Raw genomic sequence first — 60,948 nt, 5'->3', positions numbered from 1 at the left:
GAAACCTCACAGTGAATGATGGGGTTTCAGATGCTGGGCTCCAGCTTTTTCCATGGGTTCTGGGAATATGAACTCACACCTCTAATGTTTGAGCAGGAGGTGACACCTTCCTAGCCCCAGTGAAGGATTTTAGCTACAGGAGTGACAGCATCTAATGTTTTGTTTTTCAAAAGCTAACCAGAGAGAGGGGTAGACGGGTAATTCGAAAGTATTTGGCTCTTAATTTTTCTATCACTTTATCTCAGCAACTTCTCCTTCACAGTGACAGGAAGAAGGAAGGGAAAGGAAGACAGAAGAGGCTAAAAGAAAATGTATTGAGAGCTGGGGGTCTAACTCAATGATAAAGTTCATGCTCAGTGTTTGGGGTTCATCCTCAGCATCACAAAAGGTCTCTATGAGACACCAGCAAAGGTGTATGTATGTTATATCTACCTATGACACCAGCAAAGGTGTATGTATGTTTTATCTACCTATGACACCAGCAAAGGTGTATGTATGTTTTATCTACCTATGACACCAGCAAAGGTGTATGTATGTTTTATCTACCTATGACACCAGCAAAGGTGTATGTATGTTTTATCTACCTATGACACCAGCAAAGGTGTATGTATGTTTTATCTACCTATGACACCAGCAAAGGTGTATGTATGTTTTATCTACCTATGACCAGCGTCTCTCAAGCACTGATTTTGTTAAGCTTTGTTATATACTCACGTATGTTAGTTTACAGGAGGTAAAACATTTTTCTCACTGTGGGTGAAAAAAAAAAAAAAAAGGCACTCCCTTGAGGTGTAGGTGTGAGCAGTCTGGCTTCAACAGGAGTCTAAGACTCCACGGCAGATGGGGTGTGTACGTTTCCGGCCCACGCTGGTCTTAAGCCAATGTGAATTCCCTCTCGATGCCACGCCGCCTGCCCAAGTTTGTCGTTCCCAGAGGAGGGCTTGCAAGAGGAAGATACACCTACCTGGGATGCCTACCAAGAGCAGAACCTCCTTCAGGAGGAAATGAGGCAGGGACCAAGCAGGGGCTCTCGGATTCCAGTGTGCAATTCTGCCCTGAGGCGCAGGGTTAAAATGCAGATTCTGAGCATGCCTGAGGAGTTGCAAAGGTGACTAGGGCGACTCTGGGAATCTGCTTTTGGAAATGGCTCAGACAGTTCCGGTGAGCCCGTCTGGAGCCGCGTGGATCAGGGGGGACTCTGCGACACATGGGTGAAGATGAACAGGGCCTTGAAATGATATAAGGACAGTCCCCTCTGGGAAGTGCTAAGTACCCAACCCCCGCCAGGGCATCGAATGTCCACAGGCGACAGCGGGCGAGGGGCCGAGGAGCTGAGCTGAAGGCCATACGCTCACACGGCGCCGGGTAGCGGCCGCTACACTAGAGCTCCCCACGCCCGACTGTACTAAGAATGATGTATAAGCTCTTTATGGGGCATTTCTCGGCCTCACACTACGCACTTCTGATTGGCTTTAGGGCAAATCTATCACTCATCTTCTGGGTTAGAGGTGGGTGGAAGGTCATCCACGACCAATACAGAATCACTTCTCAGCTAAACCCCTCCCCATTCCGCTTCCTGTTGCTGTCCATCAACCTCCTAGCAGGCGGGACTTTGCCTCCCGCCAGTTGGCTAATGGAAACGTCGTTCATTCCTCAGTTGATTTCCGGTTGGTGACCACTACCGTCTATCAGTGACATTTCGCAGCTCTATTGGCCAGACCAACGTCACTCTAGATGCTTCCCGATGGTTGGTTGAAAATGCTGTCGGTCCCCAATGTACCGAGCGTTTATTGGTGAGCGCTGCCGTCGCTCGGGCGGTGGCGGGCTCCGGGATTGGCGGGTGCTAGGCGGGCGGTGTCAGGCTCTCGGTGGCGGCGGAGGCGGCGGAGGCCAGGGAGGAAGATGTCGTAATGAGCGGTGGGTCCTGGCCTCTGCCGGCGGGGTCTTCCCGGCCCTCAAGGGTCGAGAAGACGGGCAGAGGCCTCGGGGAGGGGAAGCCGGAGCCGGGGGTGCCCCCCTGGGACTGGGCCTAGCGCCGGGGCCCGGCTACGGGAGGGGCGGGGGAGGAAGGATTCCCGCCCGGAGGAGGAGCGCGGCCGGCCGGCCGGGCGGAGGCACCCGGAAGGGGGCGTTAGACTCCCCGCCCCTCGGAGCCCCGGGCGGGAGGTAGGCGCTTCCGGGGCTGGCAGGCGGCGCGGGCAGCTAGGCGGTCCTGGAACCCCCTTGGCCCTGTTGGCCCAGGGGGCGCCGGGCCCTCAGACTGCGCCCGAGTCTGTTCCACGCAGGCGGCCGAAGCCCGCTCGGGCTCACCCTGTGGACAGGCAACGCTTGAGATCCTGGTGGTGCCAATCAGACTGGCCTAGGCTGCAGCCTGCTGCTGCACCGCAGCCCCAGACCGTGTCAGGCACACCCTAGGCAGCTGATGACTGCCGAGTGAAAACCGAATTGTACTGTGTGTACCCGCGACTAGGTATCTGCAAGCTCTTGGAATTCTGAGAAGTTTGAGAACTTGTTGACAGAGCTCCCAGACTATTGCCCTATGCCCAGTGCGGGGGGCAGAAATGCACTGAAATTCCAAGAAAGTGTAGGCGCTATCGTTCTTAGGAGGTGACCCAAGAAATAAAATAGTCGCTTTCTTCCTCCATCCTTGTTGCTGACTTAATGGTGCTCAGCTTCCTCCCTTCCTTCTTAGGTTTCTTTCCCGGTGCCTTTCTAATTTTAGAATGAAAGGAAGTGTTTCTTCTGCCGTGGGCAATTGAGAAACCTGTCCTCAAACTGCATTCCTTGGTTTGGATTCCAATAGTCTGTCATGTTTAATTGTTTCATAATTAACTTGACTCCGTTTGGCTTTTCTCCTGAACTTTTCCCTTTTAGGAGGTTAATGGTTGCTTCATGGAGAAAGGCCAGTGATCTGGGAGCCATGAATTGGCCCAAGGTCCCCCTTATGCAGATTTCATTGCAGAAAGGCGGTGGATGTTTCAGTGTGTACTGGTGTGCACAGTCTGCAGCTGTTTCATGCTGGGCCATAGAAGGCACTAGGCATTACAGAGCAGGATAAAGCCCTGAGTTGATCCCTATCCCTGTTGTGCTCTAGGTTGAATCTAGATCCTCACAAGTGCTAGACAAGCACCTCCTACCACTGTATCTGCAGCCTGGAGCTGTCTTGGATCGGATTTTGAAGGCTAGAAAGGTTAGGGTGTTAGCCAGCACACAGTGAGTTAGCAGAGGGAAGGATGGAGGCCAGGTCACAGCAGCAGCTTCCGTTACTGACACAAAGAATCCATTGTCTGTAGTGATGTATTCATCAGTGTCTTGTTTTCTTTTAAATTCTCGATGACGAAAAACCAAGGAGCAGATCTCAAAACCAATCAGTGAGGTTTATGTCAGTTTTGCAGTGGCTTCTTTTTGGGGGTTGGGGGATGGGAGGTGGGTGGAAACTCGGTCTTGCTATGAAGCTGCAGCTGGCTTGTAATCATACTGTAATCTGTGTGAGTCTTGAAATTGAGATCCCCATGCCTCAGCCTCCCAAGTGCTGGGTTATAGGTGTGTACCAATTTGCTTGGTTTCCAGTGACCAAACAGACATCAGTCCCCGATAATGAATTCTCTTTGCTGAGGTGGTTGATGAGTTGTCTAATTCTAGTTCTTCTACTTGGTGGTAACAAAACTTTCTCTTTGGTTAAAAGCAACAGCAACAGGGAAAACAAGCTGGTCTGACACCAGGCTATGAGCCCTGAGCTAGCTGCTAAAGCCAAAGAGAGCTAACTAGGGTTTGCTCATGACTGTCTTCCCCTGGCTCTGGCATCCCTGCAGACATCACGGAGTCTGGTTCTCCTTAGATCTGGTTTAAAGTTTGGGCCTGGGTCAGTGAGATGATGGAGTGGGTAAAGGCTCCAAGTCTGATTACCTGAGCTCATCATCCTTAGGTCTCACCTAGTAGAAGGAGAGAAACAACTTCTACAGTACACACACACACACACACACACACACACACCCTTGGGTCTCACCTAGTGGAAGGAGAGAAACAACTTCTACAGTACGTATACACACACACACACACACACACACACACACACACACACACACGAGAGAGAGAGAGAGAGAGAGAGAGAGAGAGAGAGAGAGAGAGAGAGAGAGGGGGGGGGGAGAGGGGGAGAGAGGGAGAGGGGGCGTGTGGAGGTTTGGGCCTGTGGAACGGGGAGAAGCAGTAAAAGGATGATGGCAGATGTTTAGGTTAAAAACCCAAGCCTTTCCAGCAGGTAGGGAAGTTAGTATTTGGGTCTTGAACCTCTTAGTTGTTCTGATGCTTAAGCGTTGGAAAAGTTATAGTCTCTTGTACTAAGCAGTGACCAGTCCTTGACCACAGGTGTGTGGCAATCCCCAAGCTTACTTTAAGCAAGTATTGCCCAACCATGGTCCTTACAACAACTTTTAAAGCTTCTTGCCAGTAGATTCTGGTATTGATGTGGGCTCAGCAGTTTTCTAGACCCTGACCCCTCCCATTTCTGTGCTAGAAATGGGCCATTTTTTTTCTAAGTTACCTTTATTCCATCTCTGTTTCATCTACAGGGAAACTCTGCTTCCAGACACTGAAAATATTAGTAATTATTTGGGTCAAGTGGATAATGGCCACAGAGTGAAAGAGGCAGAGAGACATTGCTGTAAAGATTGTATGGGATATTTCTAAAGTGAACATGTCTGAGTTGATAGGATTACTTGGCCTAATTTTAAGCCTGTGGGCTGTGAACTTGGAGTAATCTGTTTGGAGAAGGTCATCCACTTCCTTGTATGTTTATTGGGTGGCGTATCTGGACTGTCTTTTTGGGTGACTTAAAGAATTTGTGAGTTTCTTCCCAGCTTATTCTAAACCCAGAACCCAGGCTGGGTGTGGTGATGCACCCTAATCCTACCACAGGGGAGGCTGTCGGAAGATTAAGAGTTTGAGTCCACCCTAGGCTACTTAGTGAGTTGCAGGCTATCCTGGGCTATGTAGCAAGACCTTGTCTCAAAAAAATAAAAATGAAAACAAGGAAATTTACCTACAGGGTGGACCAAATGGTGTTTCTAGGTTGAGAAATGTGGTGTGTCACAAGCTCTTGGTGGCTTTTGTCATGAATATTCCCGCTTGGCTCATCTGCCTCCTGTAGTTCTTTCTCCTTTCCCTCCTCAGCCGCAGCTCAGGTCTTTGTTTCTCAAATGTGGTGGCAGGTCTGTGTCTTAAGGTGCTGTCTCCATGACTAGCAGATGTTTTCATGAGCAGCTTTCCTGAGGGCCCCAGGGCAGAGGGGTTTCACATTTCCGGCAGAATTCTTTTGGAACCTGGTGGGAAGGTAAAAGAGGAGGCTGAAGATATGACAGTAAGGCTCAGTAGGAATGGGACTGGGGGGTCCTTCTCGAGGAGACGCCCCCATGTCATGGTGGATTTGTTCGTTGACAAGTGGTGAAATAGAAAAATTTTCTGCTGCTTCATGGAACCCTGAAGGAAAACACAACCAGCATCGGAGCAAGCTGAGAGCTGGCACCAGCGTCTTGGGACAGCCAGACCTTTCAGGACATGTTTGGGAAGGCTCTGTCACTGTCACCAGTGTCACTGTGCCTTTCCTCAAGTGTGCCCAGGCCAGCGGCTCCCGTGAGATGAGCCAGTGCTTAGCACAGGGACTGTGCCTGGGGCTTCCCTCCAGTAGTGCTGAGCTGTCCGGGCTGTGCCAGTGCAACACAAGCCTGCTGGGAAGCCCAGCCGTTGGAGTGGGTGTAGACGACATCTCTTTCCCTTAGCTGCCTTCTGTCTCGGGGTCAGGACTGCGTGCTGTGTCCAGCCAGCAGCTGCTGCGTTGTGCAGAGGGTTAGCTTGGGTGGCCAAGGCTAAGGCCTCTGAGATGCCAGTTTGCCTCTGTGTGGTGATTTAGGTTCTTCAGGTGCCATTCATCTCAGCCACAGGGCAGAAGTGGCTCAGGAAGAGTCAGGAGTCAGTGCACATTTCTAAATGTCTTTCTAGAACTTTCTCATGGGGTTGTCACCTCTCCTGGGATTTGGTAAAATCCCAGAGTGGCTCCTGAGACTGTGAATAGGGATTATGAGACAGCTAGCCGGGTCATGTGATTGGAAGTGAAATATTTCTGCTTCTGGTTTATATTTAATTTGGAAATTAAAGAAAGAAAAACCAAAAATCAGATGAAGACATTTCCCAGGCTTCAGAAGAGCAAGCAGCAAGCCAGCCTCCCTCTCTTCTCCAGGGAAATGAAGTCACTCACTACTCATTTCAGAAACTAATCCTAGCCCGGGAGAGCTCCAAGAGTGACTCACAAATACATGCCAAAGCAGAGGAGGCAGCAAGCTTGTGCATCAGGAGATTCTTGGTGGTGGTGGGGTGCCGGAGGGGGGGTTGCTTGCATTTCTCCTGTTGGCTGCAACAAAGTTCTGAGCTCCAGTATTCTTTTTTTTTTTCTTCAAGATTTATTTATTTATTATCTATAAGGTGTTCTGCCTGCATGTATACCTGTAGGCCATAAGAGGGCACTAGATCTCATTATAGATGGTTGTGAGCCAACATGTGGTTGCTGGGGATTGAACTCAGGACTTCTGAAGAGCAGCCAGTGGTCTTAACCTCTGAGCCATCTCTCCAGCCCAGAGTCCCAATATTCTTAAGCAGAAAAGCTTTGCATGGTTTCCTGGGACTGCTTCCATCATGCTGAAGTGTTCCTGTCGTCCCCTGTTGCCCCCACATCGATGACCTATGACCCAGGCAATAAGCAAACCGAGAGTGACAATAGTCATGCATGGAGAAAAAGAATCATAACTGGACAGACCAGGAGTGTGCATTCAGATGCTCTCATGGTCTTCACGAATGTCCATGCGTGTGCTAACTGGAAAGGGTATCAGAGTGTAGCTTGGAGCTGTAATGTCATCTGTGGAGTTGACTCACGGGAACCGAAGTGTGTGACCTGCCCCAGCTCACACAGGCACCATCACACTTGTTTTACTGGGTGCTGGGGATGGAACCCGGGCTTGGAGCATGCTAGCAGAGCACTCTAGCAACTGAACCACACCCCAGCCCTCCTTTGGCTCTTCTTTTGTCTGCTTATTTTTTTGTTTTCCAGACAGGGTTTCTCTGTGTAGTCCCGGCTGTCCTGGAAGTTGCTCTGTAGGCCAGGCTGCCTCGAACTCACAGAGATCCACCTGCCTCTGCCTCCCCGGTGCTGAGATTAAAGGTGTGGGCCACCACTGCCCGGCTCCTCCTTTGGTTCTTAAACTCCACTTAGACTCTCTTTCTCTGCATTCCTTCAGGATTCATTTAATTCATGAATTTATTAAACAAGTATGTAAAGCTCCAACTGTGTGCTAGGTTACATAGTTGCATCAGTGAGTAAAAGAAAAACCCTTGCCTTTAGGAAATTTGCATTCTTAATGAGACAGTAATTAAGTAGCTAATAAGTACTTGTTGAAAAGTGGTAAGTCTAAAGATAAAAATAGAAGAGAGAGGGTAGGGAATATGTGTGGGAGAGGCAGTTTACACAGGGTGTTAGGAGAAAGTGACTTCATGAAACCCTAAAAGGGTGAAGGGGTTGAACTGGTTCTGTCTAGAGTGAGGGGAGGCGGGTGAACTCAAGCAGAAGGAAGGCCCTGGCAAGGAAGAGCACCAGGAGCTTTGGGGAAGGCAGCTTGGCTAAAGTGAGGAGGGAGGGAGGAAGGGAGGGAGGGCAGGAAGTCAGGTGACACAGGCCTGTGTGTGATGGCTGGAGCTTTGGCTCTGATGGGATGCTGCTGTTGAGGGCCTCTGAACAGAAGAGTGATGTGGCTTCATTTATGTTTGATGTGTTGAGAATGGACTGACAGGGTCAAGGTTAGGACAGCTCGGTGCCCTTCTCAGTTGACTAGGTGCAGACACGGATCTAGGTGGTGACAGCAGCAGGTGGTGAACACGGTCATATTTGGTGTGTGTTCTGAAGTTAGAGCTAGGAGTGTTTGCGCTCACATGTGAGAAAAATGAAAGGCAAGGAGAATTCCAAGGTTTTGGGACTGAGCAGCTGCAAGGATGGAGGAGCATTCACTGCAGTGGGCAGTCTTTGAAGGAAGCATGAAATTAGAAGCTATCAGCAACACTATTCAGGGCTGCTTAGAGTCAAGATACCCTCTAATATGTCCAAGTGAAGGTGTCAGCAGCACGCAGGAGGCAAAGTCTGCAGACAGACTCAGGCGTCATCATTATCTAGTATCTGTGTAGCATTGGTTTTGAAAGCCATGAGAGTAGGTGAAATCACCTAGAAAATAGTAGAGAAAGAAGAAATACAAGTCCTGGAGTGGAGTCTGGGCGGCCTAACTGCTGAGAAGTTGAAGGAGAGGACCATCAGAGACTTAGAAGTAGCCTGCAAGGTAGGAGGCTGACTGGGAATCCATCAAAGAATGTTTCCAGAAGCAAGAACAGTTAGCTGTCAGATCCCAAAAGATGGGGGCTTAGGTCTAGGAGTTAGCAATTAGATTCGGTAACATGAGGTCTGGCAGCATTAGCAATTTTGGTAGCATGAATGGGGTGGTACAACCTGGTTAGAGCCAAGTTCAGGAATGACTATTGGGAGTAATTAGGAACAGCAAGTACAGACGCTCCTTGGCTTAGGATGAGGTGGTTTGTTGGATAAATATGTAGTGAGTTGAAAAGAGTGGAAGTCAAACATGCATTTTAATATACCCAACCTTCCAAATATTATAGTGGGGGTGTGGTTCCATTGGAAGAATGCTTGCCTAGCATGAACGAAGCCCTGGGTTTGCAAACCCGCGTGCAGGACGGTGGTGGCTTGTTGTATATCTGGTGGTGGTTCATGTGGTTCCGTGGAAAGAAGGCACAGAGGCACTCTAAGGACGAAAATTTTAGACTTTCCAGTTGCAGGGAGATAAGTCTCTCATGGACTAACTCACTGTAGCTTAGCAAAGGACCTTTTATTGTTATACAGTTCACACCTTTAGCAAGTCAGTTCCTATACCAAAACCTCTAAGCCCCCCAAAGGGACAATGCCAAATGCAAATTCTCAGTTAAAAGACATCCAGTCCTCCCACAATCAAGTTCTGTGTGGGCTTTGAACCCCTAGGAAACTCTCTCAGATAAGACTTCAAACAGAAGGTTCCGGAGACAGGAGGTAGCAATCACAAAAGGCAGGTAGGTCAAAGTTAGGTGCTGACACTCCCAGAATCAAAACAACGGCAGAAATCTGCAGGAACTCCTCCAGCTGTGGCCCATACCTTTAATCCCAGCACTGGGGAAGCAGAGGCAGGCGGATCTCTGTGAGTTCGAGGCCACCCTGGTCTACAGAGTGAGTTCCAGGACAGCCAGGGCTACACAGAGAAACCCTGTCTACAAAACAAAGGGGGTGGGGGGGGAGGAAACTAGGGCGTAGTCACGTATATTCGTATTCACAGCACTCTAGAGGTGGAGACAGGAGGATCATCCTTGGCTCCATAGTGAATTTGAACCTGGATTACATGAGTACAACCTGTCTCAAAAAAGAAAGACCTCTTAGGTTTGCTGAGAGTTGGACAAAATCATTTACCACAAGTTTTTGTTTTTGTTTTTGTTTTTTTTTTGAGACAGGGTTTCTCTGTGTAGCTTTGCCACCACCTCCTGGCACAAAGTATTTTTTTAATGAAATGTTGACTATCATGTAACGTATTGAGTACTATACTAAAAGTAGGAAACATAATTATGAGTATGCTTTCATGTACTATATAACGTTGAAAAGTTCAGTTGGAGGCCTACAGGTTAGCTCAGTGCTTGGAGGGGTTTGCCCAGTGCCTGCCATGTCAGGGTTAGTCTGACAACCCGCGTTCAATCCCCAGGACCCACATGATGGAAGGAGAGAACCTCCACATGTTAGCCATGCCATGTGTGTAGCCATACACAAATGTGCACACATATATACAAATAAAATACGATTGAAATGTGAAAGTGTTAAGTTGAACCATAGAAGTAAGGAGCTGTCTGTACCCGGTGACTGAGGAGTTTTGTTTGAGAGAAGAGGTTAGGAATCCCAGCTCAGAAAGGAAGTGTAACTTCTTGATCAAGTCGAGTGTACATCTCAGGGTCCTGGCTCAGTTGGGGTCAGAGCGAGGGTGGAGAAGATCTCTGTTCTGTCCTTTGGCCTGTGGCATTAGCATCCTCTCCCCAGAGCTGCTCTGCAGTGCCAGGCATGAGCATCCTTTTCCTGTGTTGTGGCTGCTGGGTGTTCAGTGGTCCTGGCAGTTTGGAACCTGTCACAGCCAAGCTTGCTCCCACACCCTTTATACAGGCTGACTCGCCAGCCAGTTTCCCCGGAGGTCCAGTTTTGTTCTTGAAAACCAGCTGTGGTTCGCTGTTCCCTTACCATCTCTGAATTCTTCCAGGCTAGGCAACGGGGAAAGCCTGGCCTTAGAAACTGCTTTACTGGCTTCTGGCCCAGTCAGACTGACCAAAATAGCCACCAGAAGGACTGTTTGCACAGAGTGAGATTCCTGCTGGGAAGTGCCATAGCAGAGGGCCAAGGAAGCCAGAGCTGTGAAGGTTTAAAAAACAAACCCAAAACCAACAGCCTAGGGTCTGGGTGTGGACTTTGAGCCTCTTCTAGCCTGGGACAGCCTGATAACCAGGGCTCTAGGGTCCTTCCTGTTAGATCATGCTGTCCCAAGCCAGTCTGCCAGAGAAAGACAGACACCCCCTGCCTCCGGGATAGAGCTACACTCCCTACGGTGTAGGCCAGCGTTGTGGTGAGGCCAGCGTTGCCAAGGGTGCTACAGGGAGTGTACACTGGCACCCAGCAAGGTCATCTGCTTCTAGAGAGTAAGTGAGAAGCAACCTCTAGAGATTAGAAATGGCCAAAGGGGGAGTTCAGGCTTCAGGCTCCAGGAAGAGAAAGAATGGGAGAGAGGAGGGAGGACAGGGAGGAGGGAGGGGCAGGAAGGAGGCTCAGTGCTTGGTTCCTCTAAACTTATCCAGAGCTTTCGGAAACTATGGGAGGCTGTAGCCAGGGGATAGGATTCCGAGTTCACAGAGGTAGTCTTCCAGAAGTGTACTGGCCGGGTAAAGGGCGGGGGCCAGAGGCTGGAAGTGCCCTGGAGGCTGTGGGTGGGAGTTCAGGCCGAGGGAGGGTGATTGAAGCCAGGACCAGGGCCATGGGACTAGTGAGGAGAAAGGAGACTTCTTCGGAGGAGACAGAAGGACCTAGCTCCCCAGCAGGAGGTGGATGCGCAGGGCTCTGCTGAGAATGGACCTGCCGGAAAGAAGCCACATTCCAAAGATTCCTGTGCTCTTACCCTCTCCCCAGGAACTGCAGTTGTCCCTGTACGGGAACCAGGTCTGGGAGCAGCAGCTCTGTGCAGACGCTGCTTACTGAAGGGCAGGGCCTTGCTCCCATACCTTAGGCCCACGATCACCGGAAGGGGGGCTGAATGCTAGCAAAGGACTTGACTTCATCTCAGTCCAGAAAGGACACACACCAAGGACACGCTATACCTCTTACAAGATGGCTGTCAAAGCATTTGCTTGAAACGACAGAAAAGCCCTGAGCAAGGGAAGGGCAGCAGAGATAACCTCCTGCATCTTAAAGGCAGGCCTGTGGAGGCTGGGGAGGAGAAAGAAGGAACAAGCCTGGAGGGAATGCTCAGGTTGGGAGTGTCTGCTGGCCTGATGCAGGCCCATAAGGGGCGGAGCTGGCCCAGACCTGGGAGTGTCGGCCTCTGCGACACTGTGGGAAGCCCTGTAAGTGGACACTGCCCCCCAAGGAGGGGTCTCGGGTAAGGAGAAGGGACACTTGTTGAAGAATTCCTGTATCTAAGTGGTGGCAAAGGAAGAGGAGCCCACGGGAGTTTACAAGGGGGGCAACCATCGAGAGGTTTGTTGCTTTAGAAGCAAAGGGGTCTGTGGTGACCTGGGTAGCGGCAGCCCGCAGAGTGTGGACGGAGACGTGGAGGGGACCACGTTTAGCCAAGGAGGGGGAAGGTGATGGTGAGAGTCTGGAGGTGAGGTGCTTTTCTGTCAGTCTTGGGGTTCTGTTCTGGTCCCTCTGTCACCCGATACTCCTTCCTCCTTGCTGCTTTTCCATCCCCTCAGGACTTTCCTTAGGGCTGAGGCCTACCGGTCTATGCTCCCATCATCGATCTCGGCAGATGTCAGCCTAGAGACTTAGGGAAGTCTTAGCTGAAATGAATTAACGACAAGATCCAAAGGATATCACGGAGAGATACGCACTTTTTTCTTTCAGAATATTCAGTAAGGGTGTGTAATGTGTGGATAAGGGGATTGCTGCCATGCCTGGTGACCAAAGTTCAGTCCCTGGAACCTACATGATGGAAAGAACTGATTCCCAACTTGTTCTTGAGCTTTCACATGTCACTGTGCATGTCTGCATGTGAACAAACACACACAAGATAAATCAATGTAAAAAAGAAGGGATATGCAGTGATCTCTGTTGCCCATATTGCTAAATAAATATAGGTTTCAATGACCAAATATGAGCTGCTGTTAGAGGCCAATGGTACTGTTAAAATGGTGGATGTGCTGGAGATAGCTCAGTGGTAGAGCATTGCCCCACGTATGTGAGGCCCTGGGCCCAACCCCTAGCACAAAAAGAAAAATGTGTCCATAGTGGAAGTGGTGTGAAGCAGTTACAGAATTACCTCTAAGAGTCCCTCTGCGAGCCAGGCGGTGGTGGCGCACGCCTTTAATTCTAGCACTTGGGTGGCAGAGGCAGGCGGATCTCTGTGAGTTTGAGGCCAGCCTGGTCTACACATAGAAACCCTGTCTCAAAAAACCAAAAAAAAGAGTCCCTCTGCGGCTTCCTATCCCACTTAGCAGTGCTTTGAATAGTATGGAGGGAAAGTAAGCATGACTACATCCACATTACACATTTTAAACACAAGCTTCCACATTAAATGAGGTTGCTCAGTTACGGATGTGTTCTCTTCTCCTTAACCACTTCCCTTTCCATACACCAGCTGGAAGTGCTTCTCTTTACCCTTCTCTTTCTCTTTCCAGAGTAGAATTCTGTAGTGGCGGAGAAGTGGTTCTCTGTTTTGATGGACCAGGTCGCAGCCCAGGGGCCACATAAAGCTCTCGGTGACCACAGGAGAGTACTTATGGTGGTCTTAGACTAAAGAAGTATTTCAGGAGCCTGCTGGGGAGGAGAATGAAACCGAACTGAGATAGTGCAACCGGGGGCCCCAGCAGCCTGCAGCTTACATCAGTAGTAGGCTCTGTTTAACCTCTAGCTCAACAGTTCTCAACCTTCCTAATGCTGCGACCCTTTAATACAGCTGCTCATGGTGTGGGGACCCCAACCATCAGATTGTTTTGTTGCTACTTCATAACTGTAACTTTGCTCTTGCTATGAATCATAATGTAAGTAAATAAATTAAAAAAAAAATAAAAGGGCAAATACCTTGAGGAAAACATGACAGTAAAAAGGCCTGAGATGCCTTTGGTCCCTGGTCCTGAGCCCCAGTCTGCGTTGGAGATACCTTGGCTCATACCTCCCCAACCCTTGGCCCCCAAACTATATTACCACCCTGCCTTCATTTCCCTCCTTGTTCACGAAGCTGTTATGAGCATTTCGATGTTAGCGGTGGGTCTCCATCTGGAACCTTTAAAGCACTGAGCTGTGATCATAGGACTGGGTTTTGCAACTGCATGCTTTTATCTGAGGTTGTCCCTTCAGTGGCTGCAGTGACAGCAGACGTCTGTGTGTGTAATGGCCTAGGATCTAATGTCCACTTCGTCCAGAGCCGTCCTCTGGTCCTTCCTTCACAGTTGGCAGCAGCAGCAATCTCATGGACTTGGGGCCTGGTGACCATTGAAGGCCCTGGGTTGCCTTCCGACCAGCCAGTCTGGTTCTCCTTTACCCTTTATCTTTTCCCGTCTGAGAAGCATGCTCCCTCAGAGGACTGAAAAAACATGAATGGTGGTGTTCTCTCCCTGACCTCTGTCCTCACTAGATTCCTGACAAGGAAGTGCTCAGGGACTGAGCCTTTGTCCCTTGAGTCTTCTAAGCAGTCTCCCCCGTCTCTGTTTCCTGGAACTTCCTTTCCAAATGTCTGGGATACATGCCTGACTCGGCCCAGCATGCTTTGCCTTAGTGACTGGGGAACTGTATGATGGCAGGCAGTCTCTCGCCCTACACTCTTGGGACTTCCGTTTTCTTTTCTTTTTGGAAATAGTCTTAGTGTGTAGCCCTTGGCTGGCCTGGAACTCACTGTGTAGACAGACCAGGTTGGCTTCATAGAAATCTACCTGCCTCTGCCTCCCATGTGCTAAGATTAAAGGTGTGCACCACCACACGCAGGCTCTTGTTTACCTTTATTTACTTAAAATTGTATGTATGTGAGGGTTTTCCCTGCACATATACTTTACACAACATGAGTGTGTACGATGCCCATGGAGGCCAGAAGAGGTCATCATATTCCTTGGAACTGGAGTTACAGAGGATTATGAGCCCCCATGTGGGTGCTGGGAACCCTGGGTCTTCTGGAAGAATAGCCAGTGCTCTTAACCACTGAGCCATCTCACCAGCCTCCAGTCTTGTTTACCTTTTAAATCAAACTTAAGTGCAAGATAGACATTTCCTTTATTAGTTCCTCCTTTATTGAAAGGAATTGGCTGGGCCTGGTGGCACACACCTGTAATCCCGGCCTGGGAGAGGCTGAGGAATGAGTTCCAGGCCAATCTGAGATACGGTGTAAGACCCCTGTCTCAAATAAAGTGAAAATAAAATTTAAAAATTACAAGAGGATACAATGGTTCCTTAGCACCCACAGGGGATTGGTTCCAGGAGCCCCTGGAGATACCGATACCATAGATGTTCAAGAGTTTTATATAAAGTGTACAATTTGCATATAAGCTACGCACCGTCTATATACTTTAAATCATCTGCATGTTATGTACAGTCAGCATTTTTTGGTGCATGGTTGGTTGAATCTGTGGACATAGAACCTGTGGCTATGGAGGCCAACTCTCTAATCATGTGGGAAAATGAGAAAATAAGGTACAATTGAGATATAACTATATATACACAAAAATAGGATTTACTGAGTGTTCATTCTTATATGTAGTTCTTAGCTCTGCCTAGTTTATGACCTAGGTAGGGGTCATATCAGTTGTCCTGTGTAAATGTGTAAATTCACTTAAAGGAATTACCCAGATGCCATCTACTGATTCGTGGGCCTTGTGTCTTTGTGTGGTCTGAGCATACAGCTTTTAGAAAAGGACAGGTATGCCTACTCAGGGTGCTGCTGGCTTAGCCTTTGTCACTCCCAGACTGGTTTGCTTCAGCTGGATGAGCTGGTAGCTTCAGATAGTGCAGGACTTGGCTAGAGGCTCCTTTGCCCCTAATGGAGAGAGTCAGAGAGCCATCGGTGTCCACCAGGGGGTGCTCCAGACTCACCACAGCCAGTCTTGAGACAGACTGCCTTCTTTCTGTCCTGGAGTGTCCCAGTCTTCTTTCTGTCCTGGAGTGTCCCAGTCTTCTTTCTGTCCTGGAGTGTCCCAGTCTTCTTTCTGTCCTGGAGTGTCCCAGTCTTCTTTCTGTCCTGGAGTGTCCCAGTCTTCTTTCTGTCCTGGAGTCTCCCAGTCTTCTTTCTGTCCTGGAGTGTCCCAGCTGTGGGGACAATGTGGTGAAGGCAGGCCTGGCTCAAATAGATTGTGGGCAAAGGAGACGGTCGCCCCTGACAAGCACGGGCTGTGATGCTCGAGCTGTTAAACTTCTCGGAGAAACAGCAAGAGAGGCAAAAAGAAACGCCAAGGGAAGGGGCCTTGGGTTCTCTTCAGGGGTCTTACGTGCTGCTCCATCTTCCTCCCAACAGATCCACAGATGAGCATGGCTGCCACTGCTGCCGTCAGTCCCAGCGACTACCTGCAGCCTGCTGCCGCTACTACCCAGGCAAGTGCGCAGTGGGCCCCAGGGGCCAGAGCCGCGCTGATCACTCAAGTGGCTTGTCCACCCTACTCAGAAGCCTTGCACTGTCACTGCAAACACCCAGGAAGGTCCCCTTGTCCTCATTCTCTGAACTAGACAGCCGCTTGGCTGAGACCCTGAGGCCAGGCTGTCAGTAAAGCCCCGTTGCACAGGCCTGGCTCCAGGCACCATGTAAAGCAGGGCGTGGTGGTACATGCCTGTAGTCCTAGCTCTGCAGAGGCAGGGACAGAGGATCCACTGGGGTTCACTGGCCAGCTAGTCTTGCTCAGCAGTGAGTTCCAGATTCAGTGAGAGACCCTGTCGCAAAAAATAAGGTAAGCTGGAGAGATGACTCAGCAGTTAAGAGCACTGGCTGCTCTTCCAGAAGACCTGGGTTCAGTTCCCAGCACCCACATGGTAGCTCACAACTGTCTGTAACTCCAGTTCCAGGGGATCCGACACCCTCACATAGATGTACATGCAGGCAAAACACCAATGTATGTAAAATAAAAATAAATGAATCATTTAAAAATTAAAAAAAAGTTAAGGTTAAGGGGCTAGAGAGATGCTCAGTGGTGAAGAGCACTGGCTGCTCTTCCAGAGGACCCAGATTAATTTCTAGAACCCATATGGCAGCTCATAACTCTCCATACTTCAGTCCAAGGGGATCTGACACCCTTTCTGGCCTCTGAGAGCATCAGGCACTTGAGTGATACATTGACGTACATGTAGGTAAAGCATTCAAACACATAAATAATAAAGAACAAGGTAGAGAGGAGTAGAGTAAGAATTTAACAGTAGTCCCTGACCTCCACATACACGGACTCAAGTTTACCTACACACCCCTTCACACACATAAACGTGCATGCGTGTACATAACACACCGGAACAGAACCAGAAACTTGGGTTCCCTCCAAGCCTGCTGCCCTTGAGAGAGCGGCCCCTGTATTGTCACCCTCTGCAGTCAGGAAGCACTTCACCCTGTGTCACCTCCTCTCCCCATCCCCTCTCCTCTGCCTGCTCTGCGCTAAGTCCATAGAACTCCATCCGAGATCTGGGCTCTGTCACTGTCCCTGCTAACACTAGCCCAGCCAGGCCAGTGGGGAGACAGCTGTGTCCAGGGGCTGCCTCTGGGGCATCTCCTAAGAGGCCTTCCCTGTCTTTTTCCTTCACTCCGTGGAGCAGGAACCACTGTGGGGGGATGGGGATGCTGGTGGAGGCCGGCCATGGGGGGTGGGGAGGAGAGAAGATCACTATGACAGGGTCTAGCCAGTCTTCCCATCTCACTCTTGTCCTCTGCTGATCTTTGCAGGACTCCCAGCCGTCCCCTTGGCCCTGCTCGCTGCGACATGTAGCAAATTTGGCCCCCCAGCTGTCGAGGCTGCAGTGACACCTCCTGCGCCCCCCCAACCCACCCCGCGGAAACTGGTCCCCATCAAACCAGCCCTCTCCCGCTCAGTCCCAGCAAGAATAGCTTTGGCCTCTTGTCTTCTAAAGGAAATATTCTTCAGATTCAGGGCTCCCAGCTGGGTGCCTCCTATCCTGGAGGGCAGTTGGTGTTTGCTATCCAGAACCCCACCGTGATCAACAAAGGGAGCCGGTCAAGTGCAAGTATACAGTACCAAGGGGTCCCTCAGATTCAAGGGAACAGTTCCCAGACCATCCAGGTGCAGCCCAATCTCACCAACCAGATCCAGATCATCCCAGGCACCAACCAAGCCATCATCACCCCCTCATCATCCGGCCATAAGCCTGTCCCCATCAAGCCAGCTCCTGTCCAGAAGTCAAATACGACTACCACCCCCGCGCAGAGTGGGGCCAACGTGGTGAAGCTGACAGGTGGGGGCGGCAATGTGACGCTCACCCTGCCGGTCAACAACCTGGTGAACACCAGTGATGCTGGGACCCCCGCTCAGCTCCTCACCGAGAGCCCCCCCACTCCATTGTCTAAGACTAACAAGAAGGCCAGGAAGAAGAGCCTTCCTGTCTCACAGCCATCAGTGGCTGTGCCGAGCAAGTGGAGACGGTGCTGATTGAGACCACAGCAGACAACATCATCCAGGCAGGAAACAACCTGCTGATTGTCCAGAGCCCTGGGGGCGGCCAGCCAGCTGTGGTCCAGCAAGTCCAAGTGGTGCCCCCCAAGGCTGAGCAGCAGCAGGTGGTGCAGATCCCCCAGCAGGCACTCCGAGTGGTGCAGGCTGCCTCTGCCACCCTCCCCACCGTTCCCCAGAAGCCCTCCCAGAACTTTCAGATCCAGACAACTGAATCAGCACCAACCCAGGTAGGTGCCACAGCCCTCTGCCCAGCATCCCTCTCCTGTGCTCACTCTTTGGCTTGCTTTTGAAACGGAGGTAGATCATCGCCAGATCTGATGGGAAGTTGGAGTCACCATCATTTGGGGTAGGCAGGAAATGGCTTCTGCCCTGGGGTCTCTTCGGGTCTTAGGCCAAGTAGTCCTGATCTGTAGAAATCAGATAGAACAGGATATCTAGGCTGTTTTATTCTTTCATTATGGGGTAGCTCTGAGTATAACTAGGGGGTAGATCGGAATGCTTTCTTAATAAGAATTTCTGTTGTAAGATTAGAACAGCACGAATGAGAATTCAAGTCAGAACCATAGAATTTGGTATAAGTAGGAAAGTTCATGAGGAAAAGCTGCTGCCTACTGTTAATGACAAGAAAAATAACAGGTAGGAGCAGCTAGGCTTCTTCCTTTTTTGAGGCAGGGTCTCTCTATATATCTCAGGTTGGCCTCCACCTCATCAAACTTACAATCCTCCTGCTTCAGCTTCAGTGCTGGGATTACAGTGTGAGCCTGTGAGCCACCGTACTTGCTTCTTTCCACCGGTGCTCATCCTCTTCTTCCCTCCAACCCTGGGAATGGTTCCCTTCTGCTCCGTTCACCTGTGTGAGTGTGTAAGTGGGCGTGTGAGTGCGAGCGTTTCCCCTCCAGTCTAGATTCCACATAAGGGAGAAGATGTGTTTGTTTTTCCGAGCCTGCCTGGCACGTTTCACTTCACATGATGACCTCTCGTTCCTGGCTGCTCTCTGACCACACTGCCCTGGCCTCTGTTCCGGCCGGCCACCCTTCGGAAGGTGCTTTCACAGCTGCTGCTGGTGCTGCTGTCAGGTCTGGTCTTCACGGCCCTCTTTTGCAGCTGTTCAACTCTCTTTCCCTTCGCTGCCAAGCGCGGCCACTGTGCTTTTGCAGCCGCCCTGCCCACCACTTTTCAGTCTCTTCTGCTCCTTTCTTGTGTTGTGCTGCTCTAAAAGCAGACAGGAGCAGACGACTCAGAGACCCTCTCTTGGAGCCTAATGTTGCTGGAGGCAGCCCAGACAGTGAGGGGACTCCAGCAGCCGTGGGGCATCAAAGTGCCCCGTTCCCGGGGTCACTGCTTATGTACAGGGAAATGATCATGAGAAGGACTGCTCAAAATAAGTTAAACAATTTAGTCCAGTACAGTGGTTCACGCATGTAATCTCAGCATTCAGGAGGCTGAGGCAGGGGAGTGACATGAGTTCAAGTCCAGCCTGGACTACAGTGTGAGATTCTGTCTCAAAACACCAAAAAACAAACAAAAACTTAAAACCATAACACCAATTAAGAATTTAGCAGAATTTGTTTTGAAACAGTGTTATGTAGCAGGCTGGCTTTTGAGTTTGATATGCAGCTGATAGTGGTCTTGAACTTCTGGCCTTCCTGCTTTCACCTCCTGAGTGCTGGGATTACAGAGGAGTCCACCAGCCTCAATGATTTTAGCAGACTTTAGCAGTGCTCTGCATGGGCTGGAGAGAGAGGTTAGTGGTTGAGAGACTGGCTGCTTTTTTCCAGAGGACTCAGGTTCGAGTCCCAGCACCCATGTGCTGGCTTACAACCACCTGTAACTCCACTCCCAGAGGATCCAACGACCTCCATCTGCACCAGGCATACACATGATAAACAGACATGCATGTAGGCAAAACACCCACACAGTACAATGATAATAATAAAAATCAAACAGTGCTTAACATCCACTTGGTACCATCCAAGGGAGAAGAGAGTCCTCTCACCTGACTCTGTGTCAGAAACTAGAGAAGAGAATAACACAAGGTGGGCAGGTTCTCTTTAGTGACTCTGTCAACCTGTTTACCTCCCTAAAGAAAGAACCAAACACAAAACGCTAAGATTTTAAAAAGGGATACATACTAGAAAACCGGGACGGAGACATGACATTTGTGTATTTATTAAGGGATGGCAGGTTTATGTGTTATCAAAAAGTCTTCAGTGATCCAGAAATTAAAAATAACCCCTTGCCGGGCGGTGGTGGCGCACACCTTTGATCCCAGCACTCGGGAGGCAGAGGCAGGCGGATATCTGTGAGTTCGAGGCCAGCCTGGGCTACCAAGTGAGTTCCAGGAAAGGTACAAAGCTACACAGAGAAACCTTGTCTCGAAAAACCAAAAAAAAAAAAAAAAACAATTAAAATCACAGCTGATCCAGAGGTGGTGGTTCACTCCTTTAATCCCAGCACTCAGGAGGCAGAGGCAGGTGGATCTCTGTTTGAGGCCAGCCTGGTCTACAGAATGAGTTCCAGGACAGCCAAGGCTACACAGAGAAAAACAAATATATATACACACACAGACACAGACACACACACACACATATATGTGTCACAGCTGAATTTTTTTACAAAGAAACTTTGTCATAAATTGTCACCATGAGTTTAAGGCCAGCCTGGTCTACAGAGCAAGATCCAGGAAAGGCGCAAAGGTACACAGAGAAACCCTGTCTCGAAAAACAAAACAAAACAAAACAAAAATTGTCACCATGATCCTCTCCTCACTTCCAAATGCTTTAATTCTCCCACACAAGCACATTTTCTGTACACACTACAGCGATCTCACTGGTGAAATCAGCAGTGAAATGCTGGTATAACTGGGAGGCTCTGTTAGGTTTCACTGCGTGTTCTGGTTGGTAATTCTTTTTTTTTTTTTTTTTTTTAAGATTTATTTTATTTATTATACATACAGTGTTCTGTCTACATGTGTCCTTGTAGGCCAGAAGAGGGCACCAGATCTCATTACAGATGGTTGTGAGCCACCATGTGGTTGCTGGGAATTGAACTCAGGACCTCTGGAAGAGCAGCCAGTGCTCTTAACCACTGAGCCATCTCTCCAGCCCTCTGGTTGGTCATTCTTAAGGACTTGGCCTGAGGACTTGTCCACCTTCCCCCCTAATTGTCGCAGCTCTTCTCATCTAAACACCTCCTCACACTCAGCTCCGTGGGCCAGGAATGAAACCCAGGACTTGGTGGGTCCTAGGCTCTGCTCTGGAACTACATCCCCAGCTCACTTGCTTTTAACTTGATTGTCATGACCTTGCTGCATTCCAAGGCTGCAGGCTGGTTACTCTGTAACATCCTCCAGTTTGTGTTTGTGTGCTGTTTCTTCCCCCGTGGGTGGATGCAGGCTGTCACGCTTTTGTTCAAGTGTCACAAAGTGGATGTGTGCTCTGTTCTAAGGCAGTGCCAGCTTTCTGTCTGTCCCATTGCTAGGGATGGTTACAGTGTCAATACCTGACAGATTTCCGCACTTTAATAGTTACTTTTGTGTGTGTGTGTCTGGAGACATCTCCCACCACTAAGTGGGTGAAGCACAGGCTATGCACTCTGGGGACCAGAATGTGTGTCCCCAGAAGCCACATAAAGCTGGATGCAGTAGCTTGCATCTGCCATCGCAGTGCTCACAGGAGAGAGAGAGATGGGAGCAGACAGGAGAACTACCAGAAGCTCTGAGCCAGCCAGCCTGGCGTATGTAGCCGTGAACAAGAGGCCCCACCTCACAGAGGTGGAAGGCAAGGACTCATACCCAAGCTGTCCTGTGACTTCCACAAGTGTGCTTTAGCACATGTGTACCCATACTCTCACACATGAGCACACCTATAACACACACACACACACACACACACACACACACACACACACACGAGATAAAAATTACTTTTCTTTCTCTTTGTATTTCATCAGTATTTTGAAAAGAGATAACATTTGGGATAAGATAAATATCCTGTTTCTCTTAAATTTTTAGATTTATTTTTTATGTATATGAGTGTTTTGACTGTGTGTATGTATGTGTGTATGTCTGGTGCCCGAGGAGGTCAGAAGGGGGCCTCAGATCCTTTAGAACTGGAGTTACAGATGATTGTGAGCTGCCATGTGGATGAGGGGAAACCTGGGTCCTCTGAAGAGCAGCCAATGCCTCCTAGCCACTGAGCCACCCCACCCTCCTTTTTTTTGTTTTTTTTGTTTTTTGAGACAGGGTTTCTCTGTGTAGCTTTGTGCCTTTCCTGGAACTCACTTGGTAGCCCAGCTGGCCTCGAACTCACAGAGATCCGCCTGGCTCTGCCTCCCGAGTGCTGGGATCAAAGGCATGCGCCACCACCGCCCGGCCCCACCCTCCTTTTTTAAAGATGATTTTGCTATATAGGTTAGGCTGGCCTGCGGGTCACTTTGTAGCCCGCACTGGTGGTGTGCTTCTTTCTAATTTCCCAATTTTGAGATTTAACAATTAATATCTTTCCCTGCTAAGCAAAGGTTTGGTCACAGGTCAGTAACCAGGTATACCAGGTTAGTGTGCTGTTAAACGTCAGTAGTGTCTGAGTTCATGTTTGGGCTGGTTGGAAGACAGGATGATGGACGGAGGTGTCCCCTTGGACAAGGAGGGCTGTGTGAAGGTGCTGGTGGTGTCATGTCTCTTAGGGCACTCTTCTCTCTGGTCCCTCAGGTTTATATTCGTACACCTTCTGGTGAGGTACAGACAGTCCTCGTCCAGGACAGCCCCCCAGCAACAGCTGCAACCACCTCAACCTCCACCTGTAACAGCCCTGCACCCCGAGCTCCCCATCTGAGTGGCACCAGCAAAAAGCATTCCGCTGCAATTCTCCGAAAAGAGCGACCCCTGCCAAAGATTGCACCTGCTGGGAGCATCATCAGCCTGAATGCTGCACAGCTGGCAGCAGCTGCTCAGGCCATGCAGACCATCAACATCAATGGAGTCCAAGTCCAGGGTGTGCCTGTCACCATCACCAACACCGGCGGTGAGGGAAAGTCCTGCAGCCAGGGTGTCGGCAGCGGGGCTTTGTATTCAGCTTGTGGGAATCCTGAGCCAGGCCCCTGGGATTCCCAGTAGCAGCCATGATGAGGTGGATGCTGTCCATCCAAGGTGATGCCCAGTGTTTGCCTGGTCTGCTCCAGCCTCAGGGCACGCACATGTATATCTTCACACCTGATCCTTACAGTGGTATTGTGAGATAATAAGTCACATGTCCACATACGGTAACTTCAGGTGTTGAATAAGATGGGAGAAAATAGATTGTGTTTAAGTAATATACAAACTCAGATTAATTTGGATGGTCACCTGTCTGGGTCAGGTGACTATGCCATACCATGTAAAGGAAGTGAAGGAATGATTCCCTTTTTTGTGGTGTGTGTGTGTGGGGGGGGGGTTGGGAGGGCTGGACATTTCGAGACGGGGTTTCTCTGTGTAGCTCTGGATATCCTGGAACTCACTCTGTAGACCAGGTTGGCCTTGAACTCAGAGATCCACCAGCCTCTGCCTCTTAAGTGCTAGGTTCAAAGGCGTGTGCCACCACTGCCCAGTTAAGGAAGACTTCTTAAAGAGAAAGGTTGGTGTTGAGGTTGAGCAGCAGAGAAGGGTGTCCTGGACAGTAGGACCAGTTTGTACTGCACATGAGTTCAGTGATGGTGCATGCTGTGAATGCGTCTTGAAAATAAGAGGGAGAGGGCTGGAGAGATGGCTCTGTGGTTAAGAGCACTGGCTGCTCTTCCAAAGCCTGGGTTTAATTCCCAGCACCCCATGGTGGCTCATAATAGTCTATAATTAGTCTCATAGTATCTGATGCCCTCTTCTGGTATATAGATATACATGCATACAAAACACCTCTCTATATAAAATACGGAAATAAATCTTTAAAAAAATAGGGAAGAGGGAGGAGAGCTGAAGCGCCTTGCAGAAGCAGTTTCATTCTGCACCCGGGACTAGGGCAGCCTTCAAGGTAGTGAGAGTTCATGGCTTTCTTCCTCCCTAATGAATTTTTATGCATTTGGTTTGTCCACTTTTAGGGGAGGACAAGGTAGCCTAGAGTGACTTCCCATGAATAAAAGTTCTTGGGAGAGTTTCCTGCCAGTATCTCAGAGAGACCTGGTTCTCACTCCTCTCCAGCCTATTAGTTGCCATGACTCATCCTTAACCTGTGCAGGAGGGAGAGAAGGTCTGGCCTGGGCTTCCTTTCCTGAACCACGTCCTTCTCTTTTTCACAGGGCAGCAGCAGCTGACAGTGCAGAACGTGTCTGGAAACAACCTGACCATTAGTGGGCTGAGCCCCACCCAGATCCAGCTGCAGATGGAGCAGGCCCTAGCAGGAGAGGCCCAGCCCGGGGAGAAGAGGCGGCGGATGGCCTGCACGTGTCCCAACTGCAAGGATGGGGAGAAGAGGTAATACACGGCGGGGCCAAACCCACAGCCTGGCAGATGCCCTGCTCCACGGCTGCTCTTGGACAAGTGGCAGCTGCCGACTCCTGCCCCCCACTTTTCCTGAGCTCTGACCGACCTCCCACGGCTTCTGTCCATTCTCTCCCTTCTTCCCATTTCCTCTCCCTACTCTGAACCCAACCCCCTCAGGTCTGGGGAGCAGGGCAAGAAGAAGCACGTGTGCCACATCCCCGACTGCGGCAAGACCTTCCGGAAGACATCCTTGCTCCGGGCCCATGTCCGCCTACACACCGGCGAGCGACCCTTTGTCTGCAACTGGTTCTTCTGTGGAAAGAGGTTCACACGGAGCGATGAGCTCCAGCGACATGCTCGAACCCACACAGGTCAGTTTCCCCCACACCCTTCAGCTGGCCTTGAGCGCCATCACCCTGCCGGTGCAGCTCTACAGCCATGCAGATCACCCCGAGAGTTGTTGCACGTCCAGCGGCAGGCGCTGCATTACACAGCAGTGACAACCTCTTGTCATTTCTGCAGAGCTGGTTACCAAGCACTGAGCTGGGCATCTGTCGTCCTGTCAGTAGAGAGGTGGAGGCAGGAGGATCAGGAATTCAGAGCCAGCCCGGGTAACCTGAGAGACTTTGTCACAAGTAAAAATAAACCAGAAAAACCCAGCGAGCACTGAGGACGTTTGCCAGGCACTGTGCGTTTTCCAGTTTCAGATAACTTCAGTTAATCCCAGTCAGGCCTCGGAGAGGCTTGCAGAAGTGGCTCCTGGTAGACAAGCTGGGTTCCAATCCAAACCCACTTTTTGTTTGTTTGTTTTGTTTTTGAGATAGGTTCTGGAGATGTACCAGTTTGTCTTAGGGCTCGGCCTTCTGTGCTTGGGGCACAGGCGGGAATCTTCGTGAACTAAAGCACCTGGCTTCCTAACCCTCTCTGTTTTTTTGGTTGTGGAGCGGGGATGATGACAAGATTCTGCTTGGTGTTCCAGGCTGCCCTTGAACGTGCAGCGGTCTTGCCTCAGCCTTCCAAGTGTTGGGATTATAGGTGTGAATCACCACACCTAGCTCTTTTTTTCCTGAAAGACAGGATTTTGTTGTGTAGCCTAGGTTTACCGTAAACTCATGGCACCCTCTTGTCTCCTAACTGCTGGGATTACAGGCTTGTTCCAGCATTACTGCGGGCTGCCCTGAGAGCAGCCGAAGCTGGGTATCAGGGTCGCTGTCACAGGTCTGTGCTTTAATGTACTGACGAATACAGGCCAAATTATAGAAAGGGTCCTAAAGTTGTCCTGGGCATGCCCAGTGTCCACAGGTACAGTGCAGATACTGCTGTAGTGAAGAATGATGCCCTGTTGAGCAGAGACTGGAGGTAGGGGACGTGTGACCCAAACTTAACAGCTTCCGGCTAGATCATACCCCGTCAGAGGCAGGAGTGTAAATACCCTGACAGCGTGGTCCAGGATGTCCTCCTGTGAGGGGGAAGGTGTTGATCAAAGTCTGAAGTCCAAGGCCCACAGCCCAGAATGAACCAGGTGTACAGAGGCTCCAGGACAAGGGACAAGGACTCGACTGGAGCCAGGTAGGTTAGAAGGGACGGCTGGGGCAGAGAGGTGAGGTCAGTAGACAGCAGGAAGGTGCCCTGTTAGCGGAATATGCAGATACGGCCCAGTGGCTTTTCCAGGGGCTCTCACGTGTGCTTCTCCTTGTGGGACTGTGGTGGTGTCTGTACGGAGGCTCTTTGCTAACGGTTCTTTCCTCTCCCCAGGTGACAAGCGCTTTGAGTGCGCCCAGTGCCAGAAGCGCTTCATGAGGAGTGACCACCTCACCAAGCATTACAAGACCCACCTTGTCACGAAGAACTTGTAAGGCCGACTGAGGCAGGAGGCCCTGAAGATGGAATCCCCCATCTGACTGGCCTGGGTCGATGGTGGACAGGTGCCCACAACTGCCCTGGGCGGCCCTCACCCCACTCCTGTTCTGTGGCTGTGTCCCCACAGGGAGGGGCTCTTCTCCTGGGCTCTCCTGCTTCCAAAGGCCTTTCCCTTCTCATCATGAGCTCCTGGCCTGCCCAGGCTATGCACACTGGCCATGCCCAATGAGACGTTCTACACCAGGACGCGTGGGGACCCTTATTTCCAAAGGAAAAACGTGCATTTCACTCCGTCGAGGAGCAAAGTGAGCCCCCATCCCAACCCATTCCCTGCCCCAACACTGCCGGAGTCCCATTGTGCCATGCCCCCCAGTCCTGTGCCTCCTTGACCCCCCCAATTACCTCCTTCCCTAGCCGCTAGGGACACCCCGGGACCCTGTACCCAGCCTCCCATGGGCACCCACCTCTGCAGAGGCTTGGGAGGCTGCCTCCACTCCACTGCCCAGCCCTGCCACGGCTCTCCTCCAGACATTCCAACCTCCTGTTCGAAAGGTCAGATGCCGGCAGACTCCCCCCACTCCTTTTCTATGGAGAACGTTGCCTTATACTCAGACTTCAGATGATGAACACTGTGTATGTGTGTGCTTTAAAGACATTTTATTTAATTGCTCCCTCTTCCTTTCTTTACTAGCCGCCTCCCACTCGCCTGCGTTCAGTTTAGGGTTTTGGGGGGCAATGCTGAGCATAGGAGTTTTTTTCCCACTAACAGTTCTTTTCTAAATGACACAACATTTCAACTCTGATCTGGACTCACATGAAAACACCTTCCATCCTGACCTCTCCCCACCCTCTCATCTCATCACCCTACCTGCCCAAGCTCTATTGTGTACAGTGTATATTGTATAATAGACGATTGTGTCTACGACATGTTTTAAAAAAAACATATTGCTTGTTATTTTTGAGGCTTTTAAATTAAACAAAAATCCAACTTTATTTTTTGTTGTAACTGCTTGAGGATGTTTTATTAATTAAGTGACAGATTTGTTATCCTTTATTAACGATGTATTTTGTTGGTCAGTGCTGGGCTGACAAAAATTTTTCTTGCTAATAAATTTAGTTGCCCGAGGCAAAGTCTGCTCTTGGCAGTTGGGCTCCTTCTGTCCCTTTATTACTTCAGAGGTCTCAGAGGGGACTCCTGAGGAGGGAGCCATGCGCTCTCAACTTACCCTCCTGGCCTGTGGGGACCTCCGGAGTCCAGAGACTAACGCAAATGTCTCTGTTTTTTCCTTCCATTAACCAGTCTTGCTTCAGCCACAGAGACAACGAGAAAGGGCTTCCTGAGCTGGCAGACCAACTACTCTAAGCCCCAGCCCTGGAGGAAGGCGTTTGCCTCCCAGTGCCTAAGAAGCCAGCGGAGGAGTTAAGAACCTTGGCTTACGAGCCAGGCAGCAGTGGCGCACACCTTTAATCCTGGCACTTGGGAGGCAGAGCCAGGCGGATCTCTGTGAGTTCGAGGCCAGCCTGGGCTGCAGAGCGAGATCCAGAACAGGTACCAAAACTACAGAGAAACCGTCTCACAAAACAAAACAAAAAAAGAACCTTGTCTTACAAGATATGAGTTTGCACAAAACATCGTTCCCATGGAGCGAGAGTTCTTCCCACAGTGGAGGACCAAGCAGGTTCTTCCGGGTCAGCAGCTAGAGGCCCAACTTTTCCTGCGAGAGGACCCTGGCTAGCCTTGGTTCTGTTTCTCTTCTGTCCCCTCACCCAGCCCCTCAGAGAGGACAGCTGGTTGGCCGTGTCTCTGGGTTTCAGTGGGGCTGCAGATCTGAAATTGTGTTGGGGACTTTTCCATCTTGACAGAACTACAGAGAAGTCAGGGGTTGGGATTTATTCTGATTTAAAACTGGAATTGGTGTGTAAGCCTCGAGGTCCTGAAGAGTAGCAGCCAGGCTGGAGGAAGAGGCCAGTCTGCCTCAGACATGTAGAAAACTGGACACTTTGTACTTACCCTCCGACCAGCCAGGACTGCAGCTCTGCTAAGTGCCCAGAAGTCTTCCTTTGTCACCTGCACTAGCCAACAGCTTTTCCCAGAGTCAGTCAACTCCCCATACCTGAAAAATAAAAAGCCACGGATCTCAGGTGGATCTGGGCTCTCTGCTCCCGCCCCCACCCCCCCACAGGGTTTCTTTGTGTGCTGGGATTAAATTCCCGAGTGCTAGGATTAAAGGCGTGTGCCACCGCTGCCCAGCGGGCTGTCTGCCCTTAATCGCTTCTCTGTCAGCAAAGAGTGACCCTTGCTGCCTATTCTCAAGCCCTTTGGGCATTATTAGACCAATAGCTGAATCAACCCTGGCATAGAAGCCTCATTAGCCCATCAGCCTGCATCTCAGTGTAGCCCTGGCGGCTGGGGAAGGAATCCTGGGTTCTGAATTGCTGTGTTCTGAATCCTGGGTAGTGCAAAGGGGAGCATTAACCAACTGACCTCTTTCTACCACACACTGCCGCAGGCACAAGGGTTACCTGGGGGCCGACTCCTATACTTTATGCTGAGCTGACTCCGTGGCCTCCTTTGTGAACAAGATGGTGCCAACCCCCAGCTAGAAGGAGCAGGCGGGCATATGGGAGTTCCTTTCTTGGGGAGACATGCAGATATACAGGCTGTGACGTTCTACCCATGCCTCTTGCAAGATGCCTGGGATGTTTTGTTTGTTCAAGATTTATTATTTTAAGTTATGTGTAGGTATGTGTGTGTCTGCATGTGGGCATGTGTACATGAGGGCATGTACACTTAAGAGGTCAGAGGCATCGGATCCCCTGGAGCTTGAGGTACAGATAAGTTGGGAGCCTGGGAACTGAATCCATGTTCTCTGGAAGAGCAGCAAGTGCTCCAAACCCCTGGGCCACCTCTCTAGCCCCTGGATGTCTGAGTTTTACAAAGAGGAAAACATGTTCTACCTAGCATTGAGATCAAGATGGAAAGACCTGGGAAGATGGCTCAGTGGGTAAAGTGCTGTGTAAGAATAAGGACCTGAGTTCGATCCCACATAAAAAGCCAGCCTGGGAAGGCTAGAGAGATGGCTCAGTGGTTAAGAGCACTGGCTGCTCTTCCAAAGGACCCAGGTTCAATTCTCAGCACCCACATAGCAGCTTACAACTGTACCTCCAGTTCCAGAGACCTGACACCCTCATACAGACATACAAAGCAAGACATTAAAGCACATAAATTAAAAATAAATCATTAAAAAGGCCAGTCCTGGTAGTATGTTTGTTATCTCAGTCCTGGGAGGCAGAGATAGGCAGATCCAAGAGAGAGAACCTGTCTCAAAAAATCAAGGTGGATCTCTCCTATTAAAACCATCCAAAGGTAACCCCTGGCCTGTATATGTTTGCACTTGTGCAAGCACACGAGTGTACACACACACACACACACACACACACACACACACACACACACACACCAAAAGTTCAGGTGCAAAGGGGCCCCGTCTGGCTTTAACCCATCCTGCATGTGAGAGCTGCAGCGGTCAAGGCTGTTGTGTCCACCCTCCCCTGAGCTGGAGACCTCCACCAGATACTTAAGGGGCTCGCTCTTCTTTTTCTTTCCTTTTTTGTTTGTTTGTTTTTCGAGACAGGGTTTCTCTGTAGCTTTGGAGCCTGTCCTGAAACTCACTCTGTAGCCCAGGCTGACCTCAAACTCAGAGATGTGCCTGCCTCTGCCTCCCAAGTGCTGGGATTAAAGGTGTGCACCACCGCCGACCAGCTTGAAGGGGCTCCTGATGACTAGGTTCAAGCCACACCCAGAGGTTTAAGGGGGCCCCTACAACCCATGGTCGCTCTTTGCCGGGTTCCTTTCTCAGGTCATCTTACCAAAGCTCTCCCTGGAGTCCTTGCCTCTGTCCCCCTCGCCTCTGTTCCCCTCACAGTCAACACTGCAGCTCTTTAGCCCAGACACCAGGATTACTTCATGGAGAAGCAGCAGGAAAGACCTACTTCCTGAGGGCAAACTGAACAATGTCCCACTTTGTTTTGTTTCTTTTGGGCTTTCTGAGACAATCTTAGACAGCACTCAAGGGGGCCCTGAATTCAAGACCCTCCAACCTCAGCCTCCTGAGTGTGGGGACTCCAGGCATGAGCCACCACACACAGGGTTTTTTTTTGGTTTTTTTTTTTTTTGGTTCTTCAAGACAGGGTTTCTGTGTACCTTTGGAGCCTGTCCTGGATCTTACTCTGTAGACCAGGCTGGTCTCCAATTCACAAAGATCCTCCTGGCTCTGCCTCCTAAGTGCTGGGATTAAAGGCGTGCGCCACCACCGCCCAGCTGTTTTGCTTTTTTTTTTTTCTTCTCCTTTTTTATTTATTTTTATTTTTCAAGACAGGGTTTCTCTGTATAATAGCCCTGGCTCTCCTGGAACTAGCTCTGTAGACCAGGATGGCCTTGAACTCATAGAGATCCTTCTGCTACCTCTGTGGCACACGCCTTTAATGCCAGCACTCGGAGGCAGAGCCAGGCGGATCTCTGTGAGTTCAAGGCCAGCCTGGTCTACAGAACGAGATCCAGGACAGGCACCAAAACTACACAGAGACAAAAAAGGCATATGATACCACTGTTGGGCTTCTTTTTTAAAACATTTATTTTTTATTTTATGTGCATAAGTGTTTTGTCTGCATATATGTATCTGTACCACATGCATGCAGTGCCCACAAAAGCCAGAAGAGGGTATTGGCTCCCCTGGAACTGGAGTTACGGACAGTTGTGATCCACCAGGTAGGTGTTGGGAACTACACCCTGGTTCTATGCAAGAGCAGCCACTGCTCTCCAGCACCTATTTTTTTTTTTTAATTAGCAAACCTTCCTTCCAACTGTCCCATCTACTTTACAATTATCTTTTTAGGGCCTTTGTGTATTAGCTACTATTCTTGTCACTGTGAAAATTGCCTGAGCTTAAGGAAGGATTAATTTTGGCTCAGGATTTGAGGGAATAGATTGTGGTCGGGAGGCCATGGTGGTTGGGTGTGTGGGATGCTGGTCATGCTGAAGCTATAGTTAGGAAGCAGAACGAGATGAACCTCAGTGCTCAGTTGGCTTCCCTTCCCCACTTTTAGTCAGTCGAGGACCCCAGCCCAGGATGCGTCTTCGTCAGCTCCACCTCTCTGGGAACATGATTCTTAATCTACACAAGTTAGCAAAGGTTGACTACCACCCTTATCAACTGTGATCAAACACATCACTTTACAGCATCCTACCTCTATAATATAAGATGCATCGAATCCATCTCTAGAAGTCTCCGAAGTCTTGACAGTTCTCACAGAGGTCAATGCAGTCCCTACGGAAGCTCAGGAAACCTCACACTGTGAGCCTCTTCTGAGGGCCACAGGAATATATCATAAAAACTCAGCTGGTTTTGGCAAAGTCACTACCTGAAGGGATCAAGGAATTCCTTTAGAGGAAGCCAAAGTCCAAGGAGCTTTTGGTGTTATTTGGCTTGTTATATATCAGCTGTCTTCTGTTATGAAAATCGTGTGTGCCTTCATAGTTTTCCCAATTGACTTTTCCCTAAGAAGGGCTAACAGTGTGGACTAATCACTCTGGACATACATATTCCAGGTATTTGGAGAACAGCCTCAGGAAAGGCTTCTTCCTTAGCCACTTTCAAGGACTAACAGTGATAACAGTCCACATGCAAGTCTCCTGATTTAAGGTAAATTCTACAAGGGGACACCGCCTAGGTCAGGTGGACGTTAAGTAATAGCTTTACACAATTTAGCTCGGACCCTCGTTTCTTACAGCCTTACTAACTTTATAGACCTCTAACTCCTTACCTGACCACTTCTAGGAATATTTAGATAACCTTCTGTGCTGACAGCTATGCTCAGCCCGAACCCCAGTTCAAGCCTCCCTGTAATTATCATCATTGGCAGCATCCGGCCAGGTCCATCCCCAGATAGAGGAAAGTACCTTATCAGAGATACCTCTGTGCTCTCTAAGAACAGACTTAAGCATCCAGACTATCCATTTGAGAAAGCTTGGTGGATGTGCCAGTTAAGCTTAACTTCCTCCTTTCCCAAATCTTACCTCTAGTTCCAGATCTCTCTATCACCAGAGGCATTTAGCTGTACACAGGTTGCCTAGGGACTGAACACACCTCCCCCCACCCTGCAGAAAAATGGCAGATAGCTTGAACAGATAGGAACCGCAGGAAAAAAGAAGGCAGTTTTATTTTCTCCCATTGACCTAGCAACTTACAGATTTTTAGCAAAAAAGCACAACACAGGCCTGTTTGGTAACTTCAAGACAAAGGGAAAACATAGAAAAGGAGTCAACAGCAAACTTCTTAGTTGACTGCCAAGGAAGGGAGAGGCCATCAAACCGGCGATTTCTTCCCCATCTCCTCTGGTTTCCATTTGCCGTTATGGTGCTGGCAATGGAACCCGGAGCCTGGTGCATGAGAGGCCAGTGCTCTGCCACTGAGCTGCATCCCTAACCCTTAATGAAGACTTTCTTTCCTTTTTCTTTCTTTTCCCCCTTGTTTTTTTGAGACAGGGTTTCTCTGTGTAGCTCTGGCTGTCCTGGATCTTGCTCAGTAGACCAGGCTGGTCTTGAACTCACAGAGATCTTCCTGCCTCGGCCTCCCCAAATGCTGGGATTAAAGGTGTGTGCCACCACCGCCCGGCTTGAAATCTTTCTTTTGAGACAAATTCTTGCTAATCCCCTCAGGCTGGCCTCAAACTCATGATCCTCCTGCCTCACCTTCCCAGGTAGCTGGCTCCCAGGTACATTCCATCACACCTGCCCCTCTCAAAGTGGTCTCAAACAAACAAAAACACCCACCACAAAGTTAGGCTCTTGGCTTCACAATGTTGTAAGATAAAAAATTAGAAACAATGGATCTAAAAGGCAGCCCTCACTACCTTCACAGTGGGTCTTCAGCCAGGAGCCCAAGTCTCTGCCAGCTCATCTCTCCTGTTTCTCACTCTCTGGCTCCCGTAGCATCACATCGCTCCAAGGTCCCAGGTGCATCTGCTGTTACCTCCCCTCTTCCCGAACACCTGTTCCACTGCCCATCTGGCAAGTACTCCTTAAGACAAATCTCCCTTGATGAAGCCTTTCTGGACCAACTATCCCCTTTGGTTCTGTTTTCCTTTGCCTAACCGAAACAGGTTAACCACCCATGATTCTCTCTGGCTCGTAGATCTGCTGCTGTGAACAGCAACCATGTTATTGCCTTCACTTTGGTATTGTAAGACCTGCTGGCTCAATGCCCGGTCCAAAGGCAGTCTTCAGCAAACCTTTATCGAATGGATAGGCTGCATAAATGCACATCTCGAGGAACTTTTTCCTTTCCTTTCCTTTTTTTTTTTTTTTAAAGGCAGGGGTCACTATGTAGCGGAGTTGGATCTCAGGATCCTTTCACCTCAGTCTCCCAAGTGCTGGAGTCACAGGTGTGTGGCACCACATCCAGCTGGTGCTCTTGTCTTTAAAGTCTTAGTACCTATGAGACCCCAGCTCCAATGTAACAGTAGCCCGGAGTGGAAGCTGGTAAAGAACATGAATGACTACTTAGGACACCTACAAGGGCCAGAAAACTGTCTCCATCACGTTCATGGGAGTAAACAAGATTGGTACCGAAACTTCCGGCCGGCGAAGAACCCACAGACTCGTACAGTTAGGGTGAAGAACCCATAGACTCATACAGTTAAGTGAAGAACCCACAGACTCATACAGTTAAGTGAAGAACCCACAGACTCGTACAGTTAGGGTGAAGAACCCACAGACTCGTACAGTTAGGGTGAAGAACCCATAGACTCATACAGTTAAGTGAAGAACCCACAGACTCATACAGTTAGGGTGAAGAACCCACAGACTCGTACAGTTAGGGTGAAGAACCCATAGACTCGTACAGTTAGGGTGAAGAACCCACAGACTCGTACAGTTAGGGTGAAGAACCCATAGACTCATACAGTTAAGTGAAGAACCCACAGACTCATACAGTTAAGTGAAGAACCCACAGACTCATACAGTTAGGGTGAAGAACCCACAGACTCGTACAGTTAGGGTGAAGAACCCATAGACTCATACAGTTAAGTGAAGAACCCACAGACTCATACAGTTAAGTGAAGAACCCACAGACTCATACAGTTAGAGTGAAGAACCCACAGACTCGTAGAGTTAAGTGAAGAACCCGCAGACTCATACAGTTAAGTGAAGAACCCACAGACTCATACAGTTAGAGTGAAGAACCCACAGACTCGTAGAGTTAAGTGAAGAACCCGCAGACTCATACAGTTAAGTGAAGAACCCACAGACTCATACAGTTAGGGTGAAGAACCCACAGACTCGTACAGTTAAGTGAAGAACCCACAGACGGGCTGGAGAGATGGCTCAGAGGTTAAGAGAACCGACTACTCTTCCAGAGGTCCTGAGTTCAATTCCCAGCACCCACATGGTGGCTCACAGCCATCTGTGATGAGATCTGGCACCCTCTTCTGTATACATAATAAATAAATAAATCTTTAAAAAAAAAAAAAAAAAAAAAAGAACCCACAGACTCGTACAGTTAAGTGAAGAACCCACAGACTCGTACAGTTAAGTGAAGAACCCACAGACTCGTACAGTTAAGTGAAGAACCCGCAGCTCATACAGTTAAGTGAAGAACCCACAGACTCATACAGTTAGGGTGAAGAACCCACAGACTCGTACAGTTAGGGTGAAGAACCCACAGACTCGTACAGTTAAGTGAAGAACCCACAGACTCGTACAGTTAAGTGAAGAACCCACAGACTCGTACAGTTAAGTGAAGAACCCGCAGCTCATACAGTTAAGTGAAGAACCCACAGACTCGTACAGTTAGAGTGAAGAACCCATAGACTCGTACAGTTAAGTGAAGAACCCACAGACTCATACAGTTAAGTGAAGAACCCATAGACTCGTACAGTTAAGGTTTGTGTTTTTTTGTTTTTTTTTTTTTGAGACAGGGTTTTATGGGAGTCCAGGCTAGCCTCACACCTGCTACGTAGCTAAGGCTGGCCTTAACAAGTGCTGAGATTACCTGTAGGCATGCACCACTAAATGCCCAGCAAGCTTCGTCTTGTTTCTGTGTAGCAGACTCCATTGGCTCAAGCTATGAACACACGATGACAGGTCCCCACTGCAGACGCTAGACAGGCCAAGAAGTTTCCTTACCTGGCACAGTCCTAGGTGCCTGACTAGATGGCTCTTGTGGCTCCCGTTCCAGAGGCTGGCAGACACCAGGGCTATAGTCATCTCCACCACACCTGCTTCTCAGCCCTACACCCACAGCCTGACATCATTTTGCGGGGAGCCGTCCCCCTGTATCCTCGGCTGGCTATTGCTGGCATTGACTAAGAACTATGCCTCCCCACTACTTAGGAAGGAAAAAAATGTGAAAAGGGGGGAGTAACCAAGATGCGAGAGGCCTGGGAGAGGGTCAACCTTCCGTCTGTTAGAGCAGTGGCTAGTAAAACTCCACTGCCCAGGGAAAGGATGCTCTGAGGCCAGCCCACCCCTTGGGAAAACGAGGCAGGAGTGGGTTTCAAGTCATAAGGAAGACCATTCTGGTCTGGGGTAGCCTGGTCCCAATTTTCCCTCTTCTTTCTAGTCAGCAGCCTCCCTTCTCACCTCAGAGTCTCCCCCATGACCTCAGAGCATCTTCCCAGCCCCCAGAGTCCCACCCATCCTCAGGGCCCTCAGCACCTGTGGTGTGTGGTCCACAAGCCGCTTCAACCCATCCAGCTCTCAAGACACAATCTTCAGCCAGCCTAACCCCTCTTTCTCTGCGTCCCCATCACCTTGCTTCAGAGTCCGGCCCCAATGCCATGTTTCCTCCCACAGTCTACCAACCTCCGCTGCCAGGAGGTTGCTTCCTGCTCTGTGCTCTTCTTCAGGAGCCCAGCCACTTCATGCAGACCACTCCTCCCCAGCTCCCGGGACTTCGCCCTGCCCCTTGCCTCGGCTGCATCGGTCCCTATACCTTTAACAAACCTCCACGTGCGTGCTAACGGCGGTGACAGCATTTCCTCGTCTCTGCTCCTCCCGTCCCGGGAGGCGCAGCCCATTGGCTGCTGGCTTCCTCTGTGCTCGTTCGAATTGGTCTCGCTTCAGGAAACTCAAACCAATGAGCTCTCCGCGTCGGTCTCCCCGCTCCGATCCTGGACAGCTATTGGCTGTCCCGGCCCCTGGGCTCCGAGAATTTAGGACTTGTGAGCTTGTCTGGGCCACTAGCAAATTCTTCCCAGGCTAGACACCCAGGCTAAGCAATTGGTTCCGAACCCGGAGGAACCCAGGGCCAGGCGACGCCGGGTCACGTGGCTGACTGCCTACATGACGTGCGGGCTGCTGAGCGTCACCGTGACGTTCAGGCGACCTTCGAAGTGGCCAGGTTACCTCCGTCACCTGTGTTGGGGTGCTGTCATGGACCTGGGACCGATGCGCAAGAGTTACCGCGGGGACCGAGAGGTGCAGCCGCTGCCGCCGGGGCACGAAAAGGGGGTGTCCCTGAGTCAACTACCAAGGGGTTGGAGAAGCGCCGTGGGGCCTCAGGGGCCACTTACAGGGCAACCGGATTTAGGGATCACCCTGATGGGGAAAAGGGGGTTTCAGAAACAGCAACTGGGAAGGAAAATGTAGGATAAAGGTGTGCTCACAGGCTCCTGTCGCTGTGGTAAGGGGTACTGACTTCAGAACCCAACCATGTTGGAACCCAGCCCTTTTCTGACCATATTACCTTGGGCAATTTATCCTCTCTGGGCCTCAGTTTACTAACCTGTAAAGTAATAATATCTACTTTATAGATGCTGTGGATTTAGGGTTTTTCTTTCTTTTTTGTTTTTTGGGTTTTTTGTTTGTTTGTTTTGTTTTGTTTTGTTTTTCAGAGACAGGGTTTCTCCGTGTAGTTTTGGTGCCTGTCCTGGGTCTCGCTCTGTAGACCAGGCTGGCCTCGAACTCACAGAGATCCTCCTGCCTCTGCCTCCCGAGTATTGAGATTAAAGGCCTGTACCACCACCGCCGGGCGATTTAGGGTTTTTCTAATGTTTACATTTTTATTCATTTTGTGTGTGTGTGTGTGTGTGTGTGTGTGTGTGTAGGTCAGAGGACAATTTTTCAGTTGTTTTTTTCTTCCACCATGAAGGTCACCCAGGATTGAACTCAGGTCGTCAGGCTTGGTGGCAGATGCCTTTCTTTACCTGCTGAGCCATCTCAACAGCCTGTATTTAGGCATTTGGAAAGTACTTAAAACAGTCACAAAATAAAGAAGGCCAGGTGTGGTGGCACATGCCTTTAATCCCAGTACTCAGAAGGCAGAGGCCAACCTGATTGACAAATCCCAGTTCCAGGACAGCTAGGGCTGTTACACAGAGAAACCCTGTCTCGAAAACCAATAATAATAAAAATAAAAAAGAAGTGGAGGGTGGGTCTGTCGCTCAGTTGGTAGAGTTCTTTCCTGGGGTGCACAAAGGTTCTGGATTTTATCCTTAGTGCAAGTGGATCCAACGTTCAGGGTCAATCATCCTTCTGCTACCCAGTGAGTTCAAGGCTAACCTGGAAATTCTTAGTTTTTACCGCCCTCAGCACCTCCTGGGGCTTTTCCTGTCCTCTCCTCGGGTCAGAGAGATAGATCCGTTTTGGAATTGAGATTTAGAGCTACAGCTGCAAAGTGTGATTGTATGTGAGCATTTCCGGAAGTGCAGGTTTTCGTGAAACTTAGAACTAAATGATGAGGTGGCCCGCAGGAATTTCAACACCCTCGAACCCTGGTTCACCCCTTTGTGGTTAGCAGACGCAGAAACTTATTGGGCCATTTTATGCCTGTAAATGGGCACAGAACCTACTTCCTGAGGACTGAACCTTGCGCTTGCTAGGCAAGTGCTCTACCACTGAGCTAAATCCCCAACCCCGGGGGTGCTTTTTTGTTTCAAGGTCACTGTTACAAAGACTATAAATGCATTTACATTTGAAAAGCACCTCAACCCATACTGGGCACAGAGTAAGCATTATGTGTTCATTAAATGAAGTCAAACTCTCTTCCTAGGCATTTGAGGAGGCTCATCTGACCTCTCTGGACCCCATGAAGCAGTTTGCTTCCTGGTTTGAGGAGGCTGTTCAGTGTCCAGACATAGGGGAAGCCAATGCTATGTGTTTGGCTACCTGCACCAGGTAGGCACAGGCATGGGCCCCTGTGTGGGTGGGTCCAGGTGGAGTTGGAGACTTAGGAAGACCGACCCACACTAAGTGCACCTAACTGTATGTCTGCAGTTCTGTTATAAAGCCCCAGTTGAGTTACTGATCTTCTCTGAGCCCCAGGAAACCAGTCCTTAACTGGTAAACCAAAAGCCAGTGCACTAAATACTCTCCAGTGATAAAATGCAATTCCTTATACTTGATGTATCCACTCACGACTCTGACCCCTGGTCTCCCTCATGCTCAAGCCCTTTCCCTCTTTTGAAACCCAGCATAGGATTGCCAATCAGTCCTACCCTTGGAGAGATCTGTCTCTCTCTCTCTTTGTCTCCACTGCCTCCGAGTGCTGGAATTAGAGGTGTGCCACCACTGCCTGGCAAGAGATCTCTTATATTAGCCTCTTAATTCAGTTGTTCGCGTCCGGTCTTATGAAAGCACCAGGCTTCACCACAGGACTTTGAGTATTACCCAGAGCCCTGAGCGGAGTACGTCCGTTGTCACCCCTTTTGAGTGATCAGTTGGCTCAGTGCTTTGTTGCTGGCCCGTTCTCTTCCAGCCTTACAGGCTTTTTCAAAGTTGTTACAGCAAAGTACTAGGGACCGGGTGGCTCAGGCAAGGAAAGTTTACTTTTTACACGTCTGGAGGCTGGAAGTCCAAGAGCGAGAGACTGTCGGGGATGCTGTGCACCGTACGTCCCTTAGGGGGATACTGTTTGATCCACAAGGAGCCCCCAGACGGTGGCACCACATTTGTGCCCAAGGGCACTGTGTAATGGTGTTGGACCCCACAGCTTGACTCTCTGCCCCCCCCCCCCCCCCGCCCCCCAGTTCGTGACTGTGCATTTCTTTATGTGATCACACGGTTGATATTTGCCTCACTAAGGGCGTGGCTGAAGGAAGGGTTTGCTCGGGGGGTGAGAACACTGGAGTGAGTTCTGACCTGGTGCTCTGCTGTGTGCCCCTAGAGATGGAAAACCCTCTGCCCGCATGCTGCTGCTGAAGGGCTTTGGCAAGGATGGCTTCCGCTTCTTCACTAACTACGAGAGCCGGAAGGGAAAAGAGCTGGTGAGGGTTAAGTCCTTCCCAGGGCTGACAGGGCTAGCCTCCACCCTGGCTTACGAGGTCTTGATTCCTCTGCTGCGTCCATTTCTTTCTCTGCTTAGACTCCCTTCTGCCTCAGGACCTTTGCACTCTGAATGAACGAACCACGCCCACCTCCATCATCTGCTCCCCAATCAGCTGCCGTTCCTTTACATCTCTCTTTAGGAAAGCCTTCCTTACCTAAACCCTAGTCAGCCCCTGGCACATGGCACTGTTTGCCCGCAGTACACCTCACAGCTTTACTTTGTCTTTTTTTTTTTTTTTTTCCAGCTTCTGACTGTGCGTTTGTTTATGTGGTGACCTGACTGACATTTGTCTACTCTGCTACACAATCATCTCTGTGGAGTAAAGGATGCCACTTTTATTTAATCTGCTTTGTCCCCAACACCTGTTCTAATGTGCACAGGAGTTGGCATTTCATTTGTATTTGGTCATGCCACCCTGAGGTGCATTCCACATCACCTCTCAAAGCTCCATGAGTGAGCTGGGTGTGGTGGCTCACACCTCCCAGTATTCAGGAGGCTGAGGCAGGAGGATTACGGCACATTTAAGCCACCCTAGGCTACAGAGTAGGACCCTGTCTCACAAACAACAAGACCAACACAAACAATAACCAACATATCTAAAACCAGAACTATAGTGATTGGAATGGCCAGGCCTCACACTTCACTCTGGAGTTAAACCGGCTTAAACCAGCTCTACCACTGGCTGAGTGCACTTCAGCATGTCACTCTGCCCCTTAGAGCCTGTCTTCAGATCTGTCACAGGGGGCTCACCTTTGAGAGTTTAAATGAGAGGTAACAGTGCACGCATCTGTGGAAAGCCTCTTGTGACTCCTGCCTTCCTTCTATGTGAAGGAAGCATCGTTTTCCTGTTCCACTGGTATCCATGGCTTCTCTCTTGTTTCCAGGACTCTAATCCCTTTGCCTCTCTCGTCTTCTACTGGGAGCCCCTGAACCGGCAGGTGAGTGAGCATCCCCAAGACAACTTCCAGGGGACGGTGTGGGCAGGGGTGAATTTATAAATGAATGTGGGGAAGGTGTTCCCAGACCAGGCACATATTCTGCCTCGGCCTGGGTACTCTGCCTGTCACACAGCGCTCAGACAGTCTGCTTGGAGCCAAGGGTGGCAGGGGCAGCAGAGAGAGAACAGGGAGATACAGGGCCTGTGCTGGTGAGAGAGGTTGGTAGGATCAAGCATCACCTAGCCAGGGGCATCCGTGAGCAGGTGCGTGTGGAGGGTCCTGTGAAGAAGCTGCCCGAGAAGGAGGCTGAGAACTACTTCCATTCCCGCCCCAAGAGCAGCCAGATTGGGGCTGTGGTCAGTCGCCAAAGTTCTGTGATCCCCGATCGGGAGGTAAGTGGGGCTCCTGCATGATCCTCTTGAGTAGTGAGGCCCTGGGCTCCTCCCCAGAGGCTGTCTCCAGGAGATGCCAGAGTTCTGTCAATCTAGCAGAGAGAGAAGGATGATGATGTCCCTAGGGGAGAAGAGAAGGAAGACGGAACACAGGCCTCCTCTGTCCGGCCCTCCCGTTGACCATTACCCCAGTCTACCTTGCTCACCTCTGTCACTCATACCTGGCCTGGGTCCTGCTCCGGAGCCTATGTCCCTAAGTCCTTGGGTGAATCATCACCCATGCCTGGCTCTTTCTCTGTCTTCCCTGAACAGTACCTGAGAAAGAAAAATGAAGAACTGGAGCAACGCTACCAGGAACAAGAGGTGCCTAAACCAGAATACTGGTAAGTGATACCTGTGCCTGATGGACATCTAGAAAGGAACACAGGACCCCGTCTGTGGAATTATAGATCTCCTCCAGGAAGCCCTCATCAGCTGCATCTCAGGAGCTTGGGATGAGAGGTGAGGAGGGCACAGTAAACCTCTGCTTCTTCCCGTAGGGGTGGCTACATCCTGTACCCGCAGGTGATAGAGTTCTGGCAAGGCCAAACCAACCGCCTGCACGACCGCATTGTGTTCCGCCGAGGCCTGTCAACAGGAGACTCCCCTCTGGGACCCATGACCCACCAAGGGGAGGAAGACTGGGTATATGAGAGACTTGCACCTTGACTCTGGACTCAGAATGTTGGGGTATCATCAGCTGAAAGAGAGTGGGGGAGGGCTGCTAAGAGAGGGTGAAGGACTGGGAGCGGGGTCTACCTTTCTCTGTGTGTGAGGGGGCACTTGGGTTTAAACCTAGGACCTTGCTCATGCTAGGCAACACTCTACCACTGAACTAGAGTCCCAGTATTTTTTCTTAACCTTTTATTTTGGGACTAAGTTGCCTAGGCTGGCCTTGAACTCCCTGTGTCTGTATGCCAGACAACCCTCGACCTTGAGTTCTTCTTGCTGGAACTTTTTTTTTTTTTTTTTTTGGTTTTTCGAGACAGGGTTTCTCTGTGTAGCTTTGCGCCTTTCCTGGGACTCACTTGGTAGTCCAGGCTGGCCTCGAACTCACAGAGATCCGCCAGCCTCTGCCTCCCGAGTGCTGGGATTAAAGGCGTGCGCCACCACCGCCCGGCCTTGCTGGAACTTTTGAGTAGCGGTGATCACAAGCTTGAACCACCAGGCCCAGCTCTAGTCCTTACTTTTAAACTGAGCCCTATTTTCCTTCTCTAAGGGAATCTTCTAAGTCTCCCCAGGACTCTGAGCTCTCTGAACTCAGCTGGCATCTAGCAGCCGGAGTAGAGTATGTTTGTGTCCTAGAGAGTCACACATGGCAAAGAATCTCGCAATTATCTCCCTTCGCTTGTGATTTTTGGAACAGCCCCTTTTGAGGGCAGCAGCGGGTATGCCTCAGTTTCCAGCAACAGAATAATCAGGCTGCAGATGTGTGTGGCATACCAGCCATGGAAAGGAGCCAGGGCCAGTCTATGTTTGCTGTGACTCAGCCAGGATCAGAGAACGACTATTTGTTCTGGTTGGCCTTGAACTCGTTACTCTGGACACTGTACTTGTTTTGACTTGATGGGTGTGTGCTTCATCCTCTGTCCCTGACCAGGGCTCCCCCAAGGCAGTCCTTTCTTGTGTCCATCCCCCACTTACGCCTGGGTCCAGAAGGACATTGACCCTGTGGCCACCCGCCAGGCACCCTGCCCTACCTCGTCCCTTTTGCTGTTGTGCCATGGACTGTGACTTTATTAGTATGTGCAAATGAGTTGTTGAGGAGAACACCTTGTTGTACCCCCTCCTCTTTTAGGGGGTTGTGTGTCCCCAGTGGTTAGCGTAATCTCAGCTGTCATTTCCAACATGCAAGTAAGTGTGTAATAAAAACTTGTTGGTCATGTGTGATATTAATGTTTAACCTGATGTCATTTGTCGGCCCCCACGAGGAGGCATGTCCGCAGACGGGGAAGCTGGGGAGTGAGTGAATCTACAGGACTTTCCTCCTTCCTTGCTTCTGGCCAGACAGGTTGGGTCCAGCAGGGGGAGCCCACTGGCTAGGGTTGACCCTTGCTGGGCAGTGGAGGCCAGTTCCAGGCGGCCCCTTCTGCCTCCCCTTTCTGCCTCCCCCTTCCTCCGCTTGGGTGGCTTCCCAGTGAAACTGTGGTTGATAACCATGGCCTCTCCCAGCTCCTGCACACATTTGCACTCTCGGTTCCTCCTCCTCCTCCAAGCGGCTCCTGCAAGCTTGCAGCTTCCTTGCTTGGGACTCCCTGGGGCAGCTGGATCTCTGGAGCCAGCTAGGCTTCCAGTTTAGGGGGACATGCACTGTCTCCCTGAAAGATTCCTGTAGAGATCATTCTGGGGCTGTGATGGTGCCTGTAAGAGACTTAGAGATCTGGGACCCCGTGGAAGGAAGTGCTTGGGATACAGTTGAGCGGTCGAGTGTGTGTTGTCTAGCATGTGTAAATTCAATCCTCAGCATCGGGTGGGGGTTGGAGGTATGTGGAGGGGTGTAATAAGCCAGGTGGTATGGTTCATGCCTGTAATCCCAACACTTGGGAGGCTAGAGCCGGGAGGATTGTAGTGAGTTTGAGGTCAGCCTGGGCTACACAGTGAGTTCCAAGCCAACTTGGGCTGCAGTGTGAGCTCCCGTCTCAAAAAAGCAAAAACAAGCACGAGTCTATACCCAGTACCTATCTTCATTCCCTCTCCAGGATGAGGTAATCTCAGGATGAGCTGATGTGAGGCGACCGCAGTATGGGTCTCAGAGGACACCCAGCCCCTAAGCTAATGGGTTGGCTCTCTCCCATTGCTTCCAGAGCTTGCACATTCCCCTTGGTGGCCGTCACCTCCCAGTGGCCTAAGACCTAGACATTGTCCTGTCTCATTCCACCCCCACCCACCCCCACCCCCACCCCGTCCCGTTCCGCAGACGATAACTGATTGTTCCTGTCCATACCACTCCAACACACCACAGAAGAGGTTTATGAATGGAAGGTGCTGGGGGGCAGGGCACCATCATGGTTCACACATACAGGCCAGCTCTCACTTTAACCAAGTGCCTGACTAAGGGCTGGGGACTTCACCTCTCTGACCCTCAGCTAACTCGACTAGAAGATGGAGCTGACAGCAGCACCTGTCTCCGTGATGGGGAGCTGGGAGGCTAGGAAGACGGCCTGTTGTAAGCAGTGTGTGTGGTAGCTAACGGCAAGGTTGCAAGACTGGAGACATCTCAACTCTTTGTGGGAGCCTTTATGAACCGGGTAACTAGTGAGACCCAGAAAGTTCTGGGGAGAAGGAATGGTGCAAAAGGCAGAGGCAGAGGCAGGGCCCCTGAGTCTATTTTCCGCTCAGCCCCTGGTCTGCCTCCCTTATCCCCTGAGGTCCCCTGGCCTGGGCGAGGCATCTGACAAAGGTCTCCTTGTATAGGTCTGTTTGTTTTGGCAATAAACTTCCTCAGCAACAGCTCCCCAGGGTGGGGTGGCCCAGCTCACTTTGAAGAGCTGACCTGGAAACTGCTGGACCATATAGCCGAGTGGCCACCTTGGCGTTCCCACCATGAGCTCCAGGGATTTGGCCGATTTTTTTTTTTTTTTTTTTTTTTTTTTTTTTTTTTTTTTTTTTTTGGTTTTTCGAGACAGGGTTTCTCTGCATAGCTTTGCACCTTTCCTGGACTCACTCTGTAGACCACGCTGGCCTCGAACTCACAGAGATCCACCTGGCTCTGCCTCCCAAGTGCTGAGAGTAAAGGCGTGTGCCACCACCGCCCGGCTTGGCTGATTTTTTTTTTTTTCCAGTTCTCAGGTCCTGTGGCTTGGGCATGAACCTTAACATTACAGGTGAGAGCTCCCCCCTGCTTCTTAAATAGAGCAGTGGACATGGTGGCATTCTGTAAGGCAAAGGAAGGAAATCATCTGAGACTCTGAGGCGCTTTTTGTTGTGTTTCCTGAAACAGGGCCTTCCTGTATACTCCAGGCTGACCTATGAACCTGCAATCCTCCTGCCTCAACAAGAGCTGAGGTTACAGGGATTTGCCCGCACACCTGGCTTTACAGAGAAGTCTATGAAATGTCCCAAGCTCATCAGGCTATTAACTGGTGGCACCAGAATTTAAATCTTGGTCCCAAACTGAACCACCGAGGACTACAGAGACTTTGGGTCTGTCACCAAAGGTCCACCCCATTCTATTAGAGCCCCCAGCCTCTGTTGTCCAGGGGGGTCTGTCTCCTTCCCTTCTCCCCTGCCATATGAAGCCTAGCTTGGTGGTTGAATTACTGACACAGCCCCACACTCTCACACTTGGGGGCCCTTCCTGAGATCTGAGGAGTTCAAAGACCCACTTTACTTACATGAAGGTAGAGATGTGGGCATCCCCATACATGTGAGGTAAGAGCGTAAATACCTCTGTTTCTGCAGCATTGTTTATTACTAGGTAAAACCTACCATTACTTTTCAAACAAAATTCAAGGCTCCAGGATTGACTTCTGGGGCTGATCCATCTTAAATACTATCTGGGAACGGGTAGAGGAAAACTCCATCCATTCCTCCAGTTTGGACCCTTGGGCCAATGAGACTTCTCTTTGGGGGTATGTAATTCAGCACCCACACAAGGGGCAGTCGAGGCAATAAGTCAGGGATTTCTGATCTGGCCTTCTGTTGCACCCCAGGGAGTGCCGTGTCCTTTGCCCCTCCACTCTGGGGAGCAAAGTTCCAGGAAGTTTACTCCTTGAATTAAGAGGTGATCTCCAGTTCAACAACTCCGCCTCTGGCACCAAGGAAACCGCTATCATGTGACTTCTGGAAACTCTGCTCTCCTAGGATTGGTCCGGGGGAACAAGTTACAGGTAGAGAAAGTAGAGGGAACAGTTCACCCTTGACCCTGTGCCCAGGGAGAGGGTGGAGTCTGTCAGGCTCCCTGTCCATTTTCTGCCATGCTCCCTCCCCGTGAGCCAAGCCACTGTGCCAAGGACGGCTGTACTTCTAGGTGGCCATTTTTCATCCTGGACCAGAGTGCCTTTGTATGTGATCATGGGGAGGAGGACCCTGGGATCTCCCAGGCCCTTCATAAATCTGGGGCACATAAATACAAACCTAAGAACCAGGCGATCCTGCCAGCAGGCATCACCTGCCACCATGGCTTCAGCTATGACCAAAGAGGCCAGCGTGGCAAGCTCCTGCCTCAGACCCCACCAGTGGTGGGGAGCAGGGAGATGCTAGTGTCCTCCTCGGCTGCCTTCATTGTCCTTTGTCCTCCCTCTCATCAAAGAGGCTGGGGTTCTCTGCCAACATGGCCCGGACTTTTTTCTTTTCCTTAAAGCGGCCCGAGTTGGAGACTTTGACGTGTTTGCCTTTGGTGTTCTTGTCCACAATCTTCTCCAGGCGGGTGTTAAAGTCGCTGTGAGGGCCTTCGGCGTCAGGGCCCGGCGGTTCAGCACCTCCCTCCGTTTGGGCATAGGTGTCAGGGATTTCATAGAGCACTTTGGGGGTGGATTTCTTTTTCCGGAGGAAAGTCAACTTCCACCAACCGACTTCAGTCATGGCGATCCCTAAGCCCAGGCAGGGCTTTCTGCTGGACCGAGGGGGAGAGACAAAGGTCAGTGGGTAGAGTGGATGGATACTTGGACCAGCCTTCCCTAGGCTTATTCATAGTTATGTGCTGTTTTAAGAGCTGGTTAACGCCTAGAATCCTAGCACCGAGGCTGAGCTGGGAGAGTTGGGAATTGGAGGCTAGCCTGGGCTACATAGTGAGGCCCTGCCTCAAAAATAAACAAACAAACAAATAAATATAAAGAAAAATTTGAAGGTAGGACTGAAGGGTTGGGAAACGAGCCTTCAAAGCAGCCATTAATGGGAAAGCCACTGAGCCAGGCAAAGGACGATGTGACAACTCCACCCCATTGCCTTACAAAGCTGTAGAGAGAAATTTGAGGTCCTTCCTTCCAAGCCTTCAGGCTACAGGTTAGGGAAACCCCTTACCTAGTCACACATAGCCTGGTCTTTGGCACCATGATCAAGTCTTTCCCACCTCTGCCCAGTGTGGGCAGGCCATTGACAGGTCACGCCGACACAAACACCCTGGGTGTTTTGCTTGGAACTCATGACAAAATTAAATAGAATTTGCAATAGTTCCAGACATTTGTCGTTCCCAACGGTGGTGAGGAGCACGGGCCCTTCCTGAGGAGAGGGCTGGGAGCTGCAGTCTAGGGCTGGGAAGCTCTGCCTAGACTCTTGGCTTCGGCCAAGTCACTTCTCTGGGCCTTGGTGTCCTTATCCGTCCCATCTAGTCCTAACACTCAGCCCAACCGTGACTGCCTGTCTACGCGGGTAGATCAGCTTTGCGAAGTAAAACTTAGGAGATAGAGTAATCATTAGCAGACTGTTCTCTTCCCCCACCAGCAGGCTGCCACAGGACAGGTGTTTGAAGGAGAGTTAAAAATTTGCAAGGCAGTCAGGTGGAGCCTGGGAGATGTCATCATCACAGCTTGTACTGTATGTACCCTTCTATAAGGATGTAAGGTGGGATTTGGGGTTGAAATCCAAGCTTCACAGCTCACAAGCTGTGTGCCCTGACATGGAGCCACCTCTACACAGACCTCATCTTTTATTCATTTCCACAAAGGTACACATGAGCTAGAGGAAAGCCAGGGAATGAAGCTCTCTGGCCACAGAGATGTCTGTAGCATGGAGGGGACGGAAGCCTGGAGGGATTAAATTCTATGAGGGAGCTGAACGATATAAGCAAAGGCCCCTCTGGGCCAGGGAGGTTGGAGGTCTGGTCTTATGACCCTAGGCATACCCTGGGACAACACTGGGGAAGGAGGACGCGGAAGCTAACAGACACCAGAAAGCTAGGTGGCCAGGCAGCCCAGAGCTGTGTGTGTCACCTCCTTTAAAAGCCGATGGGGGGGCTTGTGAGATGGCCAGCACACAAATGCACCCGCCACCAAACCTGAGGGCCTGAGTTCCATCTCTAGAGCCTACACGCTGGAAGAAGATAATTGATTCTCAAAAGTCCTCGGACTTCGCTAAATAAACCATGGCATACACCCCTTATGTACACAGAAAATATTTTTTGTTTGTTTTTGTTTTTCAAGACAGGGTTTCTCTGTGTAGCCCCGGCTGTCCTGGATCTCACTCTGTAGACCAGGCTGGCCTCGAACTCACAGAGATCCTCCTGTCTCTGCCTCCGAAGTGCTGGGATTAAAGGCATCAGAAATGTAATTTTTAAAAAGCTGCTGATGGAGGGAGCTGGGAGCATAGCTAAGTGGTAGAGCCTTTGCCTAATATACCCAAAACTCTGGGTTTAATCCACAGCACCAAACCCTCCAAATCTTGATGGCCTTCATTACATGTTTTAAAATCACCAGAAAGAAAAAAAAAAATGCAAATTGAGTACCAGTGGGTTTTTTTTTTAATAAGTAGAAGAAATATAGGGTGCTGCTTTCTCTCCTTCCAGCTTTCCGATTTCCATAATTTCCATAATGTATACAGGTATTTGGGGTGAGGGGAGCATATCACATCCAGAAAAAACAAAAGCAAGACACTGGCCTAGACTGGAAACAAGCTGAACACCTCTTGCCGCTGTCCCTTGTGGTGTCTCCTACCCCTTTACACACACTCCCTACCCCCTCCTCCAGCCCAGGAGACTCTTTCTCATTCCTTTGTCCATAAAGCAGACCCCTGTTGCCCACGCTACCCTCTCAGCTACTCCAAGTAACAGAAGCTAATGGAGATCTTATGCAGCTCCCACTTAGAGCAAGAAGGGGGGCCTTGGGGAGCAGGGGTGAGGGCTGGAGGGGTACTTCCTGGCACCTGGAGAGTCGAGCGCACCAAGGGACAGCCTGAGAGGTTTGCCTTGGCAGTGTGCCCCTCCTGGGCTTAGCACAGCCTTGCACAGAACTGGGTGTTCCAGAGCAGGTTACAGGAAGGAGCTGTAGGAGGGCAAGGAAGGAGGGGCAGGGTGCCCGCTCAGTAGCTGCCTTGTCGACCCACCACTGCCCGTCTGGAGCTGCCAGAGACTGGGGGAATTGAGAGACCGCTAACTAGCTCCTGCATCTACTCTAAGCACCTGACTTCCTAGCTCTATGCGGGAGAGGCTTCTGACCATACCAGTTAAAATGCACCCATTTTAAGAGTACTATATCTCACCGAGCAGTAGTGTTGCACGCCTTTAATCCCAGGACTCGGGAGGCAGAGGCAGGCAGATCTCTGTGAGTTCGAGGCCAGCCTGGGCTACAGAGTGAGATCCAGGACAGGCACCAAAACTAGACAGAGAAACCCTGTCTCAAAAAACAAACAAACAAACAAACAAAAAGAGTACTGTATCTCAAGGTGGCATTCCCAGAGCCTACCTCTCCTTGAAGTTGATGGAGCAGCAGGTCACAGGCACTGCTTAGATTGTTAATGGGAATAGCTTAATGCCTGCCTTGGTGTCCTGTGTCCTGGACTTGGACCCTGGACTCTTATGGATGCTTTTGCTGGCCTTCCTGTCCTCTCTGCTCAGGACACTTAAACACCTGAACTAGTGTTTGTCCCTTGAGGCAAGCCTAATACATGGAAATCTGAATTTGTAAAACAGATTAAGTGATGGACTATTCTTTCTTTTGCATAATAACTCAGCCTCAACGGTCTTTAGTGCACATAAAAAAACAGTATAGAATATAGCCTGGCGTGGTGGCACCCACCTTTAATCCTAGTACTCAGGAGGTGGAGACAGAAGGATCTCTGTGAGTTTAAAGTTAGCCCACTCTACATAGGGAGCTCCAGGTCAGTCAGGACTACATAAAGATACTCTGTCTAGCCCGGCGGTGGTGGCGCACACCTTTAATCCCAGCACTAGCGAGGCAGAGGCAGGTGGATCTCTGTGAGTTTGAGGCCAGTCTGGTTTAAAAAGGGAGCTCCAGGACAGCTAGCGCTACACAGAGAAACCCTGTCTTGAAAAACCAAAAAAGGAGAAAGAAAAGAAACTGTCTAAAAACAAATGGGAGCAGGGGGTATGAGCCAGGTGTAGGAGTTCACACTTGGAATCTCCGAACTCAGACAAGATACCACAGTGAATTCAAGGCCAGCCTGATCTACCCAACAAGACTCTAGTTCAGCCTGGTCTCTAAGTGAGAGCCTGTCTTAAAAAATAAACAAAATGAATAAACAGACAACAGCAGCAAAAAGGTGTACAAGCTTCCCAGATCTCCAGAGTCGTAAAGAGTAAAACGTTTCCAGTCACATGCCGGTGCATGATCCTGGAAAGCCAGAGGTTAGGGTGGGGGTGGGGGACCGGACACAGGGACGGACGGATGGACCTGGGAGTGGACACACAGATCTAGCATTTGGTGAGACCAGCTGTCTGCTTATACAGGGTCCCGAGATGCCAGGTTGAGGGCTGGTCCCTTGCCCTGGGCCTTGCAGTCGTGGGATGAGGGAAATCAGGCCCCAAGGATGCCAACTCCACGTCTGCTGTTTGTGTGACTTCAGGGCCCATGAAAGGCCCTTGTAAGACAACTCGCCACCTCTTGCTTCGGGTGGCTAGCACCATGGCATGCACAGAAGTGCCCAAGACAGGTCCCGTCACCCCAGCTAGAGCACTATCTGAAGGGCTTTGCCCGAAGTGGGCCAAGCTCCTTCTGAGTGGGACGAGTTAACCATTGACTGAGTCAGAGGTGGAGGTGCAGGGGAGGAAGGGTATCAGTTCTGCATCGTGGAACCTGATCCCCTTCCTCTGCCGGGTCCTCAATGGCCGTTGACCACCCTGAAGGAGACGGGTAGGAAGTGGGAGATGTTTCTACCAGATGGTCAGACACACACAGGTTGTGGGCCGGAGGGGATGGTCTTGAGTGGAATAAGAGTTAATAGTGAAACTTTCTCGGCAGGAATTCTGTTGGAGGCCTGGGCATTCTCCCAGAGGCCTGTGGGGTGAGGCTGGATGAAGACAGGGTCTGCTAGGCTTGTCCACCGTGGAGGCAGGAGTGGGGACCCTGGTCGGGGCCTCTGTCACAGTTTCCCCACCCACCAGTCCCTGCTGCCTGTACCTGTAATCCGGACTGCTCTGTGCTGGAGGTGAGACTTTCCCTAGAGGAGCTGAATGTAGGAGCAGCAGGTGAGACTGGAGGAGGAGAGGGTGTCTCCGGGGTGTCACGCTGGCCAGACTCAGCCTGGAGAGGTGGGTAGGAGCAGCTGCAGGGCAGGTGTGAGAGAAACAGGTGCAGAAGCAGGGTACCTGCTGGCTGCGCAGGAGCTCCTGGAGTCAAGGTGAACCTGAAACCCGGCCCCTCCCAGCTAAGTAAACAGAAGCAGAGGCCGGCTCAGGCTGATGAATATTCATCACCCCAGAAATCCAACCCCAGTGCCCCTGCATCCACCCAGAAGCCAGCGTCCTCCTGGGATCACCAGGCTAGAGGACCGAATCTCAAGGGACGTCTGGGATGAGGGAGCCCGGGAGCCTCTTTCCTCAGTTTCCCAGCTCCTCAGGGTCTGGTTGCACTCTGAAGGCATCGCCAAAGCCACCCCCACCCATTTTATCTTCCAAAGAGGTTCAGACCCCTCTCCAGCACGGGTTACCCCCTGGATGTTGCCAGGGCACTACAGAGAAAGGGTTAAGGGCCCGCTGCTCCCAGAGCGGGCTGGGCATCCCAGCTTCCTTTGAACTCCCTGAGTTGAAACCAGCCTCTTGTTGAACTGGTTGGCAGACCGGTTCCCAGGCTGTCGGCTCTTCCCCCACCCAGAGCTCATCCGCAGGCAGGGGGACTGGGATTCCCCCCCTAACCTGAAGGCCCCCTGGAGATCTCGCTGGAGGAAAAGGGGGCAGCCTAGTGTGTGGGCAAGGCTCTCTAGACCCCTCACATAGCCTCCTCCTGCTCAGAGGTGATTTGGGGGGAGGGGGCTTAAAATAATATGCCAAAGCCAGGTGCAGTTTAACCCTAGCACTCAGGAGGCTGAGGCAGGAAAATCATGAGTTTGAGGCTAGCCTGGGCTACATAGAGAACTCTTTCTCAGAATGCTGAAATTATGCAAAGAATCCCCTATGGGCAGAGGGCTTCTGCATAAGTGTCAACTTCTCTCAGACTCCCAAAGAGAAAGTGGAGGTGGAGGAGGAGCCAGAGGAGGGGAGAAAGGAGGAGGAGGAGGAGGGGAGAAAGGAGGAGGAGGAGGAGGGGAGAAAGGAGGAGGAGGTGGTAGGTAGGTAAACAGAAAGTCAGAATGTGTGCGTACACAGCCACCTCCCACAAACCCACCTCAGCCTGGCAGCTGGCCTTGGGGAATGCTGTTGGGTAGTTGTCCTGAGGCATATCCTTCAGATGGGCATCTCTCCAGAGTAAGAAACCGCTGCCGCATAGCCAGGGTTCTCGAAGCTTCTTGTCTAACATACTCAGAGCTGCCTTCCTTTCTCTCTGGACTGGGTACGTGTGCCCGGCACAGAGCAAGGTACTGGGCCCAAAAAGGCATAGAAGTCCCCGTTTCCCTGGCTCTCTCCCCACGGCGTTTGACTCTAACCAGCCAACACTCAAGTCTTCCCATCGACACCCTTGCTTCTTTATTCCTCTCTATCCTAATAACCCGCCCCCAATCCTAGAGAACCCTTGGATGGACAGACCTTCAAAGGCTTCCCATCCCATGGCCCACACTGGAGTTCCCTCACCCCTGGCTCTCTAGGAGGGAACCTCCATAGCAGTGGCTCTCAATCTATGGGTTACGACCCCTTTGAGGATCACATATCAGATGTTTACAATTCATAACAGTAGCAATCCCCACCCCACCCCACCCCCCGAGACAGGGTTTCTCTGTAGCTTTGGAGCCTGTCCTGGAACTCACTCGGTAGCCCAGAGGCCCATCTGTAATGAGATCTGACACCTTCTTCTGTATACATAATAAATAAATAAATCTTTTTTAAAAAAAAAGAAAATAATGTTATTGTTGGGGTCACCACAACATGAGGAACTGTGTTAAAATGTTGCGGCATTAGGAAGGTTGAGACTATATAGCCTTCCAGACTCTCCTGGCCCAAGCTCTTCTTTGCCGGCCTATATGGGAACAGAAGGTGCTTAGACAGGTAAATTCAGGAGCAATGGCTATGCTCTGAGCTAGGAATAGCTTCTTCACACACTCAGTTTTCCAAATCAAACTCCTATTCATCCCATACACCTTCCATAACAGCAAGGGTTTTCTTGTTCTCCATAGAAGTTGCTCATATATTTTTGTTGAGTAAGATATAGATGCCATGATTGATTTATGTATACATGCATATGCACACATACAAATAAATAGAATATAATGAGATGCTCTAGTGCTGGTCTCTCTTATAGAATCTTGGCTCCTTAAACCCAGAAAGACATACCACCAATAACAGCAATACAGTTGGTACATAGTAGGACTTTATTATTATTATTATTAATGTATTTATTTATTAGTTTTTCAAGACAGGATTTCTCTGCGTAGCCCTGGCTATCCTGGAACTCACTCTGTAGCCCAGGCTGGCCTCGAACTCACAGAGCTCGGTCTGCCTCTGCCTCCCGAGTGCTGGGATTAAAGATGTGCGCCACTATGCCTGGCACTTAGTAGGACTTTAAAACCACTACTGAGAAAAGCATCACTGACGTTATTATCTACAGCAGCTTTCCAGCAGCCACGTGCTCAGCGCTGCTCTCCCTGGAGCATCTAGGTATGTGAGGAGGAGAGCCTGTATACTGACCTCTGAAGTTCCAGCTATACAGCTGGCTTCCTCTTGGCTTAGCTTGTGTGTGTGTGTGTGTGTGTGTGTGTGTGTGTGTGTGTGTGTGTGTGTGTGTGTGTACATGCACACACACATGTACATGTGGTGGGAGTTTGAGGATGTTATTTTGCAAGGTCTCCCTGTCTTAGTAAGGTATACAAGTCTTCCTAGAGAGGTCACTTTCAGCATTCTCAGGCTGTCTGTCAGAAGCTGAAAACTGACAGCAGTTCACTTGATCGGGAGACAGTGAGGGAATGGCGAGGTGTGCTTTGGCCTGTGGACGGTCTCCCAAAGTCACCTTAGCACTTCCCATCCGCACAGAAGGGGTTTGTCCTGAAGACCTTCCTTCTCCCCGTCTCTGCGGTGTTTGAGTCACAGCAGAGGGACAGAACCCTGTTCTTTCGGCTCCACAGTGAAGATGGAGAACTGCAGTGGCGGGCCTGCCTGTGGCCTACCCCTACTCAATCCCACCAGGACAGGTGCAGGCCCTTCCTTCTGGAAAGGTCTGTTCTGAAAGCGAGGCCCAACCTGTGGCCTTCACACATCTATTCTGGGAGGTGCAGACTTGGAGTTCTGAACATCACTGCTCTCTTTTATTGCTGTGTTAAAAAAATAAAATGACGTTTTTGTTTTGTTTTGGTTATTGTTTTTCGAGACAGGGTTTCTCTGTGTAGCTTTGTGCTTTTCCTGGAACTCGCTTTGGAGACCAGGCTGGCCTCGAACTCACAGAGATCCGCCTGCTTCTGCCTCCCGAGTGCTGGGGTTAAAGGTGTGCACCACCACCACCCGGCTTAAATGGCATTTTTAAAACATATCTTCAAAAGCTAGGTTAAAGTATGATGCACCACACACAGCCTATGGTGTGTGTGTTTAGAAATGTGTCCTTGCTGAGTTTAAGTTCACCCGTGAGAGAACTGAGGACCTCGGTGTCCTGTTGGGGCACACAGCCACCGGCCCCCATTAGATCCCAAATCTAGTCGAGTCAAACAAAGACTTCCCATTGTCCTGAGCTCTGCCCGGGAAACAGAAATTGTTTCCAGGGGTAGTTTATAAGATAGAGAGGAGAGGGGAGCTGTACCCCTAACATTGCCCTTCTGGGACACTGGAGCTCCTGAGAGCGTGCAGGGCCTGGTCCATGTGACCAACAGCAGAAGGCAAAAGAAATCCTGAGGTGGCTTAGCCTAGCCCATTTCACAAACACAGAGGGCAAAGGTCAATATCTGATGGGCCACACCAGGGGCAAGAGGTTTCTTTCTATTTTTTTTTTTTTTTTTTTCAGGAGGCATGGGGATCTGAACAGTCCACACACATGAGGACCAGGCTCAAGTCCTCTTCCAGATGCCTCCCACTCCTCAAGTGAGAATGTGGATCCTCTCACCACCTCACAGCTCACGGGTGGAGCCTCTTAGTGGGCATACTGATGGTATACTGATGAGATATATATCTCCATATATACATGCCCTCAACATTTTTTTTTCATACTAGGGATTGAATCTAGGACCCCTTTCTGCTGAGCAGTGTCCCCAGTACTGTTCTTTTGGTTGTTCTTATTCATCTTCCTTCTGCTGCTGAGTCCAGAAGAGAACGCACTCTGCCGTCTTGTCTTTTTCTTTCTTTCGTTTTATGTTTTATTTAAAGATATGCTCTCACTAAATTGCACGGGCTGACTGTAACTCTTTTAGTAGCCCAGGTGAGCCTTGAACTCCTCTCAGCCCCCAGAGTAGCTAGGATTATAGGCGTGTGCCACCAGCCTGGCTTCCGCTTGCAATTCACCCAACTGTTACCCTTTGTATTGACCACCTATGGCCATCACGAGGAGGTCATCCCAAACTTACCGGCATGTGACATCATAAATTGATTCCCCCCTAGTGATGGAGATCACAAGTATGAACCAGATCAAGAGGGCCAGATCGAGGCAGGATCATGGTTCCTCACTGGGAGCTCTGCTCCCAGCTTTATTCAGCTTTGGCGACACTCAGCTTGCCTGGCCTGTGCCCATACCACTCATACCTCTGCCTCCTTCGCTCTTACTATGCAGCTGAAGTTGCCCTGAGCTCTTGCCTCCATCCCCCAAATGCCAGGATGATGGACTTGTACCACTGTACCCATCATGCCACCCTTTTTTTGTGTGTATCTGGCTCAGCTCCCTCTGCCTTGCTCCTTAGAGAACACCCAGGATGGCCATTAGGGCTCGCCACAGATTATCTCCTCATCGAAGATCCAGCGTAACACTCCTCCTTCCAAATGTCACTAGGGCTTGCTCCAGGACCTTGAGGGAGATATCTTTGGGGTCACTTCTCAGTGTGCCCTGTCTTTCATTCTGCAGACTCACTCTGCATTTTCAGGCTGTGGCAGAAACTGTGCCTTGAGGTCCTCTATCAGGAAGGACTTACTGATAAGCCTGGGAGTGTGGCTAGTAGCTGGCAAACAGTTAAGACTCCTTTGGGGTCTTTCTTAGCCCCAGGAAGTACTTGGCCGAAGGCCATGCTCTTCTGGGAACACTTGTGTCTAGAGAAAAAATAAACCCAGTTACTTCGTCCCCACAAAGGACACTCTGAGAGGTGATACTCACCCAGAGCTCCCCTGCCCCTACCTGCAGCCCACCACTGTCAGACTGGCAGTCCCTATGGCCAGACCTGGAGGAACACACCTATAATCCTAGCACTCAGGAGGCTGAGAAAACACTGTTTAGGCTAGGGTAGCCTGGGCTACATAGCAAGATTCTGTCTCAAACAAATAACAATAATAATAACAAACTGAAGGGGGTGGAGATCCAGTCGGCCATGGTAGTGAAGACCTGTAATTCAAGTGCTTGGGAGGTAGAGGGAAGCCCAGGACTCCAAGAACCAGCCTCAGAGCCATTGGTGTTGGCACATACCCTTAATTCCCATTCTTAAGAGGCAGAGGTAGGTGGATCTGTACATAGTGAGACCTTGTCTCAAAAAAAAATCACCCTCAGAGGCTGGAGAGATGGCTTAGAGGTTAAGAACACTGGCAGCTCTCCCAGAGGACCCAGGTTTGGTTCCCAGCACCCACAAGCAGCTCATAACAGCCTGTAACTCCATGTCCAGTGGATCAGACGCCCTCTCTGGCCTCTGAGGGCACTGCATGCATTCAGTGCACAGACACACATGTAGGCAAGCACCCAAACACCTTACACAGAAAATTTAAAAATAATTTAAAACAAAATCATCCCCAGATAGGTAAGGTTTGAGACTAGCCCAGGTGAACTACTCAAGACCCTGTTTCAAAAAGCAAAATAGCAAAAAACCGCCTGGCAGAGGTGGTGCACTGTATTTAGTTAAGATGTAGTCACACCACATTAGACAGGCCCTAAATCCAAAGCCTGGGCTCCTTGTGGGAGGATGAGACACCGAGGCACACAGAAAGTCTACCACACACGATAAGAATGACAGAGACTGACATTCTTCAAGGCCAGGAGCAAGGCCCACTGGCCACTGCCAGAGACAGGGAGGCACAGACAAATTGTCACCCAGGAACCTGCCCGGATTTCAGCGTTCAGATTTGTGATAATCTGTCACAGCACCTGTAAAACAAATTATACACCCAATTTCTTATAAGGTTGGAAGTCTCACTTAAGTGCTCATTGGCCATTTGGGCTTCATGTTCATAGAAGTGATCCTTTTGGGATGTAGAAAATTCTCACTGGATCCACAGGGGTAGGGGGAGGAAACCCATTTACAGACTGTTAGATCTTTTGGACAACTGATAGTCTTCCAGGGACCTGCTGCCCTCTAGGTGGGATCAACTGTCCACAGGATTCAGTTTCGGGCCAATTGTGGGCCTGAGGGCTCCTCTTCATGATCCATCTTTGTCCCCTTCTCCAACCTCTCTTCTCTCCACTCTGTGTGTGAAAGATTGTGCTCCTCTGGGTGAGAGTTCAGTTATCTACTCCCCTTGCGCTCTGAGCATGCGCGCTAATTGGTTCATAGGGGGTTATTTAAGCACTTTTGATAGATGAGCACAGTCTTGGTCTCCAGGGAGGTTTCATGGGATGCAGAGTGTGGCAGGCCCATCACACCACACACGGGATTTTTTCCAACACTACAACTGTGTCTTTGAGTTAAGGGCCCCAGCACTGGGTCTGCGTGGGAATGGAGGCTGGTAACATGGACTTAGTTTTCTTTCTCTTGGTAGATTAGATTCACTCCCCGGTCTCAGCAAAGGTGCAGAAATAAACACAGTGGTGTACCTGAGAGATGACACAGAGGGCCAAGTTCATGAGGCCACCTAAGGATAAAAGTGAGGGGATGGAGGGCATGGCCAACCAAGAAGGGTACAGTTGGTAGCACCGACGATGACTCAAATGACAGTCTGTGTGGCCTTTGAACCTATAGACCTTCACGGACCTATGCTTAACCTGGGAAGCCAGCCAGCCCTAATTTCTTCCCAATGTCCCCTTACCTGACTCCCAAGGGGCTCAAGAGGGAGTTGGCTTCATATCCTGACCTGCAAAGGGGGGGGGGGGAAGGGAGCTGGAGACCTTGAAGTCCTTTCCCCTAGAACATGAATCACAACCATACCATCATAAATACCTCCCTGTGGACAGCACACCGTTCATCCTTCCTTTTAGTAAAAGCCACTGTCACCGCATGGCGGGTACCTGCCAGGTGCCGGGTTACAGAGATGAGCAAGTCTGTAAACCTTCCCACAGGGCGCTCACAAATCAGTTGAGGTATAAACTGAAAACAAGAAAAACACAGAGATACACCCAAAACAGCAAAATGTCCCGTCGGGGCTTCCAAGGAGATTCTCTGTGGGAGCTCACAAAGGTTTTCTACTGAGATCTGAGCTTGCTTTGCACAGCAGGGCTGCATTAGGGGATGGCTGGACCACGTGCATGGTCACCAGGTGTCTGGGATGGTCTACACCTGGCTGTGCTGGGGGAGGTCTTTTGCCTCGCCCCTTGGCATTCCTTTAAAAAGCCCTTTAGTGGAGACAGAAGGGGCCAATGGATTAGGATCCAGGCCCTCCCGAGCTATCCTGTGTTTCTATCTGTTTCCCTATATATACTTCTATCTACAAATTTCTCACTTCTCCCTCCTCAAGAGTACCCTGGGGGAAAAAGAGGGAACAGGTCTCTCTCTCTCTCTCTCTCTCTCTCTCTCTCTCTCTCTCTCTCTCTCTCTCTCCCTCTCTTTCAGATGTGCGTGCATGCACACACATGCACACCAATGTTCAGATCATAAAGTAATCCACATAGGATGCATATAAAGGTCATTTGGATGTCAAAGGTAATGCCTCGTTTTATGAGTATTTCAAGATAAGCCATGGGCGCTGGTCCAAAACTGGGTGTGGTTAAGAAAGGACTTTGTAAAGGAGAAGGGACTTCAGGAGTGAGAGAGCACCGAGTCTAACCTAACAACTAGGGAGAAAGTGGAAATCAGTCTGAAGACCGCTGAAGGATGGATAGGGGCCGGTGGTGGCTGAGCAAGTGGGGCAGGCAGGGGTAGGCACAGGTGTGTCACACAGAGAACCGGAATGGAAGCTGAGCAGCCTGACATGACGGGGGTTTGAGTCACAACCCCACCAGCACCATTTGTATTGATGTTGGTTAGGTAACAATCTAAGTGTCGGATCCCTTGCCTTCAACTCGGCTAATAATAGCATCCACACCATGAGTTGTTACAAGGATCAAATTAGAGATAGCTTGTAAAACAGCAGATCTACCCTGGCAGGTGGTTATCACTTAATAATCAAGCTAACAATAACGGAGGACAGGGCAGCCCGAGTGCGTGGCACTTGTACCGTGGGGCTCTGGACTTCCCCGGGGCGAAGACTGCCCAGCAATGGCTCTGTCGCTTTTTTCATCTGCAGGCATGTACACACCCCCATTCCCCCCCCCCCCAAATCAGTAGAGACTCGTGATCAGAAACCTCCCTTATCCTCTCTTTGCTGGGATCCCAACAACCAAAGTCCCCCCAAGTCGGCAGAGTTAATGACTTGGATAACCTGGTCATTGAGCCCGGAGACCTCAAGAGCCTTGTGAGCTTGGAAAAGAGCAGAATGCCACCAAAACACCACCTGCCTATGTTCTCTGGGCTAGTTTCCCTCAGGGTCAGTAGCTGAGCACAACTATCCTCAAACACCCCAGGTTCCACATGAGTCATCCCGGAAGCTGTAGGTGAGGGGGAAGGGCTGGTGGTCTCTGTTTCACCGACTCACCGGGGCTGGGTCTACCAGACGGGCCTTGCCCTGCCGTGCCCTGCCTGTTGGTTCAAGGAGGAGAGATACACTTGGAGGGTGTGGCGGTGCCAGGCTTCTTGGGGATGTCCCAGGGAACTTGCAGCACACGATTTGAACCCAGTAAGTGTTTGTTTAATCATAGGGGAGTTCTAGCAATGCCTGAGTCAGGACTGTGAGATAGGAGCCAAGTTCCTGTGAGAGCCCTGTAGAGGCCCTTAGTTCTCCCCTGTGGACTGTTTCCAGGGACGCCTGTTGATTTATTCTGTAGGAATAATGATTGTATATGATATTTTATTTATGTATAGTTCACAAAGTATGAGATTAGATATCTATACTATGTTGTCAACTCTAAAAAGTTCTGAACATTTCAAAAATATTTTTATTATTTTTATTTTAGGTGTATGAATGTTTTGCTTGTGTGAATGTCTGTGTACCATGTGTGTGTCTGATGGAAGCCAGAAGAGGGTGTGAGACTCCCCGAAACTGGAGTTACAGGGGTTGTGAGTGGCTGTGTGGGTCCTGGGTATTGAACCCGGGTCCTCTGGAAGAGCAGCCAGTGCTCTTAACTGCTGAGCATCTCTCCAGCCCCTTAATTTTTATTTTTATTTTTCTCCTTTTCTTCTTCTTCTTCTTCTTCTTCTTCTTCTTCTTCTTCTTCTTCTTCTTCTTCTTCTCTCTCTCTCTCTCTCTCTCTCTCTCTGTCTCTCTCTCTCTCTCTGTCTCTCTCTCTCTCTCTGTCTCTCTCTCGACTGGATCTGTATATCCCAGGATGGCCTCAAAAATCACTGTGTAATCCAGGATGACCTTGAACATCTGAGCCTCCTGCCTCTACCTCCCAAGTGCTGGGATTACAGATACATGCCACTATTTCTGGTCCTATGTGGTGCTGGGGATAGAACCCAGGAGTTCATGCGTCCCAGGCAAACACTCTACCAACTAAGCTCTGCCCTGAGTTCTGCACCCTTGGTATGTTTATTTATTTAAGCCTCTAAACAAATACCCTGAGATAGGCTAAGTGTTATCTCTACGTGTCAAGAACTGTGGCTATTGGAGAAGTGTGGAAACTGTCCAAAATCTCACAGGGCCAGAA

General features: G+C 50.2%; 3 protein-coding genes and 1 long non-coding RNA gene across 5 annotated transcripts; 2 read left to right on the top strand and 2 right to left on the bottom strand.

The window, feature by feature from the left end:
• Nucleotides 1–15,515: 15,515 nt before the first annotated feature.
• On the bottom strand, nt 15,516–35,653 carry LOC131917654 (uncharacterized). Its single transcript, XR_009380725.1, has 4 exons — nt 35,320–35,653; nt 28,281–28,383; nt 18,234–18,368; nt 15,516–16,222 (listed from the first exon to the last, which is right to left on the bottom strand). It is a non-coding gene; the product is annotated as an uncharacterized LOC131917654 (long non-coding RNA).
• Nucleotides 15,809–27,262, top strand: Sp2 (Sp2 transcription factor). Its single transcript, XM_059271637.1, is given in 8 exon segments — nt 15,809–15,893; nt 17,217–17,345; nt 17,348–17,908; nt 17,911–18,188; nt 22,670–22,982; nt 24,226–24,400; nt 24,587–24,780; nt 26,165–27,262. Coding segments are annotated over 8 exon segments (1,824 nt in total). The 5' UTR covers nt 15,809–15,820; the 3' UTR covers nt 26,266–27,262.
• Nucleotides 35,654–36,480: 827 nt separating the features above from the next.
• Nucleotides 36,481–41,906, top strand: Pnpo (pyridoxamine 5'-phosphate oxidase). The gene is made up of 7 exons (XM_059269647.1): nt 36,481–36,746; nt 38,320–38,444; nt 39,433–39,532; nt 40,479–40,532; nt 40,796–40,924; nt 41,237–41,307; nt 41,464–41,906. Exons 1-7 carry the CDS (start codon nt 36,612–36,614, stop codon nt 41,630–41,632), a joined length of 783 nt encoding a protein of 260 aa, XP_059125630.1. The 5' UTR covers nt 36,481–36,611; the 3' UTR covers nt 41,633–41,906.
• A 3,449-nt stretch (nt 41,907–45,355) lies between these two features.
• Prr15l (proline rich 15 like) lies at nt 45,356–51,230 on the bottom strand. 2 transcript variants are annotated; one of them, XM_059271636.1, is made up of 2 exons: nt 50,974–51,230; nt 45,356–46,514 (listed from the first exon to the last, which is right to left on the bottom strand). In XM_059271636.1, exon 2 carries the CDS (start codon nt 46,484–46,486, stop codon nt 46,184–46,186), a length of 303 nt encoding a protein of 100 aa, XP_059127619.1. In that variant the 5' UTR covers nt 46,487–46,514; nt 50,974–51,230; the 3' UTR covers nt 45,356–46,183. The 2 variants fall into 2 exon arrangements, with proteins under 2 accessions (XP_059127619.1, XP_059127617.1); XM_059271634.1 differs by having other exon boundaries at nt 45,356–46,517; nt 50,974–51,224.
• Between the last annotated feature and the right edge of the window lie 9,718 nt (nt 51,231–60,948).

The sequence above is a fragment of the Peromyscus eremicus genome, chromosome 8a, assembly GCF_949786415.1.
Source record: "Peromyscus eremicus chromosome 8a, PerEre_H2_v1, whole genome shotgun sequence".
Taxonomy (NCBI): domain Eukaryota; kingdom Metazoa; phylum Chordata; class Mammalia; order Rodentia; family Cricetidae; genus Peromyscus; species Peromyscus eremicus.
This window is presented reverse-complemented; position numbering and strand designations above follow the sequence as displayed.

Bases quoted from the DNA above. Each gene is read 5' to 3' on its own strand.
- Pnpo (XM_059269647.1), top strand. From the start codon at position 36,612: ATGACGTGCGGGCTGCTGAGCGTCACCGTGACGTTCAGGCGACCTTCG. The intron at 40,533-40,795 runs GTGAGTGAGCAT...ATCCGTGAGCAG, and splicing joins GGGAGCCCCTGAACCGGCAG to GTGCGTGTGGAGGGTCCTGT. The intron at 40,925-41,236 runs GTAAGTGGGGCT...TTCCCTGAACAG, and splicing joins CTGTGATCCCCGATCGGGAG to TACCTGAGAAAGAAAAATGA.
- Prr15l (XM_059271636.1), bottom strand. From the start codon at position 46,486: ATGACTGAAGTCGGTTGGTGGAAGTTGACTTTCCTCCGGAAAAAGAAA.